Source organism: Prionailurus viverrinus, chromosome B4, assembly GCF_022837055.1.
Source record: "Prionailurus viverrinus isolate Anna chromosome B4, UM_Priviv_1.0, whole genome shotgun sequence".
NCBI lineage: Eukaryota > Metazoa > Chordata > Mammalia > Carnivora > Felidae > Prionailurus > Prionailurus viverrinus.
Genome location: NC_062567.1, coordinates 128,575,632 through 128,644,687, shown reverse-complemented (window position 1 = coordinate 128,644,687; position 69,056 = coordinate 128,575,632). Strand labels below are relative to the sequence as shown.

The window sequence follows — 69,056 nt, the reverse complement described above, 5'->3', positions numbered from 1 at the left end:
TACCCACGCCTAATTCTAAGTGATAAAATGACCATAGAGAAATGCACACTAAGACGATGAACTGTCATTTTTCATTCGTGAGATGGGCGAGAATTAAAAGGTGGCTGCACCATTAGAGACAGTGCAGCACTGTGGTTAATATCCCGCCTGGGCTGGACTCCTGCCCTGAATGGACCAGCTATGGAAACCTGAATCAAATATGTAACTTCTGTGCCTTGTGCCTTTTTCCCGCATTTCCTCCCCTGAAAAAAAAAAAAAAAAAGGAGATGGTTTGGAAAAAAGCAAACTAATCTGTAGAGTCTTTGTGAGAAATAAATTTTGAGAACTTATTTCAATAATTCAAGTTATTCAAGTTCAATAATTCAAGTTGAAGCGCCTGGTACAGGGCATGCATGAGAAGGTCTGCCATGACCGTTAACAGTGAGCTACCGTACTGTGTTGTGTGCAGGTGTAGATGCACCGTGTTCACACTTGGTCAGAGGGAGTGTAAAGTGTAAAGCCGTTTCAGAGGGCTCTGGGCCACGTCAAAACTTCAGAGGTGCCGGGGCACCTGGGCGGCTCAGCTGGTTAAGCATCGGACTTTGGCTCAGGTCATGATCTGACACTTTGTGAGTTCGAGCCCCACGTCGGGCTCTGGGCTGACAGCTCAGAGCCCGGAGCCTGCTTTGGATTCTGGGTCTCCCTCTCTCTCTGCCCCTCCCCCACTTGTGTTCCCTCTCTCTCTCTCTCTCTCTCCCTCTTAAGAATAAATAAACTAAAAATAAATTAAAATGTATTTTAAAATTAAATTTTTTAAATAAATAAAAAAAAAAACTTCAGAAGTACATACGAGACTCTTTTTCACGTGTCCTTTTGAACCCAGCAACCTGAAGCCTTTGGGGCCAGGTGTTTTGTGGATTTCTAGAAGGTCATTTGGTGCCTGTGCCACATTCGGTGTCATTCTCTCACGGGGTCTGGGGGTGCTTCATGCTGAAGGCTCCTTGCGGTCTTCGGCCTCCTCTGATTTCAGAGGAGACAACGGTCCCCTTCCAGTGCGGCCGGGAGGTTCCAGGGAGTGAATGCCCCTCGGGCACCCGCAGCTGATAGGGCCCAGGAGCAGGTAGGTAAGTGCTCAGCTGCCTTCAGTTCTTAGGAGGCCCCAGAGGGGTCGATCTCTCCCCTCATCGCCCCATTGCCTGCTGCAGTCACCCCAACAATGACCCTTAGTTTGGCTTTTCCCCATCCCCCTCACCCTCCCCACTCCCGGCCTCCTGCTTCCTGGCCTCGCCTTCCAAGTAAACCACCTGCGCCCAAGTCCTACCTCTGCTTTTGGGGAAGGCCCAAGACAGCCCCCCAGAAACACAGCATTTCATCAGCGAGCTGCATTCATATTCACAGTAAGATAAACCCAAGACTTGAAATAGTCTCCTATCAATTCGGGTCACGTTTGCAGCCAAACAGGTAAAGAAAAGGGGCTTGGTTTTCTGAGTGTTTGCATTTCATAGCTGCGGGTAAGGGACTAGCCTGTCCTCACCTGGTACACAGAGGTGCGTCCCCTCCTGCTTCAGTCAGGTGAGTGGAGAACTCCCTGTTGCCACGGACTGCCCCCAGAAGGCCCCAAGGACACAACAGTTACCAAGACCTGGAGCCTCCTGCCCTCAAGGAGCTGACATCCAAGCAGAAAGAGACAGTCGATAAACTTAGGTACAGAAGTTATTTGCTTGGCCTCTGGCTACACTGGGGAAGGAGATCCCGGGGGGCGGGGGGGGGGGGAGATGGGGTGTTCAGGGGAGGCCTGTCACCAGGGTGATGTCCGAGCAGAGACCTGACTCGGGAGAGGGAGCCCAGGACACTGATCCAGGGACAGGGAACAGCAGGTGCAAAGGCCCTGAGGCAGAGTACGGGTCTGACTTATGTTGGGGGGCAAGGAAGCCGCAGAGCAGGAGAGCTGGTAGGTATAGGGGAGCAGCCCCGGGTTAAAGCGTCTCTAGTTTCTAAGGGCCGCGGGGTGTGCTGAAGGATTTAGATGGAAGAGCCATCTGCTTGATGCTCGAGGAGCGGATGGGAGCGTGAGCTGCAACAGGGCGAATTCGGAACAAGCCCGGTGGTGTTCGTCGTCCACCCGGTCCTTTTCCAACCGTAGCCACGACTCCTCCACGCCCGCCACCACCATGGGTCTTCCTGATTGGTCTAAGGTCGGGGCGGGGGGGCGCGGGAAACCACAGCCCCTGCCAGTGATAGGTCAGGGGTCGGCACGTGACCAGTCCCCGCCAATGAAACTTCAGGAAAGATCAGCGGGAGGCCTCGGGCACGACTGGCCTAGGGGTGACGCGCGCAGGGAGATAGGGAGGTGGCGGACCGAGAGAAGAGGCTGCTCCTGCACCCGGGAACCCCAGTCGCTCCCTGCTCTTTGCCACGCAGAACTGGGGGTGTGTTGGTGGCCCGCGAGGGACCGAACAGGTTTCAGCAGCAGAAACCCCCAGACGGACAGCAAGCAACGTGTGTCCGTCGGCGGGGAGTGCTGCGCGACACGTGTGTGCGGCGGGATACAGCAGGGCCATGGCAAAGAATGGCCACGAGGTGACCTCGTGTCCTGAGAGACACCCAGCCACGGGAGATGCTGTCGGTTCTCAATGATTCTGCCCCCGAGGTAAGTTGCCAGGTTAAGCAAAGAAAAATGCAGGGCGCCCAGTTAACTTTGAATTTCAGGTAAACAGTGAATCCTTTTTTTTTTTTTTTTTTTTTAAGTAGAAAAGTCTCTTGGGGCGCCTGGGTGGCTCAGTCGATTAAGCTTCTGACTTCGTCTGACTTTGGCTCAGGTCATGGCCTCGCGGTCCGTGGGTTCGAGCCCCGCGCCGACAGCTCGGAGCCCGGAGCCTGCTTCGGATTCCGTGTCTCCCTCTCTCTCTGCCTCTCCCCCCTCGTGCTCTGTCTCTCAAAAATAAATAAACATTGAAACCATTTTTTTTTTAAAGTCTCAGCCGATGCATATTAACCGGATGCCTTGTATTTTATCGGGCAGCTGTCCCCCTCCCCGGGGACTCTTAGCAATGCCTGGAGACACTTGTGGAGGAACGCCACCAGCAGATAGAGGCCAGGGGCACTACCCAACATCCTGCAGTGCAGAAGACAGCCCCACAAGCAAGAATTCTCCTGCCCAAAATGTCAGTGGTGCCAAGGTTGAGAACCTCTGTGTTCTATGAGAAACAACCACCCGACAGGATATGGTAGAATTCCATTTGTGTGTGTGCGTGTGTGCGTGTGTGCGTGTGTGCGTGTGTGTAAATCCAACTAAGCTCTACAATTGCATAGGAAAAGATATGGAAGGTCACATACTATTCCTCCCTCTAAATACTTCTGCAGTGTTTTATCATCTTTTAGGTTAACATTTCTGAAGTTAATATATGTGTATACACACACTTGCAGAAAGTACACAGAACAAAATGTGAGATTTTTCATTCCTTTTTTTTTTTTTTTGAAGTTTATTTTTGACAGAGAGCCCCGAGTGTGAGTGGAGGAGGGGCAGAAAGAGAGGGAGACACAGAATCGGAAGCCGGCTCCAGGCTCCGAGCTGTCAGCGCAGAGCCCGACGCGGGGCTCGAACCCACGCACTGCGAGATCATGACCTGAGCCGATCAAGACGCTCAGCCGACGCCCCATACGCGTCCCCCGACTTTGTATGAAAGTTCTGGTTGTGCCGCCTCCTTGCCGACCCATGATACGGTCCCCGCTATTTCATTTTAGTCCCCGTGGTGGGTGTGTAAATCAGCAACCATTATGATTTTCATTTGCGTTTCCCTGACGGTGAAGTGAAGCACCTGCTCTTATCTGTTGACCCCCGTGGCTCTCCTCTCTCGCGAAATGCTTGTTCAAGCCGCTTGTTCAAGCGGCTTGTCCGGTTTTCTATTAGGTCATCTCCTTTTCTCTCACCGATTTGTAACTGGGTCCCATCTGCAAACATCTCTTCCCATTGTGTGGCTTGCCTTTTTCCTCGCTTCCAGCCTTTTCTGGACCCTGACATCACGTACCAGAGAAGGAACAGCCAGAGGTTAACCTTCCAGCGTGAAAGTTCTGGTTGTCTTGTAGGCGTGCGGCTATTGGACTAGATGCCTGGTTGGGGGGCGAGGGGGGGAAGGCTTGGGGCTCTGCTCCTCCTCCCCCCAGCTCCTGCGTTCCCCCCCCCCCCGCCTCCCCCCCATCCCCCATCAGGGCAGTTGCAGAACTGGGCGAAGCTAAGGCTGAAGGCTGGCCATAAGAGGCAGGCCTTTGGTGGGGGCAGAAGGAGTGGGGGCAGAGGGTCCTGGGAAAGTGCTTGCCGCGCCCTCGTGGATGGGACAAGTTCAGGAGACCAGGTGCCCCGCATACAGTGGGCACTAGATTCTTCCCCGAAGGCTGCTGGAGTCTGGATGGATCCACGGAGGTCCTCTGGGATCCCGTGTAGGCCCTACGGGCCGAAGGCTTGTGCATTCTGGGGAGGATGCTAAGAGGCTACTTGGTTGGGGTTACTTATTACCTGGGTAATTCAACAGTCCTTACGAAAAGTAATATTAATTCCGAAAGAAAACCCCTGAGCTGTGTGAACCATCAATGTCCTGCGCTCTTGCCAAAGTCCGACATGCCTGAGGTCTGAGGAACACACATGGGGCTGGGCCCGTGACACGGGGGTTGGCTTTAGTGGGAGCAGGTGGATGGAAGAAAGTCTCTTTCAGTTCCCGTCAGAGGAACCCTTCTGGGCTGCCTGAGGGGGAGGCTGGGGGTGGGGCTGGGGTCACCTGAGTGCCGCCCCCCCTGCCCTGGGTGACTGCCAGCTCAGGGTCAGGGAACCCAGGGGCCCCAGGAGGGCCAGAAACACTGTCTGCTCAGGGGCCAGGCAGGACCAAAGATGAATGATGGGGTCCCGTGGATGGAGGGGCGGAGGGGAGGTCTGTGAGGAGCCCAAACCCTGTGCCTGGCCCCAAACCATTCATAGTAAAAACAAAAACAAAACAAAATAAAATAAAAATAAAAAAGGAAGGGGGCGCCTGGGTGGCTCAGTCGGTTAAGTGTCCGACTTCGGCTCAGGTCATGATCTCGCGGTCCGCGAGTTCGAGCCCCGTGTCGGGCTCCGTGCCGACAGCACAGAGCCTGGAGCCCGTTTCAGATTCCGTGTCTCCCTCTCTCTCTGCCCCTCCCCCGTTCATGCTCTGTCTCTCTCTGTCTCAAAAATAAATAAACGTTAAAAAAAATTTTTTAAAAATAAAATAAAATAAAAAATAAAAAAGGAGGCCAGCCACCAGGCATGGAGCAAACCGATGGCAGCCTGTGGCTTCGGATGAAAAACTGAAAGCTACCCAGCCGGGCTCCACGGGGGAATCTCGTTTTACAGATGGGGAAACCGAGGCCCAGAGGGGGACAGGCAGGAAGGCCACTCTCTGGACTGCCAGCCCAGTGCTCTTTCCTCCAAGCTCTGAATTCCGCTGATAGCCAGAACTATAGCGGAGGGGGGGACCGGGGGGGGGGGGCGTGTGACCGAGCATGGTGGGAAGTGAGGGGTGGGGTGGGGGTCCCGTGTGGGGAAGTGAAAGGTACCTGCGGGCCTCAGAAGTGGCGGGGATGGGGGGAGCAGCCAGGGAGTGGGATCATCCCCAGCAACCAGACCTGAGAGGTGAGGGAGGAGGAGGAGGAGGAGGAGGAGGAGGAGGAGGAGGAGGGCAGGGCCGGGGGCATTAGGATTCCAGGCAGCTGCCGCCACCCAATTTTCCAGCTGGGTGCCCTAGCCTGTTCTCTGAGCATCCTGCCAGAGCCGGTCTAATTGACAGGGAGACGGGAGGCTGCAGGGGTGGGAAAGGAAAGGGGGTGGGAAGCAGGGTGGGCTAGTAGAGGAGAGAGGGGAGGAGGGGAGGGAGCCGTGGGACAATGGGACCCGTGGGGCCGCGGGTGGACGCAGACCCTGTGGGAAGAGGGTTTGCAGGCCGGTGCAGCTGGAAGGCAGTCAATGCCACCCCCTGGTTTAAGGGGGGAGGAGACACCCAGAGAGAGGAAGCAGCTTACCTGGGGTCACACAGCCAACAGGAGGCAGAGGCAGGTTTCTTCAGGCAGGGGGGTGGCGGGGAGAGTCCTGGGAGGAGAGGGAGGGGCTTTCGGGGCCGTTGGAAGGGGTGAAAGGGAGACTCGGGGGTGGCCCTGGCCTCCGCCCCGGGGTCCCCGGGAAGTGCTTGGGCACCGGCTGCCTGCCTCCCGCCTCCCGCCTCCCACAGGCCTCCTGCCCGGGAGGGATAATTGGATAGATGGCAGGGGTGGGTGCCAGAGCTGGCCCCTCTGGCTCCCCCCACCCCCACCCTGTGCTGACTAGAGTAATTAGTGCTAATGACAGGATTAGGGACTTGGTATCACACACACTCAGCCCCCGGGGCCTGCAATCACAGGAAGGCTGGCAGGTGGATGGAGGGGCCTGAGGTTGGGGGGGGGGAGAGGAAAGCAGGGAGGGGAAGAGAGGCCCAGGGGCCCTGGGTCCGCCTCAGGATTCTCTCCAGCAGCCTGGGGTCAGTGGGCATTCCCTCGGCTGCTGGGCCCCGAGTGTCCACACTCCCCGTACCCCAGCTGAGGTCACCGTGTCCCCTCCCCCCCCCCCCCCCCGCACCGTCTGCTCACTGAGCTGCACACAGTGTGGTGGGGGCAGACTTCTCCAGGGGGCAAGTCCACCGTGGAGTTTGTAGGAACTAAATGTAACGTTTTTGCCTCGCCTCGCCCTTGCTTTTTCTTCGCTTCTGCCGCCTGGCCCTTTCTAGACAAGTGGGGCCCACGCAGGGACTTTCCTGGTGCATCGAGGTCTCCTTTGATCTGCCCTCCTGGCGGTGTGTCTGGGCCCGTGATCTCCCGGAAGGAGAGGGGGACAGTGGCCCCGCGGCAGGGGTGTCGCCAGTGGGCGCTGTGTCCTTCCCAAGGCTGCCCTCCCTGTCCCGTGGCCCAGGTGGTGCCCCACTAAGAGTGCCCTTGGCCGCTGGCCGCTGTCCCCAGGGGCAGAGCTGGGGGCTCTTCCCCTCCCCCTCGGATCCCAGAGCCCCCACTTAACTCTCAGCGGCCCCGTCCTCACCAGCCCCATCTGGTGTCTCAGGACGCGCTGGCCTCCTCTGTGCCCACCGACTGGGCGGGAATCTGCTTCCTCTCCGTGCGGCGCACAGACACAAGCTTCAGACTTTTATTTAGAAACTCAAAAGCTGAGCCTTAACTCCTGTGGGCATAATCACACCCTGAAGGTGGTGAGTCTGGAATGTTCCAGGCTGGAGAGAGCCGGTAGCGTAAGTCGGCGGTGTGGAGAGGGGGATGTAGGCACGGCACCGGTTGACGTGTTTTTCCACGCAGAGCCTCCCATACCTCGGTGCCCCCCACCCCCGCCGCCAATGAGGGAGAGGGGGAGGGGGAGGGGGGGAGGGATCCCAAGTTCCTGGGAGGGAGGAGGGCCCGTAGAGGGGGTCTCCCCTGCCCCGGCTTACCCTGAGCCAAGCTGGGAGCCCGGTGTGTGGGTCCAGGATGGGGTTGAGGCTGGAGGTGGAGGTGGGCAGGGCCCCTGGGGAGCTTCTCTGGAACCTCCAGGCATCCTTGAGCAGAAGTAGGCCGGTCTGTGAAACTGGGGCAGGAGCAGGGAATCTGGGCCGAGGGCCGGGTTTGTCCCCAGGGCTCTGCCTCGTGCGCTGGCACCTTTCTGCTGCCCGCCGCTGCCGGGGCAGCCCAGGGCAGGGCCGTCTGTCCGTTCACTGGTCCGTCCCTGGCCCTCTCAAGTGCGGAGGCTTCTGCTGACCCCGGTTCCATCATAAGTAACCAAGGCCCCAAGAAGCGAAGTAGCCCGTCTCCAACCCCAGGACAGCTACGTGGCAGGGCTGGGGTCTGTACCCCGGCTTCCCGGCTGGTAGGGCTTAGCCTTTTCTAGGCCATCACACTGCTGTGATGTCCACAGGGGAGGGGAGAGAGCAGGTGGGAGTGAGCTCTCTCGTCCGGGAGGTGTGCAAGTATAGGCCCGGTAACCCTAGGCAAGGATGCCATAAAGGAGGTTTGAAAATGCGAGAGCTTGGATTGAGGGATTGTTCTGGCCCCGGACTAAAGGAGTTTAGGGGTTCTCTGCCTTACGGTATCGAACCTGCATCGTCAGAGGGAAATCTTAAAGATGCAAAAGAACAGATTGATAATGGTAGGTCGGAGGCCCAGCGACTAGCCTCGTGTGTGTGTGTGTGTGTGTGTGTGTGTGCTGATGTCTACCAGCTGGGCAACACTGGGTGAGTTCCTCAACCTCTCTGAGCTCAGTGTGCTCACTGATGTCATGGAGGCCACCGCAGGCCCAGGCCCCGTTCCCGGGAACGACCCGCCCAGTCGTCCATCAGGGGCTGCGGGGGCAGATGTGATCTTGAGTACGGACGTGCCTCAGTGGCAGGAAGTAAGGGTTACTATTATGTCTGTGGTTTTGCTTGCGATCTCTGTCCGGCCAGGCCACGGGACGCCCATGAAAGCTAATGAATGAAGCAGAGATGTCTGATTGTGAACATCTGCACCTTTGCGTCAAAGGGATAGACCTTTGGAAAAAGCGTGGGAGTCAACCCCTTCCAGAAATCATGAAGGTGAGCCTGGTCCCAAAGCAGGATGCATGGGGGTTTGGGAGTAGAGACAGAGAGAGCTGGGGGCAAGGCTGTTCGCAGCACCCCCTCCTGCACAGCTGAGGGGGCTGCAGAGAGGTGGCTGAGGACCCCGGAGGGGTGGGTAGGGGCTGTTCTCCAAGTGGGGGCCGGGTGTCTGTATGCAGCGTGCACACACGTATGCGGGTCAAGTGCGTGTGTCTATTGTGTGTGCACACGGGGCGCACACGCGTGTTGGGGACGTGTGCCTCCCCCGCGCACACCCGTTTTCTCCTGGCTCGGGGAGAGCTGCACGCAGACCCCGCGGTCTCTGGCCAAGGGCAGGGGAATTCTTTATTTCCGTGGCCTTCCACGGTGATTAAGTCTCCAAACTTTTCCTTAACCATCATTTCTTCGAAATGAAAAATCAAATTACATCTCCAAGCAGCTTGGAAATCGATTGCTTTCAAAATGAACTTTTGGAGAAGCGATTCCAAAGAGAAATAAGAGGAAGAAGGTGGGAGGGGAGAGGGGCGGGGACACAGCCCCTGCCAGGGCCTCCCAGGACCCGAGGGGGGTGCCCTGGCTGGGCCGGTGGTGGCCCTCTCCCCCCACCCCCCACCCCGCACCCCCGCCCCCACCTGGACAATCTCACCGCCCCTGCCTCCGGCCCCCGCCGGCCCTCAGTCCGCCGGCCCTCAGCTCTGACCCTTCACCGGGGACCTGGTGGCCTGGAAGGGGACACTCCGAGAAGTGCCCACCTCCCGCACAGGCCTGAGCCCTTCCGGGACAGAGACGGGTCTCCACAATAAACCCAGGAAGGCTGGGCTATCGTGTCTGTGCAGGACTCCGGTGAGGGTAGATGTGAAACGCTCAGCAATGCACCTGGGGTCAGTATGGTGTCGATGGGAGGGACACCCACGTGCCACAGAAGAGTCACAGGCAGGTCCAGGATTGAAGAAAGGACCGGGTGGCCCTTCGTGGGGGAAGAAGTCAGTGTGCCTCAGGGTTTGTTGAGTGCCAGGGACTCTGGTATTTATTAATATGTTCTATACATAAGGAACTAAGGCTCAGAGAGGTGGGGCACCTTGCCTGAGGTCACACAGACGGGGAGAGCACCCAGATCATCCTGGGTCTAAAGCCCGTACACCAGCTAGGGTTACCACAAAGAGCCTCTGGGGAGGGCTTCCTGGAGGACGAGGCTAGTGAAGAAGATGGAGTGGGAACAGAGCAGAGAGGGTATTTCTGGCAGAGGAGACCGCACAGAGGCAGGCAAAGAGGGTGCAAAGAGTGGAGATGGCTGGGAAGCGGCTCACTGACTGGTGGGGCAGAGAGGGGGGTGGGGACGGATAACGGGGTCAACTCAACCCCTGTGAGGGGGCAGGGGGAGGGGCTGCCAGTGCTCCACAGGCTGAGAAGGTGAATGGGGAGGGCTGCCTGGCCGAGGGTACAGAGGTGGGGGTGGGGACGGTGATGATGGCTCACACTGAGCGCTTACCAGGCGCTAGGCACTGTTCTAAGGGCCTCATATGAACGGATCCAACAGTCCAGTGAGGCAGGTACCGTGACCATCCCACCTGACAGATGTGACAACTGAGCTTCACAGAGGTTAAGCCGGAGCTTAGAAGCGGTCACGCTGGAGGGCGCCTGGGTGGCTCAGTGGGTTAAGCGTCCAACCTCCGCTCAGGTCCTGATCTCACGGTTCATGAGTTCGAGCCCCGCATCGGGCTCTGTGCTGACGGCTCGGAGCCCTGGAGCCTGCTTTGGATTCTGTGTCTCCCTCTCTCTCTGCTCCTCCCCTGCTTACGCTCGGTCTCAAAAAGAAACAAACACTAAAAAATTTTTTAAAATTAAAAAAGGAGAAGAAGAAGAGAAGTGGTGAAGCTGGGACTCCCAGGCTGACCCTGGTCCCAGAGCAGGTGCCCCTGACCCCTGTTGCTCTGCTGGAGAGAGCAGGGGGAGGAGCAGGGAGGCGGGTGGGCACCGCTGAGCCGCTGGGTGGTGGCCCCAAGGAGAAGGAGGGCAGCGGAGGCCTGCTCTTGAGCAGCCTTGAAGGCCGTGCTAAGGAGCTGGGGCTTCCCCTGAAAGCTGAGGGCCTGTGGAATCTTCCAGGAGCCGGGTAGAGGGCGATGAGGAGAGGGTGATGGGACCTGGTGGCCGAGCTGCCAGGCCACCGCAATGTGGGAGCTCTCAGAGACCCTGGCCCGTCCCCACGTCCCCCTTCCCCACGTTGCTCCGCCCACCCTGTCGCTGACAGGCCTGAGAGGGAGGCCGAGGCTGGAAAGAGCTGGGGGACACTGGGGGTGTCTGGAGGAGGAGGGTTGGGGACAGCTGGAGGGGCCTGGGGTCAGCAGAAGGTGGGGCCTGGAGGTCAGTGGGGGGCAGGGCAACTTGCTCCCCCAAGAGAAGCACCAGCGAGCCCCCCCCCCCCCCCCGTCTCCCGCGCCCCCTCCCTCCCGGGCTGGTGGCCTGGGTTTGGTCACCTTTTTCCAGGCCTGAGTGGCGGGAGCACTGAGGAGCGAGCAAGATGGCATAGCAGCCGCGAGGGAAGCTGGCCAGCGCGGAGGTGGAGGAGGCAGGAAACACAGGCAGCGAGCTGCGGGGGCTGAGAGACAGACAGAAACCTCAGACTGGAGGCAGCCTGGTGGGGGGGGGGAGGGGGGGAGGGGCTCGTCTTCAAGGCAGACCCAAACATGGGCTGGTGTGATGCCCAGTCTCCCTGAGGAAACTGAGGCTCAGCTTGTCATGTATGCCATGGATTACAGAGCCCACGGCTCTTGGGGGGCGGGAGTCGGAGGGGGAGGGGGGAGGGGGGATGTGTGGTCCAGATGTTCGGGGCGCTGGGGCTTCCTCCGCCTGGGGATTTCTGGATGGAGGAGGAGGCTGGCCTGCGGGCAGGAGCGCTTAGATCTAGTCTCCACCTTGTGAGACCTCATTGTGAGGTTCTTGGCCAGTCACTGCCTCACTGGGGGCCTCAGTCTCTGTGTCTGTGAAATGCAGGAGGCCTTGGACCAGATCCTCTGCAGTGTTTCAGCTTTTGAGACTCGAACCCCACGAGACCCACCTTGCTGGCACTGACGGGGAGCCGGTGGGCACAGCTAAGCTCCCGACCCAGGACTGTTCCTTAGCTGCTGGGGACCTTGGGCCACTGTCTCAAGCTCTCTGTGCCTCAGTCTCCCCCTGCTCTGATAGGGTATTGGGGCTCGAAACGGATCTGTCTGCCCGGGGCCTGGCACAGACTAGCTGGAGGGATGCCTCCTGGTCCCCCTCCCCCTCCCCACACCTAGCTCCGGCTCAGCTCGCTCTGGAAGCCTCCGCAGGCTGGCTCTGATGAAAGGTTCATTTTCCTTTCATTGTGCAGGTGACAAATTCTGCCGCCAATAATCACTTGTGAAAAATCAACAGTGAAGCCCAGCGGCTCCCAGGCCCCCCGGAGAAATTTGAGTGGATTTCCGGAGGAGCAGGGTGGAAAAAACCCAGGGGCAGCTGTGGGATCTGGGAGGGGAGAGGGTGCAGAACGGGGAGGGACAGCCACACTCAACAGTGTGTGGCCAGGGCCACACTGACACCGCGAAGGGAGGGGCTGCCCTTCTCATCACATCGGGGAGCCTCTGCCCAGGCAGACCTTCCCTGTCCCCAGCTCCCGGAAGGACACAGGACAGACTTGGGGGACAGCAGAGGAAGATGGGAAGGGAATACAGAGGAAGGTAGAGGGTCCTGCTCTGATAGGGCCTGACAGCCCAGGAGAAGTTGGGCTCATTTGGAGGACACTAGGAGCCATGGAAGGTTTGGGAGCAGGAGAACCCCAGTTGGCACCAGAGGTCCTTCTCTGAGCTGGTGCCACCGTCAGAGAGCATGAAGGCCCCAGAAACAGAACCATCTGGAAACCGTTCAACCATCTCGGAAACACAGCCCAGAGAGGGAAAGTGATTTGTCCGAGGCCACACGGTGGCAGAGCAAGGATCGGAACCCAGGCGCTCAGACTCGGCCCCCAACGCTGACGCCAGGCTGGTGGGCACTGTGGACGTAGCCCCGAGCTGGGCCGGAAGTGTGGGCACTTCCAAAGCTGAGCCCAGGATGGATGGGAAGAGAGGGCAAAGGTCATGGCCACCAGGCACGGTGATGGGGTAGCAGGCTGCAGAGCGGACGGCAGGGCAGTGAGAGGGATCGAGCCTCCTTCGGCTCCGGGGTGGCCCCCTTGAGCGGCAGCCAGAGCTCTCAGTGGCAATCCGGGTCTCCTCGAGCCCTCAGCCCTCGGTCTCGGCCTCTTTGCAGCCCCTTTGACCTACTCAGCCCCTAATTTGCATTTATATCATTGCCACGGCCGCTGGTGAGAACAATGGATCTCTTTCGTCTTGACCCTTCTCTCTCTCTCTCTCTCTCTCTCTCTCTCACCATCCGTCCTGATGTCTCTCAGACTTCAGCTTCAGACAGACGTAGTTTCAGAGGCAGGTATTTCTTGGCTGTTGTGACATTTGTGGAGCCATATCCATTTATCCATTGCCTCCCCTGGGCCTCACTTTTCTCATCTGTACAATGGGCTTAGTATCACGGCGCCAGCTGCTCGAGGTTTAGGCGTCGGCCGAGGCCCCCGAGCCTCCAGCAGGTGCTCCCTCTGCGGTAGCCGCCAGACAGTGATGGGGATTTGTGGTAGAAATCATTGGACTCCAAGCGCCTCACCACCCACTCGCCACCTGACAGCCGCCTTCCGGCTCTCCGTCGTCGCTGTGGGGGAGGCCGGGAAAGCTCCCCACTCCCTGCTTTCTCCCCTGAAGCCTCCCGGGAGGTTAATAGCAGCTTCTCACCGGGATAGTTGGCTTCTTCCCCAGTCTCCTCTGCCTCTTTCTTCTCTATGAGGACATTCTCAGGGTGAGAAGGGAAGGAGGGGAGGCATGTGGCAGTTAAGGGGGCGCCTAGGGATGGGAGGGGGGCCTGGTCCGGGCAGGACCTTGGGGCTGTTGGGGCTCGAAATGGGCCTGGTGATCCACGGAAGAGAAAGAGGTCTGCGGAGCTACAGACGGACGGGAAGACCAGACGACATGCTGCGGGATGGGGGTGGCGGGCAGAACGCCCGGGGTCTCCCTGGCTCATCACTGGAGCCTTGGGTTCCTCCTGCTCCCACACCCTTCCCAGTATGAGCCCCAGCCAGGCCTGTGGGGTAGGGGCTGACCGCTGTGTGTGTGTGTGTGTGTGTGTGCGCTTTAAAAACTGTGGTAACATAACATTTACTATCTTAACCCGTTTTAAGCGAACAATTCTGTGGCACTAAACACATTCACAGTGTTGCACAGCCCTCAGTACGGTCCACCAAAGTCCAGAGGCTTCTCAGCTCCCAGACAGAAACTCTGCCTATTAGACGGGAACTCCCGTCCCCTTCTCCCTCCCTCTGGCCCCTAGGAACTCCTTCTATGCTCCGTCTCTATGAATTTGCCCACTCTGGGCACCTCACAAAAGTGGCATAACATAATACCTGTCCTTTTGGATCTGGCTCATTTCACTTAGCAAAATTGGGTGGCCTCTTTCGACAGATGAGGCAACTGAGGCACAGAGAGACCACGGGGCCTGCCCGAGCTGTGTGCCCCACCCCACATCCTTCCTGTCTTGTCTCTTCTGTTTTCCAGACACCCGTGAGCGTCCCAGTTCACCTGTCACACCTGTAGGCCCCCATTTCAGGGAGGAAGAGAGAGGGAGCTAAGGGCCCCTGGGTTGAAAGAATAGAGGAGCCCCTGTATTCCCCTTCAGGGGAGTCTCCCGGCTCTGCCCGGAAGAGGTCCTGGCAGTTCCAAGGCTTGATGGCGAACATGCCAGAGACTGCTGTGCCCTTGGGGTCCCGGTGGCTCTCTTCTGATGCTGACCTGGTGACCGGACAGATCTTGCAGATTGCCTCTGGCTGTGCTGACATCACCCCTCCCCAGGGCTCTCTGGGTAAGGGAGGGGACAGGCTTGCAGCTAGCAACATGGCCTGAGGGGCCGCCAGAGGCAAAGAGCCTGATCCAGGGCTCTGGCCTCTGGGTGACTCACGCGGCCTAACAGCCTCCATGGCTTCCTCCTAGGCCTTCTAGGCTCAGTGTGTGTGTGTCTGAAGAGGGCCAGAGTAGCTGGGAAGCTCAGAGTTATTGGGGAACACTTTATTATGCTCTCAGTGTGGGTGTATGTGGGGGCGGGGGGCGGGACATAAAGCAAGTCAGGTGTCTGATGAGGGAAAAGAAGCTAGAAAGATTTCCCACATGCCCCACTCACCTTCTTAGTCTAACACGTAAGGCCTTTTGTGATCTGGCCCAGCCCATGTGGCCGTCTGCAAATTCCATAGATTCATTCAGTCATTCAGCGAGTATTGACTGAGGACGGCTAGGCCCCGGGCACACGGCGTCAGATGCCGTGGCCGTGGTCGTGGCCGTGGCTAGGCAGAAGACAAACACACCCTGCTGGCCTCGAGTTCCTGAGCCTGTGGTCCAATAGCGACGCCCAACATTAAGCAAACCATCAGACGAGGTATAAGCACAGACAGCGCCCAGGGCTTTGAGCGGGACCCGGGGCCTTGTGAGCAAGCTGGATTCAGACTGGGAGCTCGAGGAAGGGATGGGCCAGCCAGGCAAAGAGCTTCGGGAGGAGCATCCCGGGCAGAGGGAATGGCCCAGGGGTGCAAAAGAGCTTGGCGAGATTGAGTAACTTCAAGGGAGCACGAGAACAGTGGCCTTGGAGAGTAGAGTGGGGCTAATGGGGCTTGAACCGGGACATCGAGGACTTACCGCAGGGTGACTAGCGAGGGACAACGAGGAGAGGTCCCCTAGGCCAGGGGGACAGAGTGGGGGGTGGTGCTTGCCAGAGTCCAAGGACCGTGGCACCAGGCTGGGAGCTGGAGCCTTGGAGGAGCGGGAGCTGTCGCCTGGCTTCTCCCTCCTGTCGCCCTGCAGGCTCCCAGTAGGGCCTCCCCTCGGCTGACTCGAGCCAAAAGACAGGTGATACGGAAGCTCAGGAAAGGTGGTCGGTGTGGCCTTGAGCCTCAGTTTCTTCATCTGTTAAAGGGACCAATCCCACGGACCTTGCGGGTCTTCGGTAAAGGCTGGAGGTAAAGGCAAGGGGACTGTTTCTCTGCCGGGCTCCAGTGGCCCGAGGACGGCCACGACCCTGCTTGGCCCCGCTGTCTGTCGTTCCTCTGATCCTTCAGGGGTCGCTCTGTCCCGGGGGTCCCGGAGACTCAGAGATGGGTCACGCCGCAGCCTCTGCGCCCTCAGCTCAGGGCTGGGTGGCGGTGGCAGAGAGCAGACTGGTCTCATGGGCACAAGTGAGCACTTGCCCCTTCGGAAAGACCTCCTCGGGGTAGAGGCTGTGCCTTGAAGGCCAGGGAGCATATCTCAAGCAGATGAAGCATAGGGCACATTCCAGGAACCGGGAAGAAGCTTGTTTGTGTGGTCACAGGGACCTTCCAGATAGGACTAGAGATGGTGAAAGGGAGCCCAGTGGGGCCGGGTCTGAAGGGCCTTGAACCCCCAGTGGAGTTGTTTGACTTGCTCCTCGAGGCTGTGGGAGTCACCGACGATGACAGAGAGACACAGAGACACAGAGACAGACAGACTAGGCAGATATGCACCGAGAAAGACCTGTTAAGCTCCAGCCCAGAATCAGGTCCTTTAAGACCTGCATTGGTGGGTGGTGGCCTGGAGGGAGTGAGGCCGGAGACAGGGAGACTAGCGAGGCGGGTCTTTCTAGAGGGTCCCAAGACAGTCCCCTGGGTTCCCAGCCAGCCCCACCCCTTGGACTGGCTTTCTGGGGCTGCCAGGGTGATGCCTCACCCCTGCCCTGGACATCAGATGTCACTGCCTGGATTCTGAAAAGGTCCCCAGTTCCTGGGCCCACCCCACCATGTGCCCTGCATTGGGGCCACGCTGCCACACGGAGACTGGATCACCTGTTGCCTAGATCGGGAAGAGGAGAGCTGGAGGAGGCTGGGGAGGGAAGGGGAGGGGAGGGAGGAGGAGCCTGTGGAGGAGAAGAGGGAGGGCAGCGTGCCTTGCGGTGGGGTCTTCCTGACGCTGAGACAGGCTGTGTGTGCGCACTGGGGACTTCTGTCTTGGAAAGGAGTCCACAGGGAATTCTATCCGTCCAGCTGTGCCTGCTGTTTTTTCCCCCTCCCACCCTTTCTTGACCCATCAAAGGTTAAATAGGGACCCCTCCACCCCCCTCCACCCCCCCCACCCCCTCCCCACCCCCGCACCAGCGTCCAAGCTCCAAGAGAGGGTTAGCCCTGAAGTCAGGCTGGGAATCCCAAGCCAAGGGAAACCCTGTGGGCTGGTGGGAGGCACAGCCACCCCTCTTCCTTCCCCTTGGTGACACTGTAGCCCTGCTCCTTTGTCACACACTCTCACCAGCCTGCCTGGAGATAGGCTAGGGATGGGTGGCAAGGTGCTTCAGCACGGGGAGGGGCTGCAGGGAGAGGAAGAGGAGGAGGAGGGCGACTGAAGAGGCAGGGAGCTCAGAAGAGGCTGGGAGAAGGGGGGGGGGGTGCGGGGAAGGGGACCGAAATTGACAGCCGGCAAGAGACAGCTAGCAAGCCAGGGGTGACAAAACAGGGGCGGTTTACTGAACCTTGCGTGTGGGTCTGACTGCTTCACACACATTATCTCATTTAATCTTCTCAACACCCCCAGGTACTGGTTATTATTTCTAAAGTTTCCTTCTGTAAATGGGTGCGTTTTATTTAATCTATTCATCGGAATTGCTAATGCACTTACATATTTCAATATTTACAAAGACAAGGGTGCAACACCAGGTCTCGGCGTCTCCTGGTCCCTTCCTCCAGGGACCAGGTACCCCTCCCTGGAGATGCGCAGCTTCGCCAGCGACTTCCTTTCTCGGCCAGGGTTATCTGCGCAGAAACATGGAAACACATGCGTAGGAAAACAAATATGTACACAGACGTTCCCGCTCCCCACCTTTTTTTTAACCCATTGAAGGGTGGCATTCCATCCCTAGGCTCTTCTGATTCCCCCCGCCCACTTCAATCTATTTTATGCCGAAGGCCGGTACTGAAGCTGGGCAGGTGGAGGAGGGGGAGGAGGTGTGCTTGAGACGTTGGTCTAGGGTCGCGCAGCAGGAGGTTGAGACAGTCGTCTAGGGTCGCGCAGCAGGGTTGGAGAGGCGGACAGCGACCAGTGGGAGAGGGGAGAGGATCAGTTTGGGGTGAGGGGAGGAGGGGAGGAGCTCTCCAGGAGGGGGCAGCCGGAGGAGGCGCCACGGGAGAAGCGGGGGGGGGGGGGGGACAGCGGAGCGCGGAGGCGCCAGCCGGGGCGGGCGCGGGGGAGAGGGCGGAGGCGCTGGGGCGGGCGAGGCTCCGTCTCCTGCCGCCTCCGCTCGGGCGGGAGCGGGTGGTGGCGGCGGCTGGTGCGGGTGGGGGCGCCGTCCTGGATGTCCTCCTCTGCCCCCTTCCCAATTCCGCGGTCGGGTCCCCGCCCTCTCCGGCGAGAGCAACTTGGTTCTAGTCCCGCCCCGGCCGGCCGCCGTCCGACCTAGGACAAGCCACCTGTGAAGTGTGTGTGTGTGTGTGTGTGCGTGCGTGCAGGGTCGCGCTGAAAGGAAGACGGGAAGGGGACGAGGTTTTCCGCCCTGGGAGGTTCTGGGGCTCTACTCTCCTCGTTGGCACCGTCCCTCCCCTATTTAGTGTCCCCCCCCCCACTCCCCAGACTCGGAGGAGAGGCGGTCCCCGGGCGTAGGGGGCCCTGCAGCCCGCCCCCCTGCCCAGCGTTTCTCCGCCGGACGCAGGGGGTCGGTGCCGGGAGCGCCCAGGCGGGGTCGCCACCGCCGGCAGCCTCCGCGTCGCTGAGCTTTGGGGAAGGCCCCCCGCGGCGCCGGCTGATGAGCGCTGAGCCCCCCCTTCCCCGGCGCGCGCCGCCCCATCGGGTCCCCGGTGCACCGCCCGGTCCTGGAGCGTGGCCTCCGCTGACCCACCATGGGGTTCGAATCCCGCGTCTCTCTGCTTGATCTCGGAGAGCGACCTCCCTGAGCCTCGCTTGGCTCCTCTGGAAGGGCTGGGGGTGCGGTGCGGAGGGAGAGTAAGACCTCAGGGTGTTTGAGAGGGTGGAAAAGAGCCATCCGTGGCGATTGCTTAGTTCAGTGCCTGACTCAGTGAATGCCCGGTAAGCGGTCTGCCAGATTGACGATGGTGATGAGAGTGATTCCAGGGGGCCTGGCTGGAGGATTCTGGAGCCCGAATGGACCTTAGAGAGGCCCCCATGCAAAACCCCAGCCACCTCTACATTCGAGAATAAAGGAGTAACTTTTTTCCTCTCTACAACCGACACTCGGGGAGGGAGTGTGGTTCCCAAGTGGCAATTTGAGGACTCTTGGCCCTCCCCTGCCCTGCGACACTTACTCTCCCCCACAGCGTCCTGCCGCACCCGAGCCCCCCTTCACTCTCTGTCGTGACTCCCTTCTTTGAAATAGCTAAACTGCAAAGGGCTGTTAGATCATCCGGCCTAACCCTCTGGCTCCCTGTGTGTCCCTGAACTAGACACTCACCTTCTCTGGGCCCATATTCACACCTGTCAACTGACGGGTTTAGGCTAGCCTGGCAGTTCCCAAACCCCAGCCACGTGTGAGAGTCATTTACAGAGCTTTAAAAAAAAAAAAAAAAAAAAACAACCGGCTAGACACCTTTGCAGACCTGGTGAGCCAGCTCCTCCGGGATCTGAACTGGGGAATCCGCACCCAGCTGAGTCCTCGTCCCAGACCTGTCCCTGGGAGGCCCAGGCCAAACGGCCTTTTAGCTCTTGACCCCAAACCCCTCTGCAGCCCCCTTTGGGACAGGTAAGGACCCTGAGACCCAGAGAGGGGAGGTCATCTGCCCCTCTCCCTATCTTCTCTCACTGGGCTCCTGCCCAACCTCCACTGATTCTCTTGGGCTGAGACGAAGCCTCAGGGAGCAGACTGACTTGGGAGAGTCCGGGAGGGGGGCGGGGGAGGGTAGCTGCCACCCTGCCTATGGCTGGCCATCTTTGTGCCCTTGTCATCTGATTCTGACCCCAGCGCCAGGGGCCCTGCCTCCCTTTTCTGAGTCCACAGTTGTAAGAATCTCTTGGGTGCTCCCTGAACACCTCGGGTGCCAACAGGCCCCCTCCTGCAGGGGCATCTGGGAAGGACAGAAGAGGAGGTGGGGGGAGGGAGGAGGGGGGAGGGGGGAGGGGGAGCAGCCACGCAGGAAGTAGGCTCATCCGTCTTCCATCTTGAAGAGCCTGTGTTCTGGTCCCTCTTAGGAGGGATGGTTTGGGAGAGGAACTGATTGAAATGTACTTTACGTTTCGGGAAATTAAAGTCCTCAGTTTGAGAGCATGGAGGCAATTAGTGTTTAATCATGGGAGGGGAGAGCGTGGGGAAACGTTCCCAGTGCATGGATGGGTGGGCTGATTATCAGCCTTGCTTCCTCCTGGGGGGGGAGGGGGCTGAGGTTCATCCCTCCCCTTCCCCAGGACAGATTAAAGGTATAATTTGATGAATCAATTTGTTTTCTGGAGGAGGGAAGAGGGAAAAGGGAAGCAGAAATATGATAATAGCTGGAATCAAGTTGTTCTGTGCTACGGAGTCATGGGGGGGGGCGGGGGGGCAAGGAAAAGAGGCAGGTCCAGTAAAGGAGGCTCCAATGTCTTCCTTCAGGTATAGTGGCCTTGCAAGACTCGAAAACCTGAGTTCAAATCCTGGTTCTGGCGTCGATCAGGTGTGTGTGACCTCGAGAAACCTGCTTAGCCTCTCTGTGCCTCTCTGTCCTCGCCTCTAAGAGAGGCACAGCCCAGCAGGGTGGCTGGGCCATTGGTAAATGTGTCTCATGTGGCGTCTGGCATATAGTAGGTGCTCAGTAAAGGTGACAGGAGAGAGAAGACTGGGTCTGGAGTCCGGTCGGCAGGGAGGAGAAGGTAGTGGAGACCGTTGCCCTGCTGAGCTGGGCTTGGGGTGCTGGGCCAGCTGGTTCTCTGCGGAGCATCCTGTGGGTCCCAGCAGACAGGGCGCGGTAATGGAGTGACTGCGTGGCGCCCGGGACCAAGCCTGAGGAGTGAAAATAACCTCTTCCTTCCTTCCAGAAGTCTCCCCATCACCCTGCCAGGTGGGGTGCCCCAGCGCCCTGCCAGCACCCCTGAGGCTTCATGTGGGGGTGGGTGCCTCGTCCGCCAGGTAGGTCAGTCAGTGTTGAGCACTGCGGGGAGCTGGCCCGCGGTGGCACAGGGTGACAGGCTCTGGCTGCAGCTGCACTGGCCAGGAGAGGCTGTGCTGCAGCAGAGAGGGCTCGGGTCTGAACCAGACAGACCTGGGTTCAAATCCTGCCTCTCCTCGCTGTGTCTGGGGACAAGCTGCTGCCTCCTCGAAATCTCACCTGTAAGTTAACATTTTCCTGGGCTGGTTATTAATGATAGGAACATTTGCCTCCTCTCTCCCTCCCTCCCTCCCTCCCTCCCAGCAAGGGTGCCCTAGAGAGGCCTTAGCTCAGCTCGAAGGGACGGTTTGGGGGCACTGAGAGGGGACAACAGGGATGGAGAGAGGGGCCTCTGTCTGTTTACTGGCCAGGCTCTGTGCTAAGGTTTTTATGTCCTTTGACTCTGTCACTCCCCTCCAAGAGAGGGATAATTGTCCCCATTTCCCAAACAGAAACTGAGGCTCAGAGAGGTTCCCTGGCTTGCCCAGGCACACCCGTGAGGAGCCGGTTGTTGAACTTGGGGCTCTCTGACTCAGAGTCTGGGCTCTGTCTGATCTGGCCGGCCCTGCCGGAAGACGGGGACTGGGGCTCGAGGCTGCAGCCGGCGTGGGTGGGGAGGCCCGTAGATCTTGCCTAACGGTTCCAAGTGGGCCCGAAGCTAATGGGCACTGTGAGTGTCGAACGCAGACCTAGTGGGAAAGTGGGTGCTGGGGGGGGGGGGAATGGGGCCAAGAGCTCCGCCCACCCCTTTCCTGCTCCCACTCCTCTAGCCAGGGAGGAAGGGGTGGGGGCTTGGGGAAGGGGGGGGTCTGTGCCCAGCCTCCCTTCTCAGCTTCCCTCAGTTTTCCCTTCTGCCCAGTGGGCTAACGATCCCCACCTCTCAGGTCTGTTCTGAGCACTGAGGGCAGTAACGTACGGGGATGAAACTTGTAAAAATCAGGAGGCCAGCTGGTCGCTCTCCCCAGCCCCAAGAAAACGTTCTTTCCTTGGGACCCCAGAAATCTTGGGCATGCAGGCAGGTGCCCCCAGATTCTGCCAGGTCTCCCGCTTTCCCACCCCCTTCACCGCCACCCCCCCCCCCCCGCCCGGCACCAGTCCTAGGTGAGAGACCCACACAGCCTGGCCTGCATGGGTGGGTGGGTGGGTGGGTGACGCTGGCATTGCCGAGAAGTGCCTGCCTCTGATTGGAGAGCTGGTTTCCATGGCGACCGATTGATTGCCCGAGTTGCGGAGACTCAAGGGGAATGAGCAATGGGCCTTTCTCCCAAGCTGGACAGCTCAGGTTCAGGCTGCGAGGCCCAGGCAGGGGAGACACCTCTGACTCCTCTCAGGGCTTGAGGGGGTCGGCGGGGAACCGGAGGGCACCTCGGCTCAGCCCGGGAGCTATGGTTTGGGATCTCTGTGTCCTGAGCTGCGATGCGATGGGGGAGGGGGCGCGCGGGGGGGGGGCGCGGCTGGCAGTTACGAAGCACCTGCTGTATGAACAGGAAGCTACTGGCCCAACAGAGTGCCAAGCTCATGGGCTTCCCGACTAGCCTGGATGTTTGCGAGGCCCAAGCTCATTGGTGGGGGGGGGGTGCGTGCACCCCAGCACGCACCCTTGGACCACTGGGATGGAACCGGCAGCCTCAAGCCCTGAGGGTGAGGGAGAGAGCGGCCACTGCTGAGGAGGAGGTTGGGGCTGGAGGCCGCTGCAAGAGTCAGTGAATGGATGGGCGATGAGTTGGGACGAAGGACGGTGTTCGGAGCACGGGGGAATAAAGGCGTCCCTGGGGGGGGGGGTGCTGAATAACCTCAGAGGGATGGCAGGGGGCTCTCTGCTTCGTTCGCCCCACCCCTCTCTTCCTCCTTCCCGCTCCCCTCCCTCCTGCCTCCTCTCCAGGTCTGGAGATAGGCTGCTTGAACTCTGAACCCCCTTTGCTGGGGTCTGGGTGAGCCCTTGTTCCTCTGGGGCCGCACTGGTGCCACCTGCCGGAGGAGGGGGCTGGCGCAGGTGGGGTTGCCCCCAGGACTCAGGGGTAGGTGGCTCCTGCCTCTGTGCTCCCTGCTCACGCTTCCCTCTTGTACTGCTTCCTCTCCCCCTCCTCCTCAAGCTGCTTCCTTCTGTTCCCTGGCCCGGGAGGCCCCCTTACTCTGTCACAGTCTTCTCCTGCCCCTTGGGATGATTTTGTCCTGATCCCCGCCACAGTCCTCCCTGCATCCTAAACCCAGCCCTCCGATTCCTGCCCCCCCCAGTGCTGGCCCCCATCCTGCGCTTCTGCCTGCCCCTGCCCCTGTCCAGCCCTGTCCCAGCCTCAGCTTCCCAGATGGGCTTGCTGAGGTACTCGCCTCATTGGCATTCTATCCACAGCAGCATCAGTCGCTGGCTGCAGGCGCTGTCGGGGTGAGGGAGAGAACGAGAAAGAGAGAGGTCGGGGCTGCTGGTTGCGGGGAGGTCTAGGTCCACTCCCTGGGCGTCCTCTCTGGGCGGGGACGTGGGGTGGGGGCTCCAAGCAGGATTGGAAATAGCCGCTCTTTATTGAACACCTACTGTGTGCCAGAAACTTCAGACAACAGCGTCCCTGACTCCCGGCAGCCCTATGTGGCAGGTACTGTTCTCCATTCCATTTCAAGAGGTGACCCGATGGCCCCCGGGGTGGACATTGACAGGATTCACCCTGGACCCAAGTCCTCCCGGTCAGAGCCCCTGCTGTGTGTGGGCTTTGGGGAATGCGAGAGTAGTTGGCCCCCTACTTTAGGCGCCCCTGGATCCCTGAAGCCCCGTGAGATCTCCAAGGATGGTCAGGGCTCCCATAGGCACAAAAGGGGTGAGTGGGGAAGACACATGGCTGGGGCAGGGGAGGCGAGCTGCATGAGCAGATACTTGGGAGAAGATAGGCCTGGGGCATGCGTCTTGGGACAAGGCTGGGCGGTGGATCAGAGCCACCTTATATAGGGCTTGAGGACTTGGAGACCAGGCTGGGGGGGGCTGGCCCTCACAGAGGAGAACTGGAGAGCCACCGGAAGTTGTTGAGCAAGGGACACCTTGCTCAACACCCGTCTGTATCGATTCCTTCCTTCCTCCCTTGGTTCATTTATAAAACATGCACTAAGTGCCTTCTCCGGCCAAGCCTTTGCTGGGACTGGTGAGACAGAAATACCAGTCACACTCTTGGCCCTCAAGGGGCTCACAGGCTCACCAGCAGAATGCATATTCTTGCATTTATCTTCGTGCATATTCATAACGCACTCAAGTCCCACTGGTGCCCCGGATAGCTTTGGTATACTGGGGGCAGTGGACGTGGGAGAGAGATCTGGAAGGGTTTCATGGAGTCAGGGCCTGAACTGAGTCTTGGGTGGGGTGGGTGGGTCCAGTAGAGAATACCAGGCCCATTGGACTGGAGATAAAAAAGAAGATTTCGGGGCCAGAGGCAACAGCATGAGCAGCTCTCTGGAGGCTTGATCTTGGATTCAGGCAGTTGCGAGTGGTTTGGGTGTTTGGTAAGACTGAGGGAGGGTATAGGAGCTCAGCCCCTTGTGTGCTGCACTGGGGAGCACAGCCTGGATGGAGAGGCAGTGAGGGGCTCGGGTGGGGGCACAGCACCCCGTCTGCAGGGTAGGAGCTAAAATGGAGACAGCTCCGGGGGGGGGGGGGAGTGGGGGGGGGGAGAGACCCGGCAGGCGATGATGAAGGTCACAGCAGAGGGAATGGATAAAAGGAAAAGACTGCAAAGTAGCCACCCCTCCATCCATCTAGGAGATGTTTGCTGAGCACCTACTCTGTCCCACGGACTGTGCTGGGCGCTGGAGGAGGAAGCAGCCAGGCTTGGTCACTGACTGGGTAGGCGGCTGGGGGCTCAGCTGGTGAGCAGCGGAGTGAGGACAGTTAGGCGGGGTAGGTGATGGACACTTTGGGCTCAAGGAGCTGATTCCAGGATAGGGGAGACAGCGAGGGGCAGGGAGGGGAGAAAATAAAAGGTATTTCCCATGGGGGAGTAGAAAGGAGCTAACTGCCTGGTGCTTTGCTGGTCTCTTAATTCAGCCCCCATTTAATATTGTTCCCATTTGTCCGGATCAGAAAACTGAGCCCGGGACACTTCACCCCCTTGTCCCATTAGTGTGGTGGTTCAGGGGCTGGTGGGACTTTTTCCGGAAAGTGATAGGTAGGAAATACTTCCGGCTTTGGGGGCCATACCTCTTTGTCAAACAGCCTCCCGTCTGCCACTGTGTGAGAAAGGCAGCCGTACCCAGCACCGAAAATGAATGAGTGTGGCTGTGTGCTAATAAAACCGCATGAGCAGCGGGAATTTGAATTTCCTATCATTTGCTCGTGTCAGGAAACATTCTTCTTTTGATTTCTTTTTTTTTAATGTTCAAAAATGTGAAAACCATGCCGAGTTCCGGGTTATGTTTGTCCCGGTAGAGCTGGGTTTCCAACCCGCCTCCTCCGCGAGCCCATGGACTTCCGGCCAGCTCAGCTCCCAAGTGCGGCGCAAACCCCGTCCTCCCGCCTGCAGTCTCTGTGCAGTTTGTCCCGTGGCCCGGTCATCTGGGATGCTCACGGGGCACCCTGCTCCCAGGAGGCCAGTCTTGGGGAAGAGGCGGGGTGGGTAGGCCATCCTGGACGGGCGGGGCTCCCTGGCCGCCCACTCAGCAGCTGGGAAGACGTGAAACCTCTCCGGGTCTCAGTTTCCCCATCTGTAAAGTGGGGCTTAGCAGAGAACCCACACACTGTCGGGGCCGCTGTGAGGCCACAGTGGGTGCAGGCGTGGAAACGTGCCTCCTCCCTCGGCGGCCTCAGTTTCCCTCCTCCGCTCCTGGTCTCCGAGCCTCGTTTCCACGGATGGCTCCGCGCCTCTCCGGGCCCCCGCCTCCCCGCAGCCCCGCCGCAGTCCCCCCCTCCTTCACGCCGGGTGTCTCCCAGCTGCCGCCAGCGCCGACGGTTTCTTGATAGCTTTTAAAAATGAGGCTCCCTCCGGGGCGGCGGGGGTGGTCGGGAGGGGGGCGCCGCCCGCGGGAGCTTCCCGGGCGGTGGTGGCTCCCGGCCTTTGGGAAGATCGGTGGCTTATTATTATGGAAATCGGGCCCGAGTCGGGGGTGGGGGTGGGGTGGGAGGTAAGCGCCCGCTAGTGGCCGAGTCCTGCGGCCTCGGGCGGGGGGAGGGGGGGATGTCCAGCCCCCTCCGGGCTCCTGCCACAAGCCTACCCTATCCTAGCCCGCAGCTGTTCCCGCAGGGCTGATGGGCTGAGGGGCAGCTGGAGGGTCTGGGCTTTGAGGCGCTGGGACTAGAGGTCCTGGTGCCGGTTATTTTCAGTCCAAAAGGAGGAAAAAGGCTGTGGGGCCTACCCTGGCCATGGGAACAGAATGGGGTATAACCCCAAGTCCCTTTTACCGAGTGTGCACTTTGCACCCAGCACTCTGCCAAGCCCACTGTGGCTGTTGGTCTGTTTCGAAGTTTCCATGGATGTGGGCGTTACCGCTCCCATTTTAGAGATGGGCAAAGCGAGACTCAGAGAGGCAGAGCCTGCAGGGCAGAGAGATCTGAACCCGGGGCTGCTAACAGCTGCGGCCGGTTCTTACACCCCTGGTCTTCCTGTCTCCCGTTGGAGGAGGGGCCACTTGAACTTCCAGGGGCCCCTGGCCAATTCCGAACATCCCATGCCTCTCTGGAGGGGGCCCCTGCAGATGGGGAGACACACAATCTGCCCACGTCTGGGGCACAGCTGAGGGGGAGGGGCCGCCGGTAGTGCTGAGGCCCCCGGGTTCCTGGCTACGCCCATGACCAGAGGGTTTGGGGTGAGCCAGAAGGACTCCCTCCTCCCACTCTGCCAACCTTAGGCGCACAAAATCCTATCCTTCAAAATCCAATTCCTTTATATGTTTCACATGCTGCAGAAGGGAGACAATCTCGGCTTAAAAGTGATGGAGGAAATGAAATTGGGAACGTCAGATGGATGTGGCCACTCTGGAAGCCAGAAAAATGACCCCGGTAGAAAGGCACGCAGCAGCCCTGGAAAAATTGTTGTAGCAAACAAGACCGGCTATGGCGTCTGCTGTCTTTGCTCTATAACGAGCCAGAGAAACCGGCAGGTACGCGGGCAAAGGGCAAGCGCAGACAATTCACACTAGAAAGGGAACACAGATGCTTAACCATCTCGTGGCAAACGAATCCATTCCCACTCAGAGCCGTAAAAGGCGCGAAGACTTGAATACACGCAGTTCCAATCAAATTAACAAATATTTTCAACGTTTATTTATTTTTGGGACAGAGAGAGACAGAGCATGAACGGGGGAGGGGCAGAGAGAGAGGGAGACACAGAATCGGAAACAGGCTCCAGGCTCTGAGCCATCAGCCCAGAGCCCGACGCGGGGCTCGAACTCCCGGACCGCGAGATCGTGACCTGGCTGAAGTCGGACGCTTAACTGACTGCGCCACCCAGGCGCCCCTTAACAAATATTTTAAAACATGAAGTTATTTAATCTACCGCTGAATGAAAAAAACTGTCTCTGACTGAACCTCCCGGGACACGCCTTTCGGAGCTCTGCAGCTGTTGGCGACGCGGATCCCCACAATGGCTCCAACGCACAGATGAGGAAACTGAGGCTACGGGAGGTTAAGGATGTAATTTGCCCGAGGTTCCACTCTGCGGAGTCTGTGAGCAGAATCACCTTTGCAATGTTGCAACGCAGGGGCCGTTGTAACTACGAGCCCAGTGGTTCTGACAGTGTGGTCCCACAGCAGGGGCATCGGTACCGCCTGGGGACTTGTTACAGATGCTGATGGCGGGCCTCACCTCGGACCTCCTGGCTGAATTAAACTCTGGTAGAGGGACCCAGCTCTCTGTGTTTTAACAAGCCCTCTGGGTGCCTCCGATGCTAAGCTTCCAGAATTACAACTCCGGGCTCTGGGCTCCAGACTCCAGGTGAGTGGGCGAAAGTGGGCATTTGCTCACGTTCTGGAAGTTACCCTGGCCCAACCCTTTTGAAGTCCGAACGGACAGCAGGTATTGCGAGCCCGAAAAATGGCCCCGAATAATCGTCTGAAATTTTTATCATGGACAGGTAGAGGCCTTCTTGATCTCAGGTGTTCCCTCCTGATCGTTGCATCGTCCAGTTTTCTATAATGAGCATGTTTTATTATTTTTTTTTCCCCCACAGGGCACATTTCATTCAAAAAATATTTCCTTTGGGTCAAAGCTGGGTCCTCTCTGGGCGCTTATCGATCACACGAAAATCCCTGGGAGGAGGAAGAGAAGGGAATTAAGGTTTCGCTTCGAAGGATCAGAGGGGCTGTAAGGGTCACGGGGTGAATCCTCCCGTGCAGCCTCAAACTTCCTGCTGGTTCCCGGGTCCTCCCGGCCTCAACAGCCCAGTGGAGACGAGGTGAGCGGATGCTACTTTCCGGCCTTGTGACCCTGGGCAAGTCACAACCTCGCTGGGCCTCCCACACCCTCGTCCGTTGCATGGGAATAACCCTGTCTACCTTGCGGGCTACGAGGAGGCGTGCTCATGAATGTCGGTGGCTTCTTCCTCGGTCTTCCTCATCTGGCGCCTCCGTGGCGGGGCACCCCTCGGACGCGTGTCTTAACCTCAGCGAGCCTCCGTGTCCTCGCGAGGAAGGAGAAGGACGGTTTTACAGGCCCAGGCCTCCCCGGATGAGGCTGGAGGTCGCTGTGCGGATGCCAAGAGATGCGGAGCAGGAGGGGGCTTGGGGACTTCGGAGTCCAAGAGCGGACGCAAAGCCCATGCCCCACCCCTGACCGCGAGGCCAGCTCTCCAAAAGTAAACACTGAAGATCAGGACGACAGCGGGTGCGGGGCGTCCTTTGGAGGTTTGGAGACAAGCACGCCTGTTTTCTGACGTCTCTGGGGTCTTCGAGGGGCTGGGGTGGTCAGGAAGGGCTTCCTGGAGGAGGAGGGCTTCAGCTGGTCTTGGAAGGATGGCATGGGCAGCTCCTGGGACCTGTAGGAGTATCCTTGCTCTCGGCCCTGCAAGGAATCCCCCCCGTCAAGAATGGAATAGTGACAGCTGACATCTGCGGAGGGCATATGGTAGACTTGGCTCGCGGTCCTTGTGATCAGCCCACACACTAGCCTGGAGGCAGGACTGGAGGAAACTTACAAAGGGGAAGAGTTCACTGGAACTGGGTTGCGGTAGGGGCCTGGGGCGCCATCCCTTCTGGATAAAACCACTGCTGCCCTTTGCTTCTCTGGGATTTGGCAGCCATAGGTCACATCCCTTCTGGCCCCCAGGGGGCGATCTGGACGTCCCCAGGCGGGCCCTCGTGGATACGACCGGTCTCTTGGGTAAAGCATGTGTCTCGGGGTACCCGGGGCAACCGGTTTGCTCCGGGATCACCTCTAACCCAGCATTCTCGTAGGGTCCCATTTTGGGCGATGCTTTTGTGGCCACTCCGAATCCATATAGGTCTCAACTCAGGTGGCCTTGGTTCCACGCTGGCTCAGGTCCTTCTGGCTGGGCCACGGTGCCCCTGGGAAGTGGGGATCTGTAAAGTGGGGGTGATAGCGCTCACGTTGGACGGTGTGGGGAGGCTGGGAGGCACTGTGTTGGCAGAGGCCCTGATGCTATTTAGTGATTGGCGGCCCTGGCCGTGACCTGCTGATGCCCGGCCTGGTGGGGGTGGGCGGGGCCGGGTGTCTGGGTGGAATCTGGAACCTTGGGGTCTTTGTGGGCTGGGTTTGAGAGTCAGCTAAGAACTCGATGGGGAATATAAAGGGAGACCCTCCTAAATACTGCCCGTGAGGGCAAAGGTGACAGAGGCCTTAGCCCCTGCCTGGCACAGTGGGGACAGGAGAAACCTGTCAAACGCCTCCGCTCTCCCCACCATCCCATACCTGTCCAGCCTCTACCTGTCCCTTTGCCCGTTTCCTCCAGCCCCCTGCTGCCCTGTGCCCCCTGAATCCATCCCCGCAAGCAGCCAGAGGGACTGCCCACAAATAGCCCCCAGCCACGACACTTTCCTGGCTCCAGGGCTCCAGCCCTGCGCCTGCCAGGTGCGGCCCCCCTCTGCGCCCACTGAGCACTTTGCTGCTCCCCAAAGGGGCCATGCTGGAGCTGGGGCTCTATGCATTTCCCTGAGCAGTCCCGCACCTCAGGACTGTCCCCTCCCCACTGCCTGGCAGACGTCCCTCCCTTCCCCTACAGGCCCTTCTCCCCTGCTCCTCCCTGCAGGCCTCTTTCCCACGCCTCTCCTGCAAGCCCCCAACGCTTTGCCGCTGGAGGAGCTCATTTGTGCCTCTTCCCTCTTCCCTGCCTCTGGCCTCAGACTCCGACTCCTCTATGTGTCTCCCTCAGCCCAGCGCTGGCCTGGAACCAGGTACCGGAAGAGCATATTCTCCCCCAAGGAGGCCCTCTGGAATCTGGGTTTTCTCCTGCAGGGAAGTTGGATTTTAGGAAGGGAAGGCTGTGCTCACAGCTGCCTAGAAGAAGCTGAATGGGGTGGGAAAGACACTGCCAGGCAGGGTGGGGGAGGAGGGGGGGAGGCTGTTGCTGGGGATGGGTCCTCTCTGGTGGATGCGGGTCCAGAGAGGGTCGGCCACTTGTCCAAGATCACGCAGAAATTTGGGGCAAGGCCAGGACTTTGGCCTAGATGTGTCTTACTTCTTCAGTCATTCTGGGGAGGTCTGGCAGGGTGGAGGGGGGAGAAGGAGGGGCTCCGGGCTGGTAGCCAGGGTGGGAGGAGGCCTATCTTTGATTCTTTGATGCTCACACTTTGTGGACCCCTGGGGAACGCCTGAGTCATCGCTGAGCCGGCAAACAGATTTAGCTTGTTTCATTGTCCCTAATAAATCAATTTCTCCAGGTCTCTCACACCTACCGCTGGACTCCTGGCTGCCCGCCCCCCATCTCCTGCCTCCTGGCATCGGCGGGCAGGGCCCCAGTGCCAGCTCCGGGCCACCAGGCGAGAAGTGCCCCCACTCCTCAGGCGCAGGGCAGGCCCCCCCCCACCTTGCTTCCCAGAGCTCCCCAGCTCTTTCCTATGCCATCCCAGGGCATCCTGTGCTAAGCCTGCCCTCCCTCGATCTGTGATGGCCTCTGTTCAGCAGCCATGACGCTGGATCCCCAGTCCGAGCTTCATGACAAGGGGCACTGTGGGCTCAGAGACTCGAGGGATTACAGCACTTGTCCCCCCCCAGCTCAGCCCCTGTCGGGGCCCAGCCTCCCTCAACCTCGTATCCACCTTGGCCCGCTGGGGCTTGTGTTTGGCGCCCAAGGGGGTCCCGGAAGTACCAGGCCGGGTCACGCATCCTTGTCCTGGCTCCTCCTGGCTCCATTGGCTGGAAGAGCCAGGCCTCCACTTGGCTTATCTTTCATGGGCACCTCTTCCAAGAAGCCTTCCAGATCTTCAACCCTCTTGCCCTCATGAATCAATCTTTCCTCCTCCAGTGGCCCCAGCCCATTTTGTACCGTGAAAGCACATACACGGTTTGCTTTGCAATAATAATAATAATAATAATAAATAACAATGATAGCACTTAACATAACCGAGTAGGTACCCAACACGGTTCTAAGTGTTTTGCATATATTAAATCATTCCCATTTTATAGATGGGAAAGCTGAGGCTCAGAGAGCTTAGGAAACTCACTTAAGACCCAGGGTAGAATGAAGCCTTGAACCGAGCCCCTCTGGGTAGCTCTCACTATTGCCACCCTGTGACCCTTCCCAGTGAGTGGCTTTTCTGGCACCCTCTCTTCTCCCCCCTCCCCTCCCCAACTGTTTCAACCCATTCTAGGGTGAGGGCCTCTTTTATACCCAATGTCTGGGACCTCCTTACACAGGGAAGGCCTCGTTAAAGGTTTGTGTCTTGGAACGCACTTGGCTCAGCCCGTCGGGGCGGAAGATCACATCTGGAGGGGCTAGGCCACTAGTTCGGGGGTCCCACAGCCAGAGAGTGAGAGAGCCAGGGTATCTGACTCCTGGGCTGAGCAGGGGCCGCTGTGCCCAGCATGCAGAGAGCACAGACCTGAGCTCATCTGTGCTTGTGGGTGTCTCTCGGGCTGCTGGAGCCCGCAGGTCCTAGTTGACCAGCTGCTTCCCCTTCCGGGATGCCCAGGTCAAGGCTCGTCTCCAGGCAGAGTTCCCCTGCCTGCAAGGGACAGCCGTCGGGGGCGCCTCCAGTCTGGCTAGGTCCCGGAAGCTCTCATTCGTGTGTGGTGGGAGCCCCCTGCTGCCCATAGCGAGTAGTAGCAGAACGGTGGGGAGGTGGGCAGAGGCCAACCGGGGAGGAGCCTGGGCCAGCAAGTCACCGAGTCCTTCCCGGATTGTGATGTGGCCCTGCCTGCCCCCACCCAGAGCAGCACCAGCCCTCTCCCAGTCCCCAAGCCCCCACGCGTCTGCGCCCGCTGAGGCTGAGGCCCAGAGGGCCTTTGCAATCGATTTGAGTCCAACCAAGGATTATTGTGCGCTTCCTGTGGGCCAGGCACTGAGCAGTGACCGTCAGGCCTGGGAGGAGTTCACAGCCAGCGTGTGTGTGTGGGAGGCGGGTGGACGAGGGGGCAGCAGGCATGAGGTGACCTCACTGCAATATCAGGTGTGTGTCCTTTTCCCCGACCAGGCTGCCTACAGAGACTCATGCCCAGCTCCTCTGAGAAGCCTCTCTGCCCAGCCCAGCCCTCCACCGGCCCCTATGCCGCGCCCCCCGCCATCTACACAGCCTAGCCTGTGCCTAGGCTGTCGCTGCCCTTTCCCCCACCAGAACCGAGCTCTTTTTGAAGGCCACAGCCTTATCACCATCATCTTTGGATGCCCGGTCCTGAGTGAGGAGCCTGGTACCTGGGAGGGGCGCGGGCTGCAGGAAGGAACGTATGGAGACACTGATCGGTTCCGCACCTTAAGGTTTTCAAGGGGCAACTCAATGGTGGACTTTCAGGCCGGGGGCTGGGTTCGGGTGTCGGGGGGCGCTTCGGGGCCCTACACCTCCAGACGGGGCTGCCCCGCATCCTAGAATTCAGGATCGCCAGATTGTAAGCCCCCCCCGTGGGCTCGTCCCCCCCAAGTGCGGCTACTGAGCAAATATTGTGGGAATAAATGAAGGTTCCCACGTTCAAGCTCAGGAACACCCCAAGTGACTACTGGTTATCAGCCTGTACTTGCCTCCTTCCAGACACAGGCTTGCTATCTACCTCCCGGGGCCGCCACTCATTGGGTCTTCAGACAGCCCTGCCTTTGGGGGAGTTCTTTTGCCCTTTCCTGGCCCTGGCAGTGGCACCTCAGTTCTGCCCCTGTTCTGAGGGACCTGTGTCACAAATCCCGCCTCTGGGGACATCTGTCCAGGGCGGCAGTCCTCGCGCCCTGAGGATGAGGGTCTGAGGTCCTCTGAGGGCCCACTCTTCTCTGTCTGGCCCTCCTGCCTTCGGCCGGGGAAGGGATGAGAGGGAAGGGCCTGGCTGGGGTCAGAGGCGGCAGACGTGACCACCGAGAGGACAGGCCCCACTCACGGAGTGCGTCGTGAGCTTTATTCTGTCTTCTGCGTGATTCCCAGAACAGCCACTCACGCCCGGAAAATCAACGATGAGAGAGGGGGGCTGAGGACCAGAGAGGGAACTAGGGGGCCAGGGTCACACAGCCAGCGAATGCCGGTGGCGGGAGGGGACCTTGGAGCCCAGGACCCCTGGCCCCCCGCATGGGGCGGCCGAGGTGGCATTCAGCTCCCGGCCTGACCCGGGGTCTGCGGAAGTCCTCGAATGTCCTCCAAGATACCCCCCCCCCCCGCCCCCGCAGGGGCCCGATCCACACCCACTTCAGGAGCATGTCGTTAGCAGGCACTTACACACCTCCAGAGACGAGCATCTCACCACTCACAAGGCAGCTCGTCTATCCCGACTCCATGAAAGGTGGGCGCGCGTCAGTGGGGGCGGGGGCAGGAGAGGTTGCCTCCCCTCCCCTGCGGACTCCACCTTGCTCGGGCTCGCCCGCTCAGGCGGGCGGTAGGGCAGAGAGAGTCCCTCTTATCTCCTGCTTTCCTGCCAGGGACCTTCCCTCCGGGGGCTCCCCCGGGGCCCGTGCGAGGGGGTGAGAAGAGCTTCTGAGAAGGAGCCGGTTTGAGGACTCCTCCTCCAGGCAGCCCTCCTGGTCACCACGGTTCACAAAGCTCTCTCTTCTTGGCTTCTTGTGACTGTACCACCGGCCCTACTTGGATACACCCGCCTGGGATGCTCTCTGCCGCTTTCTTGGGGAGTCCCACCTGCCCCGCCTCCAAAACGGACATCCTCGAGATCGGAGCGCATGCGGCTCTCGGCTTCCTGGTAGCCTTCGGTCCGAGCCCCTCCCGCTCAGTCCGCACGCAGGCACAGACGTCTCGGGCCAGAAGCTCCTTAGGCGGATCCAGTACAATCTGGCCCTTCTGCCGAGGAGTCCGTGAGGAGGAAGGTGGGAGCTTGTGCACGGCTCCGGTCGGCCCCCCGGGGCTGTTGTCATTGCTGGGGGGGGGGCGGTCAGCACAGAGACAGAAGGGGGCGACGTGTTTCTATGCTCCTGGCATCTCCTGTCTGTGGATCTGAGCGGTGTGTGTCTCTCCGGCAGGGACGGCCAAGCCACAGCCGGAGACGGGGGAGGGGCTGGCTGAGAAGCCCCTGAGGAGGAAGAGGCGCTGCCATGGCCAAGGGCAGGGGGCACTCAGGAGTCATACCGCTCCTCCTCCTTCGAGGGCCGACGGCATTTCAAGGACAGGAGATGTTTAACAGAAGCGGAAACTGAGGCCCACGGGGAGGACAGGGTGACGGGTGCTGGGGCTGGTTTTTCTCTTTGGCTGCTTTCCTCGTTCCCTGCTGCAGTGACCTGGGGCGGAGGGCGGGGGCCTTTCGTGGCCGGGGCTGGGGTGCCTCAGTGCCACCTCTGAGCCCTCGGACTTTTCCAGCCACCCCCCCGAGCCCGGCCGCCCCCACTCCTGTTCGCCCAAAGTAATGGGGGCCGGGGGGATGTCCGTGGGCCAGGAAAGCGTGTCCTGGGGGGGGAGGTACGTCTCTAGGTACCACAGGTCGTGGGGTCCCCCGGCACCGCCTCCCAGGAAGCTCAGTGCCTGTTGGCAATCTTCTTCTTCCGAGCAGACACCAGGTCGTAGAAGGGGACACGGGTGATGCTGGCTCTGAAACGAGAGCAGGTGACAAGATGTCAGGGCTGGGCCGGCTCCCCCGGGGGCCTCGGCTCCCGGGGCTTGGAACAGGGCTGTGGGTCTCCCAGGGAGGGGACGGCCAGCCGTGCTGCGGGACAGAGGCCAGATGACCCCAACAAGGGCCAAGCTACGGTGGGTCAGCCGTGCTGGCCTGCCCCGGAGTGCCCCCCGGGGGCAGGGCGGGAGAGGGTGAGGCCGAGAGCTGACCAGCCTTGGGAATTCTGCCCCCAAAGGGCTCTGCACCCCTCTTCGGACCTGCTTGCCGGTCTGGCTCTGCCCCTCGCTGGCTGTGTGGCCGAGTGAGCCCCTCCCCCGTCAGGGCCTCAGGTCCTCATCTGTGAAATGGAGCTAAGAGCCGGTCTGGCCTGGCAGCTTCACAGGACCGCTACCAAGGCTTGAGGGGAAAGACCCCGCCAGTGCCTGGGACACAGCCCCTGGCCGAGTGACCACTCCTGTGTCTTCCTCTGGCTAACGCCACCCAGCCTCACCCGTGTCGCCCCATCGGCTGCCGCCCCTCCCCTGCCTGCCTTCCACCTGTCCCTCCACCGCCCACCTCAAAGTCAGCTCCTACACCATGGGTTTTCTTACCTGGCCACCCCCCTACTCTGTTTACCGGTCTGCGGCTTCCCAGCGCCCCCAGGAGAAGCTAGTCGCCAGGGGGACCAAGGCCTTGCTATCCTGTGCGGCCTGGTCACCTCCTGGTGGGTCCCTGCAGGGCCAGGCCCCTGCACTGCCTGGCACCGGCCACCCCGGGACTCCGGGGTGCTTGTCCAGGCGGGCCACACCCTGACTGGCCCCCCCCGGTCCTTGCTGGGACTGGTCCTTCTGCCTGGGAAGGCCTGCCCTCCGTCTCTACCGGCTCTTTCCAGGGCCCCTTTTGGATCCTGATGCTAACGAGAGCGCCGTTCAAGGGCACTTGCCACGTGCCGGGTGCCGGGCCAAGATCTTTTCGTGCAACAACGCACGGGATCCTCCCACCAGCCCGTGAGGTTGGGGCCTCCCTTCCCTGAGTCCCGGGGCCTGGCACTGTGCCCGCGACGGAGGGGGTGTTCACAGAATAGGGGCGGAAGGGATTTGCCAGCCGGAAACGAGAGGGAGATTCTGGATTTAGCCCCTCGTACAGACAAGGCTCGGAGAGGAGCAGGGGCTTCCGGAAGCGACAGGAACGGCGCCCCCCCCCCCCCCCTTACCGTATGGCCTTGATCCATTGGTCGCGCTCCTCGGCGCTGGAGGCGGAGATTCGATAAGAGTCATGCTTGCCCTCCACCACCTTGCCCTCGCCATCGGTCTTGCAGGCCTTGATCTTCTGGCCGCGGCAGCTGGGGTTGTAAAGCTCCAGGCAGAACTGTGGGGAGGTGGCCGGGTGAGGGCCGGGCGGCGGGGGGGCCGGGCAGGGGTGGGAGGAGAGGGCGGTTGGGCTGGGCTTTCCTGGGGGTCCTTCCAGGACTCGGCATGTGGGGTTCGGACCAGCAGCAGGCCGCACCCGCCCCGGGCCCGCCTCCTGTGCCGGGAGGACGGGCAGGAGCGGTTCTTCCTCACATCGAGAACTGACCATGGGCCAGGACTGACCCAATAAACCCACCATTTCCCCGAAAACCCCCAGTTGGCAGCTGGGGAAACTGAGGCTCAGAAAAGGCACAGACTTACTCAAGGTCACCAGCCAGCGTCAGAGGCAGGCTCTGAGAGACGATGAGACCGTGCCCTTTTGGATGTTACGGACCTGCCCCCAGGATCCACAGTCTCAGGAGGGAGACCGAGGCAACCCTGAGCCCCGCAGAGGGCGCCCTGGAGGGACCAGCCCAGCCGCCCTCTCCCTGCACCCCATTTTAGAAATTCCCCCAGCCGCTCAGGTCTCGGGCGCCCCCTCCCCGCCCCCCCCCCCCCCCCGCCACCCCAGGACACCTACTGGCTTCTTGGGATCGTCCACCTCCTGCACTGAGAGGTTCTCAAGGGGGATGATTCCTCGTGGCTCCTTGTCCTGCAAGTTGAACAGGAGGGAAAGGCCACGGGTTCGGCAAATGGAGCCTTGAGCCCCAGGCCAGGGAGTGAACTTGTGGGGCTCCCTAAACCCAAAGAGGCATGCACCCATCTTCCCAGAGTCTGTCCAGTCCGGGAGAGGGAGGGAGTGGCAGGTGGAGGGGGGGGAGGGGGGGGGCTGGGAGTTCGGCAGCCAGACTATAACCTGGGCCCTGCCTTAGACCTTGGCCTGGCCCCTCCTCCCCTTTGCAACTCAGTGCCTGCCCCCTCCCCCCTCCACCCGTGAAACAGGTTCCGGGGGGGGGGGGCTGGATGATCTCAAAGGGGCCCCCAGCTCTGATAGCTGGACTCTGGGAGGGGGTGGGGAGGGGCTGGGGCAGAGGCAGGCTCGGGAGCCCCCTGCTCACAGTGGTGAACTCGAAATAGTAGAGACAGTTGTCCGTCAGGATGAACCAGCGCCGTTTCCATGTCTTCACGCGGCCCCCTGCAAAAGGCCAAGAGCCAGGTCAGACTTCTCCCTGGGCCACAGACACTTCCTTCCCTGGAAGAGCGGGGCCTTGAGTGCATTCCTCTGTTCCCTCCCCTCCAGCCTCCCAGCCCCTCGCCCACCACACTTTCCCCCAGACCCGTCACTTTCTCACCCCCAAACCATAGTGGCTCCAGTCACCCCCCCCCCCCCCCCAGCTTGCCCTGAGCCGCTCGCCCGTGACACGATCCCGGGAACAGTGGCTGGACGTTCCCCGTGCTTTTTGGCCACCCTTCCCCCCCTCAGTTCATCGCTTGGCCTGCTCGCCGCCTGGCACCGTGCTAAGCATTTCATCTTTCATTTGCCAGGCAACGTTCTAGATGTGTTGAGAACATATTTGCTAATCCACCCCTAGAACGACCTATGAGGGGAGGCCCATCATTATCCCCATTTTACAGATGAGGAGACCAAGGCGAAGCTGTCAGCTCAAGGTCCTGCAGCCGAGCTGAGATTCGAACCCGGTGTCCTCGCTCCCGACCCCAAGGGCTTGGCCATTCTGCTGCGCGGTGAACCCGCCCAGTGACTGTGATCCCCATTTCACGGCTGTGGAAGCTGAGGCTGAGGGAACCTGACCGCCGGCACACGCGTGGAGGAGCTGGGATTTGTAACTGAGAGCCTCCTTGGGGCTGAGGACAGCCAGCGGGACGAGAAAGGACCAAGTGGTGCACCCACCCACGGCTCCTCTCTGCAGGCGGAAGGGCCTCCCTGCCCCTAGTCATGTCAAAGGGAAGCTCCCCTGAGCCACATCCTGCCCACTCCCTCCCACATCCTTCAGGGACACCCAACCCTCTGCCCACCCAAAGCTGCCACTTTGTTGGCTGTGTGGCCTCAGACGGGTACCCTCACCTCTCTGGGCTGGGCTTCCTCAGAAGCCCTCCAGGAAGACAGACCTGCCGCTGAAGGGTCTATGGACCTGTCGGCCTCTCATCCCCCCTTCCTGCTGGTCCTTCCCCTCCCCCACTGTCCCCTTCACTCCCAGGACACACGGAGGGAGGGCTGGGGCAGGCAGCCCACCGCCCTGGGGGTCACGGGACCTGGGGTTGCCCGACTCCACCCCCGAGGCCGTATGTCAACGTGCGGGTGTCACGCGTGTGCCCTGGGTGCCCGAGTGCGCGCCTCACCCAGTTTGAGCAGCCAGCCCTCGCGGTCGGGGTTGAAGAAGGTATGAGTGAGGTCATTGCCATCATCCTCGGGGATGGAGAAGGGCTCGCTCTTGATGCTGTCGAAGAGGTTCTGTGTCCGGAGAAGGGAGGGAGAGACCCGGCTGTGAGGTCCATCCTGCTCCAGGGTTTGGGCCCCTGCCTGGCCCGTGTGGCCTCGAGACCCTCCCCGCTTCCCCCAGGCCGCTGGTGCGAACCCCACCCGCACGTCAGGCCTCCCCTCTGTAGGTGGAACAGAGCCGGCGAGGACCGTGTGGCGGCCCCGCCCACGGCCCTTGCCTAAGGCAGGTTGGCAACCCCTTACTGACCAGGTGGCGTGGGTGATGGTCCTCACGCCCCACCCCGACCCCCCCCCCAACCTTTGCTGGAATTCTAGCCAGCAGCATTTCAGTAAGAGCACTGGCTTTGGTGGAAGGCTGTCTGGGTTAAAATCTCAGCTTGGATTGATGGCTGTGTGACCCTGGGCATGTTCCTTAACCTCTCTGAGTTGCCGGGCCTCATCCGCAAAAATGGCGAGAGAGATGCTAACTCCCAGTAAATGGACTGCGCAGGGCTCAGAGCTCCCCCCACCCCCCCCACCCTAAGTCCAGGGGAAGGGGAAGGGGGAGTATAGCCCCTGCCTTCACCCAGCCACCCAGAGCTGCTCTTATGGGTCAGATGAGGGAGTCAGGGACTCCATCCTGAAGGTGGGGGATACAAGGACCCTCAGCTGGGACCTGTACGCCCGCACACATGTTCACCTGTGTGAACACACACATACGCACCCAGATATATACAGATACCCGCTAGGGCACAGCGGCCAGGGTCAGGGCCGTCTTGGGCAACATCCACGAGGGGAGGGGGCTCCCCTTTTGCTTAGTTGCAGTGACAGAGACTTCCAGGTGTACCCTGGGTAGGGGGACACAGAGGAGCCACCGGGGAGTTAGGGATTGACCGCCAATGTCGAGAGGCCTGGCCCAAGGAGAGACTCAAGGCGGGATGCCAAACTCGGCTCTCACGGGCAGAGACCTGTTCTGGGTGGGCGGTGACCACGGGGGTGAGGGTTCTCAGAACACAGATTACAATCATCTCCATGCAGGACCTTCTAGCAGTTAGAGCTGCTGAAATACGGATGGAGCGGCCTTGTGTGGTAATGAGTCCCCCGTCACTGGAGGTATGCAAGCCAGGGCTGCGACCTCGCTGTGGCTGAGCCGTGGAGGCCCACAGTGGGTCGTCCCTGCATGTGCTGAAACCCCTGCCGTGGGCCACTGTGTTCCAGGATCAGCCATCCCATATTCCCAAGTGTTGGGGAAAACATTCTAAACCGTTTCTGCTGATTAAAACCAGACCCAATGCTGGATCTCCATCTCAAAGATGATGAAGTCATTTCCTTCTGTCACATTTCTAGACACTGCCGTCCAGAAGGCTTCCTTGAGCTTTTCAAATGAAACGTTTCCCCAGTCCTCTTGGCTTCCCCCGAAGTTTTAGAATCTAGAATTGTGTCTGCTGGGTTTTAAAGGTCTTTTCTGACCTGACAGCTCAAGGGGCGGGGCGTGGGGCGTTACAACCCCACGGGCAGCAGGTTTTCCTGGGTTTGGGGGAGATGTCTTCTGACTGACTCCAGGGTCCCTGGCTCGGCCTGGCTGTGGCCGGGTGGGTGTGGGAAAGAGCAGGGACCCACTTTCTCTTTTTTGGAGCCCCTCCACCCCTAGCACAGCTGGGAAGCCCTGTTGTCCCTCCTGCCCGGGCTCAGCGGGGCCCCCTGAGAATTCCCAAGGGGTGTTGACTGATTGAACAAAGGCCAGCGGCAGAAAGACCCTGTCAGCAAAGCTGTCAGCACACACAAGCATTTGGGAGGTCCAGGAGGCAGGCAGGGAGGCGGGTGGCCCCCACCCCCGCCCCCCTCCGTGATGCCCACAAGGGGGCCCCTGGAAGCTTCTGTGGGTGGCATATCAGCTTGCACATGCTGCCCCCATAAAGGAAACCGCTCAGCTCGCCCACATTTCCTGTACCTTGTAAACAACCAGCCCTCCCCCTTAAGTAGACACCCCTGCGCCCGAGCTGGTGACCACCGAACCTGGCTGGGTGGACGTGATTAGAAGGACAACGGCCACCTTCCAGTGGTTTTGCTGGTCTTGCGTCCGTCCCTCTCCACCCCTGTTTTCCTCTGGGGACCCACGTGCCCATACACTTTCTGTCCAGGCTGTCGGGAGGGGTTGACGCCCACTGCCCCCACCGCCCCAGGCTCCAGGAGGGAGGAAGCGACTCCCCTCTGGCCAATCAGAACACTTCCTCCTGCTGGCCACAGTGACTGGGTCAGGGAGGACACGTGACCCATGCCAGCCAATAAGACTTCGCTCTGGGACTTTAGTTTTAACTGCTGAGTGAGAATGAGCCCCGCCGAAGCCGCCTGGGCCATCTCTGCTGCAATTTGAAGAGAGCCTTTTTAAGAGGGTAGCTGACGGGGGGGAGAAGGTTGGTGAGAGATGGACAGACCAGTCCTGACCTCACTAAGCACCTGGATCTAGCTGAACCTGAAGCCGACATTTCTGAAGCCAAATCAATCCCGGATCTTTTCTATCACATGAGTTGAGAGATTCCTTTAGCCGGGAAGCAACTGGTCCGTCCCCAAATCCGGCTTTCTGGTCTCTGCAGAAGGAAGGACCCTGGAGCCAGACAGACATGGGTTCAAATCCGGTCTCCTCACAAACTAGGAGACCCTTGGCCAGCTACCTCTCTTGGGTGTCAGATTCCTTTGCTACAAAGTGGGAATGGCACCCACTGCTTAAGGCCGTCAGGAGACCTTACTGAGAACACATAGAGTGGCGAGGATTGGGCCCGGTAGATGGTCACTTCTGATGGAGATGTTTGGACAAGGACCCACGAGGTCCAGGCCTACCCACAGCAGAAGATACCCTGAACTGGGAGACTATTCCCCTGCCTGAGCCTCAGTTTCTCCACCTGTAACACTGGAGAGCTGGAGGCTAGCGAGCACCCCTTCTTGGCCTCTCTCCTTCCCCTCCTCCACCTGAGCTCCCGCTCGGGGCAGCTTTCTCTGGAAGTGAGTGGTTCCCTTCTCGGCATTTCTTGGATGTCTGCCAAGTGCCAGGAGCTTGGAGTGCATTAACTCTGCTTCTCGGGAGAACAACCTGGGTCGGCAGCAGCATCTGCCCACTTTGCAGATGAAGAAACTGAGGCTCACCGGCCAGGTCACACAGCCATAGGGCAGAGCTGGGATTTGATCTCCTATCCCGAGTCCACACCGTGTACCTTTGCTCTGAGTCTCTCGGGCATTGTCCCCCATTCCTATCAGGATGGCCAGGACAAGACGGGCTCAACCCGCCCGTCCCCGGCCTCCCGCGGTGCACCTCTCCAAAGCCTTGTCCGGCTGCGCACCCTCGTGGTCTGTGTGCCCTCGCTTCAGGTCTGTGTTAATTTAATTTCACAGACTGGGTCACTTAAAAGCGTGACGTGACGGTGTCCTCAGCAGGGCCCAAGCTCCAGTACCGTCGTGGGGGATCCTTCCTCAAAGTGGTAAACTTTGAATATCTGAAAGGTGCTTAAAGCTGAGCTCTTGCTTTACATACGGGGAAGAGGAGGCCCAGAGAGAAGGCAAATGCACCCCCCCCCCCAATCCACACAGCACCCTCAACTTCTGCCCTAAAAGCCCCGAACAGCAAGGACCAAGGCCCTCCTGGCTCTCGCCCCGGGAAGCTTCTGGATTAGTCAGCCACTCTAACTACACAGGCACTTTGCTAAATACCTTACATGTCTACACTAATCCTATGAGCTGGTTGCTCAGAGAGGTCAAGCGGCTTCTCAAACGTCACACAACCAGAGAGTGGGGGAGTCAGGACTTGGATGTGGCTGTGACTCTAACACTCTGTTCCCCCCCCCCCCCCAGCCCCCCTCACCTCCACCCCTCCTCTGTGCCTGCCTCTCTTGGCTGCCAAGGAGGATAATAAACCCTTCCCCAACCTCCCAGGCAGAGTGTAAGCTAAATTGGCATAATAGACCCCTAAAGCCCTAAGAGAAGAAAGTTACAAGCTTTATGCAAATGTAGCGCATTGTTATTAACAAAAGGCTTGAGTTGGGGGGGGGGGAATACTTAAGGAGCGAGGTGCTGTGCTGGGCTCACTGGGGGCTCCGCAGTAGCGGGGGGCTGCCTGGGAGATCGGGGAGCGGGTGCCTGCGTGTCATTAACTCATCACCTGCCAGACAAGGCGTGCTCAGCTTCCTGCCGCAATGAGATGAGTTACCGATTTCCAACCGCATTTCACATTCCGGGCATTCTACTAAGTGGTGGGTTTTTTTTTTTTTAAATTATGGTTAATTATTCTTAATAGTGACATAAACCACCATTTAGAGCCTGTGCTGCATACCTGGCATGGGCTATGCCCTTTACGTTTTTATAAATTGCTACTCACAGCAGCTCTGTGACGCAGGCGTCATTATCCCTGTTCTCCTGGTTGAGAGAATGGTGGCTTGGAGAGGGTGAGTCATTCCCCAAGGTCACCGGCAGGCAAACGGGAGATGGGAATCGACTCGAGCTCCAACCAGCTCGCGGAGCCCTCATTCTGTGTCGCGGCTGTCCCTTTCCTCGCGATAAACTTTCTCCTCTGGGGACCGAGGAGGGTGGTGGGCTAAGGGCGTGGCAGTTCTCGAACACGGAGGGGCACCAGGGTCCTTCCAGACCCAGGCTTCCCTCCAGACTTCTGCGGCTGGAGGTCTGCAGGGTGCTGAGCTGGGAGGGTGGGGTTCACACCCTTTCCTCCCCTCCTGCCAGCCTCTCACAGGGAGGTGACTGAGGCTTTATTGAGCTCTGGGGCATCTTGAGTCCTGGAAATGAACTGCCAATTCATTTTTGCTGCACCAGGCTCTGAATCCCACTCCCGTGTTTACAAAACTGTTCCTAGCTCCGTGTTACCCACAGCAAACAGGTTGTCGTGCAAAGCCTTGGATGCTCTGACCCCACCCAGCCACTCTGGACATTTCTGCCTTTCCCAGCTAGGCCGGGCTTGGGTTGTGGCTGCTTCCCCTTTGTGCAATGTCCTTTCTCTGCTCCCCTCCGCGAAAACTCCTATTCAACCGTCAAGGCCCAGTTCAAAAGTCATCTCCCCTGTGAAGTCTTCCAAGATGGCACCCTTCCTTCCCCTGCCCCCAGGAGACTGACAGGAGTGTCCTCTGTGTTTCTGTGGCTATGTTCCCACAGTTAGGACGGCACGAATCACACAGGGCTACAATTCACTTATGTATCGTCTTCCCACCAGACCCTGAACTTGGCCTGGCAGGGCCTGTGGTTGACGCATCCGTGGGTGCCCCATGCCGAGCACAGGGCCCGGTGCCATACGGCAGGAATGGGGGGCTGCTTGATGGAGAGACGGGAGGCCTGGGTTCTGCTTGGCTCTCAAGTTGCCTTGCGGAAGACCTCGGTTTCCTCCTCTCTGAAGGAGGGAAGGGTCTTAGCGGAGTCTGAGGATTTTCAGCTCTGACACGCTGAGAGTCTAAGAATCTGGGATTCCAGGCAATACGCCTGAGTTGCGCGAGGCACCCTTGCTGGAAGGTGCGAATGATGGGTGCCCAGAATCCTCCAAACGATGAAGTCTGGGGGGGATCTCCTGGGTGGTCTCTCTCAGACATCGCCCTTAAGATGGGGATCACTCAGGAATGCCCATCTCACGACAGCCACCAACCTGGGGGGGGGTCCCTCCCAGCAGAGAATCCCCCTGCAGAGGTCTGTCTCAGAGGGCCCCCCCCCCCGGGGCTGTCCACCTAAGGAAGAACCCCTCCCAGATGCCTGGGGACCAGGTGGGTCGGGCCGTGCCCCTCTTACCCGCAGCTGCTCCTCAGGCAGGTCACCGCCGCCATTGATGCCACGGTTCATGGACACAAAGCGCTCGAAGGGTGGCCTGTCCCGGACATTGGGGTTGTGGAGGCTGGTGTTGAGCATGATGATGGAGAAGGACAGGACGTAGCAGGTATCTGCGAGATGGGACAGGGGTCACAGGCCTGGCGCTGGTCACTCTCGCCTCCTCTACCCCGACCCCTTCGAGGGGCCCATCATCACCCGTCTCAGTCCCCGAAGGTCCAGCTGTCCTGGCTTGGCATTCGAGGCCCCGCCCCCTCCCCACTCTTCTGGCCTCCCCGCTCCCTTTAGCTGCCTTCCCACCTCTGCACTTCTGCTCCCGCTGGGCCCCCTGCCTTTCCCCTTCCCTTTGCTGCGTACTTCAATCCTCATCTCTTAGCTCCAGCTCCAGCCTCTCCCGCACCCCTTCCAGCCTCCCGGCCCACTCTGTTCCCTGCCTCCGCGGAACACCTATTGTTGGCCGCACTGTTCAGGGCTTAGTCACGTTCTGCTCGGCGATCTTGTTGGCATTGCGGGGCTCCTGGCGGCCCGAGTTCCTGTTCTGTTATTCAGACTTTCATGGGCTTGGGGGAGAGGCTGGGCTGGGCACTGGGGAGGGAGGTGATGCTCCTCTGGGGCGTTTTTGGGCCCCGGGTTCCAGAGTCAGGGAAGTCCGGCTGTGCGTCCCTGGCTGGTCTGGTGGACCTTGGGAAGGCACCTGACCTCCTGGAGCCTCAGCTCCCCCCGCTGGTGACGTGAGGAGGTCTAACCTGAAGTATCCTCATGTTCTAGAACACCGGCGACTCTACCTCTGAAAACAGCGGCACCTAATAGAACAACCTGTTAGTTGCCGGTGCTTGCCCTGTGCTAAGCTCGACATCCCTATAACAACCCTGCGAGGCGAGTAACCCCATTTTACAGAGCAAGACACTGAGGCCCAAGGGAGTTAAGTTACAGCCCCAAGGTCACAAAATTGCATACTTAGACTGGGACTCCGATCTGGTGCTGTAAAATCCCTTCCTTTCCAGAAATCTTTACTGCGTACCCACAGAGTGCTGCGGACTGGGGAATTTATCGGCGAATACATTCAATACGGTTCCCGCCCTGCGGGATGTTTAGACTAGTGTGTGTGGGGGGGACAGATAAACCAGCAACCCCTCCCCCCCCGTTCTGTATAACTACAAGGTAGGACAAGTGACTGGTAGGACCTGACTATGGTCACACGGCCAAGAAGCGTTGTGTCCGTGGACAAGTCACATCACTTCTCGGAGTCTCTGTTATATGCAGAGAGGGGGGATGTTCCTGGCCTCAGACAGTGGATGCAAGGACCAGATGACTTTGCACGGGTGGTCCTCAACTAACGGAATTGGTCCTTGTTGTTATGGTAAGTTCAGGAACAGAGACGGAAGGCAGAACAAGCTTGCCCTGATGATTTCTTGCCCAGCCCGCGGTGGGGGGGAAGGGTGGCCGTGGGGGTACGGAGTTCTGATCTCCGTGGAGATCTTTCCATACACCTGTGCTCCCTACGTCCCGCACAGGGTGTTTCATGCTTCTGGCCTTTACTCAGATGAAAACTCCTGCCCCAAAAGGTCCTCTCTCCCCTTGACCTTGGGCAGAACTCCTCTTCATCCTTTAAAGCCCTGTTCGGACACCGTGGGAAACCGGAAGGGGTGGGGCGACCCTGGCGCCTCCGGAGGAGGATCTGGGCCTGCAGCTCCGAAGGGGTCCTGGAGCCCCGGGTCCCATCCCACACCGGCACCTGTGGACTGGAAGACGCCTGGGTTGCAGAGGCAGTAGCGGGTGGCAAAAGTCTCCATCATCCGGTCGATCTTCTGGGCCTCGCCGGGCAGCCGGAAGCTCCACAGGAACTGTCTGGGGGAGGAATGGGGCTGTGGGCGATGGAGTGGGCGGGGATCTCGGGGGCAGGTGTCGGGGGTACCCCGGACAAGCTGCTCTGTCTGTCTAAGCCTTAGAGTCTTCATCCTGTCGGTGGGAGCGTCTGTCCCCATCACGTAGGGTCACGGGAAGGTGCCTTTTCTTTCAAAGTATCAGAGCTCGGTGGGCGCTCCCCTCGGCCCGTCTGGGGTCCAGAACCATCTGTGGCCCCTCCGCCTCAGCCCGGGGTGGGGGGGGGGCTCTGTCTGCCCTGGGGTCTGGCTGGGGACCCTTCCGCAAGTGGCTTCCCCTGGCTGGGCTTCCTGCTCTTGGGACTTAGTTCCTCGAGGGGCGCCTGGGTGGCTCAGTGAGTTAAGCATCCGACTTTGGCTCAGGTCATGGTCCACGAGTTGGAGCCCCGAGTGGGGCTCCGTGCTGACAGCTCAGAGCCTGGAGCCTGCTTCCGATTCTGGGTCTCCCTCCCTCTGCTCCCCCCCTGCTTGTACTCTCTCTCTCGCTCTCAAAAATAAATAAACATGAAAAGAAAATTAAAAAAAAAAAAACTGCCTTCCTCCAGGGCGAGGACCGTCTGCGGCTGGTCCCCTCACCTCTCCTGCTGGGCCTCACGCAGGCTCGGGGAACCCCAGGACTGCCCCGTAAGGAGTGAAAGAGTGAATGAATGAACAAATGAATGAATATGGGAGCCTCCCGACCACCGACCCTTCTCCCTTAAAGAACAGGGGAACTGGAGGGAAGGCCACACTGCTTGGAGGGTGCTGGCTGCTTCCTTCTCTGCCTTACATACAAACTCCCGATCATCCTCCAGGGCCCGGATCAAATACCCTCATGGGGAGCCGACTGTTCAGGCAGCGAGACTTACTAAGCCGATTCTAAGTACCTCCTCCTTTACTCGTCACAACCTTATGACGTTGGTACTGTTCTTGTTCCCTTTTACAGATGAAGAAACTGAGGCACGGGGAGTTTTGAGTGTGTGTGTGTGTGTGTGTGTGTGTGAGTAGCAGAGCTGGGCTATGACCTGGGCAGCTTGGCTCCACAGTTCAATATGTCATAACAAAGGGACTGCCCACTACGCTGCACTAATCAAATGAATAAAACCCTGATCTCAAAAGTAGTGGCAATGGCAGGGGTAACAGCGACCATGGGTGCCGTGATTAACTATCGCTCTAATCGTGGAGTGAACACCGGGAGCGCTCGCTGTGATAAGCCAGACGCTTGTCCCCGCTGTCCCCGGAGGGGGGCCGAGCTGATGACCCCACCAGACCTCTGCTCCAGGAGGTGGTAACCATCAGTAATTCATTTCGGCTCCTTAGGTCCTCCCGTCCTCCTCGTCGCTCCCCTTGCTGTGTCTGTGCCGTGAGCTATGTGGCTCCCGGTCCCCGCCCGGGCTCTGCCACCCCCGAGGGCTGTCCCCCCCCACCCTCCTCACCTGAGGGCCTGCACGAGGTTGAGGTTGGCAAACTCATGGCAGTCCACGAAGGCCTGGAGGACCTGCAGGTTGAAGGAATCCCTGCAGGGGACAGGGAGGAGGGCACGCGCGCTTGGGAACTTGCTGGCACCCGCCTCCTGGGGGGGGGGGGGGAGGAGGGGAGCCGCGTGTCCTCCTTCCGGGGGAGCCCGGGAGAAGGGCTGCTGGTCTGGCTGCTGCCTCGTCCCTTACAGCCCGCCTGCCTCTCCCAACAGCCCAGAGGGGTCCTTTCTCACCCCTCCCGTGCCCAGACCCTCCCATGGAGCCCCACCTCATCCCCTGCCACTCCTTCCCTCCCTTGGTCTCTTCTGATCTCACCAGCCTGCCATTCCTTGAGCATGCTTCTGCCCCAGGGCCTTTGCACAGGCTGTTCCCGTTGGCATGCTCTTCCCCCAGATGTCCTCACTGCTCACCCCCTTTACGTGTCAAACATCACTTTCTCGACGAGACCCTTCCTACTCACGGTATTTAAAGTCACGGCCCTTGACCCATGATTCCCAACGCTTCTCATCTCCCTTCCCTGCTTTCTTTGCAGTCCAAAGAACTTAACATTTTCTAATGTGTTTTGCATATTTGGGGATCTGTCTTTCCCACTAGAACGTACCTCTCCGAGGGCAGGGGTTTTGTTTTGTTTATCTTGGTCACTAGTATAAGTCCGGGGATTTGACACTGCTTGGCACACAGTGGAGACTAAAAAATATCTATCTGTTGACCAAATAAGTGAATGAAGGCAGGCAGGAAGGCAGGCATTGGTTCAGAAGGTGGAGGGGAGTGATCAGTTAGCTGTCTCAAGCCCCAAGAGTTAGGACTTCCCTAACATAATTCGCTCACTCACTTACCTGCACACGCACGCACACGCACACACACACACACCTGCGCAACCCTCGTTCCCTATCTCCCTGAGGCCACGCACCGCCTTACCTCTCCCCCAAGTACGTGCCGATGGCCGTCTTGTTGAGGCCCTCGCCCTTGTACAGGAACTGCGCGATGTCCTGGACGTCGGGGGTCAGCAGTTTGTGCTCAATGAGATACTGGACGCCCTGGAGGGGGTACACGGAGCCCATGATCAGCACCCCCCCCAGCAGCTGGCCTCAGTGGAGGAAGGGAGGGGCTCCCCCGTGGCCAGACTGTGGGGCAGGCTGTGGGGGGACCTGGCATTCTGACACTGGCACAGACTTTTCTGGGAAGTTGTGTCCCTCCTTAACAGAAGCTGCCATTGGAAGGTGGTGAGGTCCCCATCAATGGAGGCATGCGAGGAGAGAGAGCATCCTGCAGCGGGCCAGGCTCATGCCAGGGGCTCCCCGGGTCCCCTTCAGGCTCACACTGATTACATGCTTCAGTGAGTCTATGAATTTATAATTTTAAGATTCAACGATTCAGCCCTTTCTTTTGTCCCCTTCATATTCATACATTTAAAAATAGCGTTTCATGTTTTTTTCCTCACAAGCAATCTATGTCCATTGTGTAAAAAATTAGAAAAAAATCCGGCTAAATCAAAAGGAGAGGAGGTGGCCACGTCCCAGCATTCAGAGGGAGAGAGTTTCCATCGGGGCGACTTTCCTTCCGTTTCTACATGAAACCTGCTTCCGATGTGACAATATCACGCACACCTCACGACCCAGGCGCTCAGAATCTGTCCTTCTAACTTTGGGAGTTCGGGGAAGAGGTTGCTGGAAGGTGGTGGGGGAGGGGCGGTTGTGAGGGGCTCTCAGTGACAGGCAGAGGGTCCTGGGGGCCCCTCAGTGGCCCCTCCCAGGTGCTCTGTGTGTATGTGCACCTGTGTGTGAGCACGCGTCTGTATGCCCGAGTGTGTGCGTGTCTGTGTGTGTGTTCTGTGCGGTTGGGGCAGGGGTCCGATTCCCGTGGCAAGGCAAATGGGTGTGTGACAAATGGGTGAGCCTGTGTCACTGTGATGGGGAAGAGGCAACTCTCTCAGCCAGAGCAGTAAATTTCCAGGGACCCTTTGACTGCCCTGACCCTACCCCCGTATGTCAGCTTGTGGCTTCCTCCTGTCTTTGTTCAAGCAGGAAGGGACCCGGCTGCCACCTAGCTAGGTGAGAGGTTGCTCTGAGGCCAGGGGAGGGGAGGGTGGGGTGGAGGTGGGGGGTGGGGAGGTGGTGTGTGTGGGTGGGGGGAGGGACAAGAGTCTTAGCAGCCTGAGCCCCCAGCGCTCCATGCCAGCACCCCCAGACTGGCCCTCCCCCGGCAGAGAGGCTGGGAGAAACTTCTGGAGACTGAGCCCCAGAATCTAAGGGCCCCAGTGTCCAAAGACCTACTAAAAAGGAGGAAGCAGAGACTCGGCCAGCAGACTCCAAGTCTGTGGACTTCATAAAATGTCACCACCTCCTCCCGGCTCCTACCTCAGGCTCTGCTATGGGGTGACAGGGCACTGAAGCCATGGCAGGCTGTGGGCCACCGGACAAGGTCCCGAGCTCCGCTGGGCCTCAGTTTTCTCACCTCCAAGGTGGGCCATCGTCAGTCGAGGGGAATGAGAGGACATCGTGAAGGTGTCCAGCATGTGGAACCCCCGACCCCACGACCACCCGAGCCCCCCACGACTGCCCTACCTTCACGGGGTCCATGTTGAACTTCTTACGCCCAATGCATAGCTCCTTCTCTTTCTGGGCCATCCGGCTGCAGACAAGGAGATGTCAGCCTGGACCGCCCCAGAACCCCAGGACCCTCCCCCCCCCAATCCCCAAGGATGCTTTTTCCACAGCTACAGCCAATATTCTCCAAGGGCCCCCAAGGGCCTCCAAGTGGGGTCCTCACATCCTGCATTGGAATCGCCTCAGAGAGACCCTAGAAATGCAGGTTCTGGGCCCCTCCCAGACTCCCAGATGGGACTGTTCCAGTGGGCCCAGCTCCAGCATTCTAACCGGTTCTGCAGCCGTGGCCCTGGAAGCCCAGAGTCGCTCTAGGGAGAGCATTTAGGGGGGGCCCTGTGCTCGAAGTGGGGGCAGGATGACAGGGAGGCCGGGGGGTGAGGGCACGGCCCCCGGGGCCCGACTCCTGGTGCAAATCCCGCTCTGCTACTTTGCTGGCTGAGCCACACGAGGGGAATCACTTCACCTCTCTGGGACTCAGTTTCCCCAGCATGGTTGAGAGGCTAAAGAGTTTAAAGCAGCTTGGTGGTAGGCGCTCTGTAAACGTTATGCTGGTGTCGGGGCTGGAACAGGACACCTGGAGACACGGGGCAACCACGTGTGGGGGTTTGTGGTGGGGCTAGAAAGGTGATCGGAGATCAAGGGACGGCAGGGGCCGGGTGGCGACTTCCTGAGACGAATGTGTAGCCGTCGGTACCTGGGGCCTCAGGGGATTATGTAGGGACCAACCTTCTTATTCCCCACAAGGGGGGAAACTGAGGCCCAGGGAGGGGCGGGGACAAGCCCCAGGTCACAGAGCTGAGCGCTCTTTTTCCTAGCCCATCCCGTGATGCTCCTGGGCGGCGATTGATCAGGGCCTGGGTCAGTGCGGGTTAGGAGAGACTTTGGGTGGAGGGGGTGGGGATGGAGAGTGTCTCTGAAACGAGGGGGCTGTTGGCAGTAAGGACCAGACCAGACCATGAGATGGGCTCTCAGACCCTCCCTGCTGCCTCTTCTTCCAGGCCGATCCCTGATTTCACCAGGGCCCCAGGCCCAGGCAGGGCCCCTGCTCCCTCCTGCTCATTCCTGGTGTGGGACATCCTGGGAAGCCACCATGGCAGCTTCCCAGGGGCCCCTGGCCTGGCCCCTCCTCACCTCTCCTCCGCGATCTCGAAGCAATCAATCTGGGCAAACACATCTGCGATCTCATCCTTCAGCTTCTGCGGGGCGGTGGGGGGGGGGGGGAGGGGTGCGACAGGGAGGGAGAGTCAGGGACAGACTTCAACAACCACTTCCACCCCTGGGCGTGACCCCAGACCTCCAGTGAGCTGTCACTGCCCGCCTACCTTTAAGAGATCCCTTTCCCGGATGTTTCCCCCTCCCTCTCTCTCTCTCTTTTTTTATTTTAATTTTTTCATGTTATTTAGCGGGCACAAGTCGGGGAGGGGTCAAGAGAAGGAGAGACAGAAGAATCCCGAGCAGGCTCCGCACCATCAGCGCAGACCCCGACACGGGGCTCGAACTCACAAACCGCGAGATCATGACCTGAGCCGAGAGTCAGCCGCTTAACCCGCCTGCCCCCCCTCCCCGGCGCCCCCCTCCCTTTCCCAGATATTTCTTATCCTCAAAATCCCAAGCCAGCCTATTGCCTATTGATATGCAATTCTCCATGGGCTCCTGTCTCGGGGGACGAGGTCCTCAAGTCCCCACCCTTCGCCCCACTCTACTTCTAGCCCTCCCACCTCCCCTCTGCAGCTGTGGAGTCTCCTGCCCTTTAGCCAAGCCTACCCGCCAAGCCCTCCTGCGCCCAGCTGCCAGCTTCCTGAAGCACAGCTTGGTGCCTGCCCTTCCCCAGCTCCTTCCGTGGCTCCCTACTGCCTCCCCAGCCACGAGGAATGAGTTCCCACCCTAGGACCAGGCCCCAACTCCTCTCTGGCTTCCCTCCCCCATCCATTTACTCTGTCGCTCACCCTTCACTCAGGGCCTACTATGTGCCCAGTATTATGGGGACCCCCCCGGTACAAGATCGCGCAGGCTGTCTTTTCAGGGACCTTGCCACCCCAGTGGAATGTACAGAAGAGGTCGCTGAAGTGCAGAGAGGTAAGGGGATGTGTCCGAGGCCCGATTCCAAGTCTGCGCTTTCGCCACTCCCCTCAAGCCTTTTTTATTTTTATTTTTGTCTTGACCCTTGCAGGAGGCGCCCAGGGGCAGAGGACCCCCTAATTATGCCAGCCACGACCGCTGGGCGGACAGGAGAGTGGCAGCTGGTCCAGCAGACCCTTGCAGGGCAGCAGCATGGGGAGCTGGCAAGAGCCCCTAACATGCACCCTAGCGCCTCCTGGCCTTCCCCTGGAATCTGAGGGATGAGAGCGGTCCCAAAGGAACCTGGGTTCCAGGAACCCGGGGGGTCGCAGGGGCCTGGAGACCGTACCTGTACCTGATCTTGGCCAAGTCACTGAGTGGCTTCCCCCCACATAAAATGGGGATCCACTTGCAAATATTAATGGAGCGCCTCCTGTATGCTTTGACTCTGGAGCTGGGGCCATGGTGATGGGCAAGACAGACCCACGCTTTCACGGGGCTCACAGCCCAGTGGGGGTGGGATCACGGTGGTCATGGGCAAATGAAATGATGAGAGTAGCTACCCTGTCGTGGGCGCAGCGTAAGGGATAGCCTTGTCCAGGCACCACGGGGGGGCACCTGAAGCCAATGGAACGTGGGGTGTCACCCGTACTCCAATAAAAAGAGAACGATCTCTCATCATTAATGTCGTGTCATGGTACAGGAAGAGCCTGGCCACCTAGTAGGTCTCAACAAAGCACTTGGTGAGTGAGTGATTTTGTATCTTCAACTTTCTTAGGTACACGTGTGTTGGCGTGGGGTCGGGCCCCAGCAACCACAGCCAGAGCGGTCAGGGCAACATTCGAGCCAAGAACGAAATAGTGAGAAGGAGGTGCCCCGAGGAGAGCTGCGGAGAGTCCCGGGGACCAAGGGAACGGTGAGTGCAAAGGCCCGGGGGCAGGACTGAGCTCCGCACGCTCCAGGAACAGAAACAGGGCCCGCCTTCGGAGGCTGCTGAGAGTCAAATGGGTGAACGTCTGAGAAACTGTGTTGGCAAGGGCCAGGCACACGTTGGTGTTATCTTGACGAAATGGGTGACATTTTTGAGGGGCTGAAACTGGGGCCCGGGGTGGAGATGCGACCGGATCGGGGCCACACAGGCGGGACTAGAACCCGCGATGCCATCCAGTGCAGACAGCACCAGGCAGGGCTTGGCACACAGTAGTGCTTAACCGATCTCCCCCCACCCTCCTAGCTCTCTCTAGCCCCCCCGGAATTCCATTCTCCCCACTCCGGGGGCGGGGGGGGGCGCTGGATGGAGTCTGGCCCTGCCCTCTGACCAGGCCCCCGGGGGGGGGGGGGGCAGGAGTGAGTGCGGGGCTGCGTGAGCGCCTATGGGGGTTTGCTCGTGGGAGGGCGTGTCGGCTCGAACACGCGTGTGGACAGGAGCCTGTGCGTTTGTGAGTGTACACGCACCTGGATGTCTTCCAGAAGCTGCCTCCGGTGCCATTTGATCTGCTGTAGTTCCTCTGTCTCCCCACTACTCAGCTCCGCTGGGTCTGTAGAGAGAAGAACCGGGATGGGGGGGGGGTCCCTGGCTTGCTCCCTTCCTCTCCCCTCCCCTCCCCGCCCAGCTTTGTACCCTCTGGGGACATGCCCCTCCCCCCCACCCCCACCATCTTGTTGATTTGCGCCTTTCCTGCTCTACTCTTTACACTCTCAGCACCGTGACAGCAGAAACTTCAAGAATTTTGCTCACCGCTGCATCCTCCGCCCCCTAGAAAGAGCTGACACGTAGCAGGTACTCAAAATACTTGCGGACGTCATTCATCCTTCCTGGGCGTTTTCATCTGCTCTTTCCCCAGATCGCTTGGTTAGCTCACTTGGCCGCGTATTTATTTGCACAACCAGGGAGTGGGGTATCATTTTGCCTCCCAGGCCATTGGTCAGACAGAGTCACATGACCACACCTAGCTGCAAGGGAGGCCGGGAAGTGAGCCTTTAGCATGGCGGTCCTGATACCATTGCGACCGTATAAGATGGGGAGACTGGCTTTGGGGGTGGGGGGACACTTCGCAGCTCCTGCTCCAGACACTGAGGCTCAGAGAGATGAGGTGGCCCGGCCAGGGCTCCACAGGGACAAGCTACTCAGCCCGGGTGGGGCTTGGATTGGGCTGGCTACGAAGCCTGGGCTCTTTTCTCGCTACCCGGAATGAAAGGAGACGCGTGTGTGCTGGCATTCTGTGCAAGGTGCTGTGACAATTCCCGCACTGGGGTCGGCTGGCTCACCTCTAACCCTTCGCGCTTCCTGTTGCATCCACAACAATCGCTTGGCCAAAATCTCCACGGGCTCCCTGTTGCTTAGAGGGGAAGAGTTCTCCTCCTGGTCCTCCACAGTCCCGGCCTCTCTAGCCAGCCTTGTCTTCCACTATTCTCAGTAAGAGCCTGGCAGTCTAGCCTGCCGGCTCCTCACTCCCCCCACACTGTCTCTGTCTCACTTTCCCACTTTTGCCCATGCTGTTCCTCGACCCTGGGATGCCTTCTCCCGTCTGTCTGTCCATACTCTCCCCAACTCTTTAAGTCCTAGCTTTAGGGAATACCCGGTCACCTTTCTTTAAGGTTTTGCAAGGACAGCCCTTATCTCTCCCAAATGAAAGCAGAGAGAAAATTAAAGGCTCCCTGTCCCTACCTTTCCCTCCCACTGACCGAGCTGCCATCTTGGATTGGAGATGGAAACTGGGTGTTGAGACGGCGAGGCACCAAGCAAGTATTCGACACGTGGGAAGGGTCCAACGCACGTATAATGGATGCTGCGTTGTGCCATCAGCTCTCCCCTTCAGGATCAAGGCACCCATTTCTTTCAGTGGCTGGGGGTAGGGTTGGGGGTAGCCTGCTGATGGCACAGCTGAATTTCCTCCTCCCCAGGAACTTAACTCAGCCAAATGGAACTGCCTCACCCGAGGATATGGCCCTCCCCAAGGACAGCCACTGCATCAAAAGCCAAGACCCTTTGCCCAGTTTCTGGTCCTGAGCAGTCCTCACACCCAGGCTCTACTGACTGAAGGAGAAGCTGGGTGCCCAGAAAGAAGGGTCCTGAAATGCGATGACAACTGTATACGATGATTCCCTTGGTCAAGCAGTCAAGATGGCTCTGGGTGAGCCACCAGGTCATAAAGTCAAGTGAGCAAAACGACAGTCCTTCACAAGTGGCTCCCTGAGGAGGAACAAGTGCGAATAAAACCAGAAGGTTCCAGTAAGCTCCGTGAACACATCACCCAGGCCCCTATGCCATCCACGGCTGTCGCACCCGGTCCCTTGGCTCCCACTATGTCTGCGTGGGTAGGTCCCTTGTGATCTCTCTGGCAAAGGAGCAAAGCGCCCCAACCTGGTGCCAGAATGGGTGGCTTCGTGTTTGGGGACACGTGAACGCTGGGTAGCTGTTGACCCCTGCCCAAAGGTGTCCTGGAGAGACAGGGCTGAGAAAGGCTCCCAGTGAGCAGGACTCTGGGGAGGGTGCCTGGCCACCCATTTCATGTGCAAAGAGCTGCGGCCCCCAGCAAGAACACGCCTGCATTTCCGGTGTGCAAATTGACGAAAGGAAATCTCCTTTAAGCAGGGGGGGCTCTCACACCGGACCACTCCTCAATTGCAGACCCTACAGGAGCAGACACCTTGCAAGTGGCAAAGACTGTAGCTACTAAGTTGCTCTCCCTGCAGCCGGAAGGAAGCTTTCCTCCTCCCTCCGCAACAGCGCAGCCAATGAGAAAGTCACAACTCAGCCCGTGAAAAGCCACTACGCCTGGAGCCCCCAGTTAACTCCGATGGACTTGTTGTTTATGGCGCAGCCTTTCCGACTCCCCTTTCCTAACAGCGACTCCTCTCTCTGTCCTTCGGACTTGCCGAGGGTTTTGCCACAGCTTGCTTGTCCTGGATGGCGGTTCTAATACTCTTCTGGAATAAACCCCTCCTTGGCTGGGAAAACAGCTGGCAGTTTTGTTTTTTTTTTTTTAAGGTTAACAGTGAACAGGAGAGGGTGGCTTGACTTCTGGGAGGCTGGGAAGGAGGAAGATCAGAAGATCGGGAGTAGGGGGGTCTGGGGAGGAGGCAAGTGGGTGGTCCCCTAGGAGTGGACCCGGAGGATGAAGATTTTTGTGACGCTCACCGGTGCCGCGCAGCAACCATCCGGCACAGGAGAGAAACTGCACCGCCAGGCAGACGGAACTAGTCGGCCGGTGACCTCAGCCAGGCTCTGACCGGCAGCCCAGTGCTGGTACAACTGTCCACGAGTGCAGTAGCCACGTGGCCCGGGTGGAGGCTACATGAGAAGCCCCCCACCTGAGCTTCCCGAGCTATCGCCACCTCTGAATCTCTGAGCTGCCGGCAACAGAGACCCACTGTTTCCCCTCGAAGACCCAGCAGCCAACTCGGGAGGCAATGGGATTGCAAAGGATCCCTTCCACTCCTAAAGGCCAGCGATCCATCTTGACCGGAAGCCACACGTGGTCCGGACGTGCGGGGGGGTGGGGGGGCCCTTCCTTCTCACAGAGCCTCGGCCAGCGCCACTGTCCAGGGGTCGTCAGATGTCGAGTACTGCACAACGTCACGTTGGACCAAGGGGCTCTCTTCACAGGAAGGCAGGCGTGGGAGGAGCATCCGGCCAGGGGATCCGCTGGTCCTCTGGGATCACTTCGCCCCCCGGAAGCTGCCAGCCTGGTGGAACAAAGCGTCAGCTTGGAGCTGATGTCCTGCTTGGATGGGGCACCGTCCTCCAGGATGCAGGATGCTACCTAAGCCAGCAGCCATCAGGTGGTGTTCTGGCCCCCGCAGGTCACTGACACGGACCCAGGAGGGACGAGGAGTGGCGCCATGTGCCCTCCTCCTGGTGGCCCTCTTGGGAGTCTTGCTTTCTGTCCCTGCAACACTGGGCTCCGCAGGCCCAGAGAGCCCCGTTTCCAGGGAGGAGGTGGGGGGTGGCGAAGGAAGAGTCTCCCGTTGACCTTCGGCTCAAAAACACCTGCTTTGTGCCAGCGGCTCGGTGTAAATTATGTCATTCGATCTCACAGCTCTTTGAGGCACACTGACATGCACCCCTCTCTCACCCTCGTGTCTCCCCCGCGCCACGCCCCGTCCATCTCCTTTCTGTTTCCACGGCCCCACCCCCACCCCACCCCGACCTCGGCGTGTCCCTGGACCCCGTGTCTCCTGGCCTCCACTCGGCACCTCCCATCCAGTCTCCCGCGGCGTCCCGTTGCCCTGGGGATGACACCCCGAGTCTTCCGGGCCCCCCAGTTGGGCAGGCAGGGCCCCATCTTCCACTGACGTTGCACCACCCCCGCCCCCGGCTTGAGGCCTCCTGGACGTCCTCCACTTGCTCCCACGTGCGCCCTCTCCACAGGCTTCTGCACGCACAGGCTGCTCCCCGTGTCTCGAATGCCTTTCCTTCCGCCCTCTGCCTCATCAGCCCCGCTCAGCGTCTCCCTTCTCAGGTGCCCTCCTGTCCTGTGTCCGAGGTGACACGGCTGGAAGGTGCTGGAGCGGGGGTCACACCCAGGCCCATCCAGGACTCCCGAGGCCACAGCCCTGATGTTGGTCTTCCGACGGCAGATATCTTCGCGCAAATCATCCAAACCCCACCAGGTACTAGTCCCTGGTTGTTCTGACCGGAAGTGCTGACCGTGGCTCCTGTTTGAGAATGAAGGCCAGATGCAGAATGATGCCTTGTTTTTTTGGCGGGAGGTGGGGGGAAGAGAGAAAACAAAGCCAACTCTCCAGAGCTGGGGAAACTGAGGCATAGGCGTGCGTGGCGAGTTTTCTCAGGACAGTGGGAGGGCGTGGGGAGGGGGCTGTCTGCAGTTTTTCTTCACAGAGCTTCTTTTGTGGTTTGGCAGGCATGTTCATGGGCCCCCTGGATCCCCTGTCCCCTTCTGGAGGGATTCTGACCCCCCCCCCCCCAGCAGGTGGCCCCTGTCACGTGAAGCCCAGGGCTTTCCACCCCTTCACCTGTCTGTTTCTTTTTTGTTGTTGTTGTTTTAACGTTTATTTATTTTTGAGACAGAGAGAGACAGAGCATGAACAGGGGAGGGTCAGAGAGAGGGAGACACAGAATCTGAAACAGGCTCCAGGCTCTGAGACATCAGCCCAGAGCCCGACATGGGGCTCGAACTCACGGACTGTGAGATCGTGACCTGAGCTGAAGTCGGACGCTTAACCGACTGAGCCACCCAGGCGCCCCTTCACCTGTCTGTTTCAAAGCGGGGATTTCTCCCCATTTCAGAGCTGAGGACACTGAGGTTCAGGGAGGGCGACAAGGACGCAGGGTCAGAGTGGCCACTTCTGAGTCTGAGCCTGGTGACGCTGGGGTTTCAAGCACCGAAGCAGCTCGTGGGAGTTGGATTTAATTAACAAATTGTTTTTTAAATGTTTGTTTACTTTTGAGAAAGAGAGAGAGAGAGAGAGCAAGTGGGGCAGAGAGAGGGGGACAGAGGACCCGAAGCAGGCTCTGTCCTGATAGCCGCGAGCCCGACATGGGGCCCGAACTCACAAACCGCGAGATCATGACCTGAGCTGGTCAGGGGCTCCACCGACCGAGCCACCCAGGCGCCCGCCCCGTGGAGTCGGGTTTTAGTAACAGTGCTCATGAAACACGCAAAATAACAACACGATAATGGTAACAGCCGCCACCGTGAACTCTGTTGACTCCGCCCTGGGCTCGGTGATTTTCCCGCCTCACGAAGGCTGCTTTTGGACGCCCCCCCCCCCCCCGCCCCCCCGCCACGCTGTAGGCTGCGGCTGCCCCCTGCACGGTGCCCAGGCCAGCTGTCAGTGCCCTGGTGCCCACCCCGGCCATCTACCTCCCCAGCTCCTCCTTACTTCCCCTTTGTCCTTCCTCTTTCCCATCATATTTTTAGAAGTCTTTCTGCTCACAGGCCCGTTTCCAGGACAGCTGGCCCAGCTTCCCCTTTCCAGGGCAGGAGGAGGGCGCTATCCTGGGGGCCCGAGGGCAGAGGCTCCTCAGAGTCTGGTGGGGGGGGGCTGGGGCAGGAGGGGGTGTCTGGCGGAGCTGTTCCTCGCCCCGGCCCCCGAGGCTCTGTGGGCGACGTGTGGCTTCCTCCCCACCCCCAGAGCCAAGCTGCCTCTATTTTTAACTATTCCCCGGCCTCCCTGCACCAGCCCAAAGGTGCTGTCTTTGGTCACACAGAGGTTTTGTTGCCTGGACCGCTCACCTTCCCGGCAGGCCCTGGGGGGAGGAGGCCTGAACACACGGGAGGCAGGCGGGGAGGCCGCCCTGGGGGACCCGACTCCTCCAGGAAGTTTTCCGAGATCTCCCCCTCTCCCACGTGGAAAGAGTCGCTTCCTCGTTTGCTCTGGGTCATCGTCCTGCAGGATCTGAGGGTCTGTCTCCCACTCCCCCATGTCCTGGACCAGCAGCCTCCCCCAGGGCTGGGCCTGCTGTCCCCAGCACTGCCCAGCACAGACAGACCCTGCCCTGCCACTTACTGGCCCCCTGACTTCAAGTAAGTCAGTCCTCTCCCTCAGTTCACCTCCGTGAGCCTCAGTGTCCTCGTGATGGGGACAACCATCCCTCTTCTTAAGGACCCATCACTTCGTATCTGCCGGGTAATCTTAAGCCGGGTGCTGTTCCCCGCTGGGTCCCCGCCTTGTCATCTAGTCCCCACCTAAGACCTATTCCCGGAGCCTGTATGGTCTGGGAGCCACCTGCCGTCCAAAGCCCAAAAGCTGTTGAAAGGGAAGGGTGGTTCTCTAACCATGTTCCCCCCGAGCCCCGTGGGGTCAGGGGAGGCGCGGTGGGCGGGGTCAGACTGCTCGGTGTTAGGTTTCGTTTGAAGAAAGAGTTCTGTTGCCAACGGGCTTGACGTCATCTGAGCTTGGGGAACTGGACAGCTCCTGGAAGCCCTCGTCTTCTGGATTTCCAGGCAATGCTGGGACATTCTTTTTTTTTTTTTTTTTTTTTTAAATGTTTATTTGTTTGTTAGAGAGAGACAGAGTGCGAGTGTAGGAGGGGCAGAGAGGGGGCGGTGGGGGAGACACAGAATCCGAAGCAGGCTCCAGGGCTCCGAGCTGTCCGCACAGAGCCCGATGCGGAGCTCGAACCCACAAACTGTGAGCTCAGGACCTGAGCAGAAGTTGGACGCTTAACCTACTAAGCCACCCAGGCGCCCTGATGCTGGGACATTCCGATTGCAGGGCACAGAGACTTTGTCCCTCTTCTTCCCTCTGCCTTGCAGAAATGCAGTTCTCTTCCCTACCAACCATACACATGTCTCTCCTCTTTCCCCCAGACACGCGGTCCTGCTCACTGGGGAGGGGCTCAGCCATGGTTCTCTGCTGCTCCTCTCTGGCCCCCTCCACTGGCACTCTAGGGGGTGTCCTCAGCCTCCCCAAAGGCCACCCTCATCCCCCCACCCTTAGAGTCCAAACAGGAGCTTCAGGGCCCCTGTGCCACCCAGACGGCCATTATCACCAACATCATCATCTTCAACTCAAGCAACCTTCCTTGCACTGGTCATTCCTTCCCCTGCATCCCCCCGCCCCCGAATATTCCTTCCCCAGAAGCCCACAGGGATCCCTCCCTCCTTCCTTCAGGTCTCTGCCCAAATGGTGTCTCTTTCTGAGGTCTCTTCGACCACCCCCTCCCATGTCCCTTATCCTACTTGACTGTCCTTCGTCCTGCCTGTCACCCCCTGACACATTACATTAATACCTTTATGTCTGTCTCCCCCTGTAGAGCGTGAGCTCAGGAGGGCAGGGACAGGGCCTGCTTTGTTCCCTGTTCTCCCAGCACCTGGGGCACAGCTTGGCACTTAGCCTGAGCTCGTAAACATTTGTTGCATGCTTCTGCATTTCCACCCTGTCTTACATCTATTTACATATGGCTTCCGTCCAGGATCCTGGGAGGTAGGCACTATTGTCCCCATTTTATAGAGGAGGAAACTGAGGCCCAGAGAGGTCGGCCCCGGGTGCTTACCTGGGTGGCACAAGTCCATCCTGAAGCCCCGGGGAAGGGTGGCCTCCGCTCCCGTCGCCTGCTGACCCAGCTGCTGCTCAAGCTGACCAGGCAGAGATGTGTCACCGAGGCTACACCAGGCCCCTTCCGGGTGGCCCCTCCCAGCCCCGCGTGGGGAGGAAGTCCTGTCTGCCGGGACCCGGTGTGCAGGCTCTTGAAGCAGCAACACTTCCTAAAACCAGCAGAGTTTCGTGTGGCAGGGGCTCTTTGCATTTTTGGGTGTGGGCTGGGGAGATTTAGAGGCAAAAGAGACAAACAGAGGGAGGGGTTGGGGGTAAAAAGAGAAAGTGAGAGCGAGAAACATGTACGTGCGCGTGCACACACACACACACCCGCACCCGTGCACACACACAGGATGATGGCTGCTGGAGGGCACAGTCTTCCCTAGGGGATAATGTGGGATGATGGGCCATTTACTTAGCAACCTCCCCAGATAAAACCTTTGGTCAGCGGGGCCCCAAAGAGTCCACCTTACCCACAAGCTATCTTTTCATCTACTTGGGGAAAAGGAAAATGGATTCAGTGCCAGGAAAGGCTTTGCTTCCCCTCCGTGACATGTCTGGCTGTTTCCTATCTAGTGACCACTCGGCCATATGTTTAGTGTCCCTTTTCCCTCAGGCTGCTAGGAAGCTCCTAGTCAAATGTGAAGCTCCTTTGCAGCTGTTCTATTGTCGCATATCGACTTGGGGGCCAGATGCGGCCGTGGGACGCTCAGCTCTGCCACTCGGGACCCGTGAGAGGTTGGAGAAGCCGCTTCTCTGCAAGGAGCCTCAGTGTGCTTACCTATAAAAGGGGGATAATACTACTCACCTCCGGTTATAGAAAAGACGAGGGGGGAGAGTGTCCGTAAGATGCTTGGGACATAGTGGGTACTCAATAAACCCTACCGTCTTTCCCCTTTTGTTTTTAATTTTCTTCCTGGTTAAAATTCCCAATTTCATTGCTTCTGCCTTTTCTGGCCGATCGAGCCAACGTCTTCGTGGGGAAAAAAGTATCGTGTGAAGAAATTTCTAGGGCCGCCCGGGTGGCTCCGTGGGTTAAGCGCCCCATGCTTGATTTAGGCTCAGCTTATGATCTCATGGTTTGTGAGTTTGAGCCCCGCGTCGGGCTCTGTGCTGACAGCGTGAAGCCTGTTCAGAATTCTCTCTCTGCCTCTCTCTCTGCCCCTCCTCCGCTTGTGCTCTCTCTCTCAAAATAAATAAAGAAAGTTAAAAAAAATCTATAAAAATAAATAGAAATGCTTCCTCGGTGAAACTTTGCAGCCCACCTCGATTTATTCATCTGTTTCCCCACTAGTCTGGAGGCTCCATGAGGACAGGGTCACCTCTGTGTTTCTGTGTCTGATAAAAGCAATGAATGAATGAATGAATGAATGAGTGAATGAATGAAAAGAACATGGGGGGGATATCTTGGTTGCTGCCAAAGTTGGCTGCACCTTCCACCCTTCCCCGTGTGCACACCCCTCTGCACGGCTACGCTGCCTCTCTTCCCATCTGGAGGGAGAGTCTGTCACTTCCCCTCGAATCTGGCCACCTGCCATGAGAACCAGCCTGCGGGCTCGCCTGCTGGAGGACGGGAGGCCATGCGGAGAAAGGCCCGGCTGTCCTGACCGCCACCCGGTTGCAGCCTCCTGAGTGAGCCCGGGCGACACCGGAAGAGGGACCCCTAAGCGGAGCCCAACCCACATGGCTGTCCCACGGCACTGTGAGATGTGACAAATGTCTGTGTGTTTCGGTGTGTGTGTGTGTGGGGGGCTTGTTATGCAGTGAAAGCTCACTGATACAGGTGCAATCCAACGCCTTCATTTCATGGAAGCGAACACTTGCATGAGGCTCATCTCTGGGACATGCTTGACGGAGTTGGAACTCGAGTCAGTGGCCAGCTCAGGGCCAGGGGCCAGGCCCACCCCCTGCCAGCCTTGTGCTCTCAGGACTCCTGGAAGTGGCCCCCTTCCCGCCTTTGGCTCTTCGGCGACACAACGTGATTCTCTGGGAAGACTCGTCGAAGTGATCTGCGTAGTAAACTAGCCTTTTTTTTCTCTGCAAATCTGGGTCTGAGGCACAAAACACCATTTCCTGGGTCACCTCAAAACCAGAAATGCGGAGGAAGGCGTCATACCCTGCGTAGAGAAATGAACACGGCAGGTCCGGGACTGCCATCCTTTACAAAGCATGCTTGCAAGTCTGGCTTTGGGCTGGCTTCTGCCAACTTGGGCTTCCGGTGGGTTCCTGCCGTTCCCTGATAAGAGTGGCTCGCCGAGCCTAAACCGTGCAAACAACGTGGGTTATGCTGACCACCTGCTTTCCTTCCGGGGGTCTAGAAGTTTGATGTATGCTGGGCAGGGGCTGCCTACGTGACCAGCCCCCAGTAAAAGCCCTGAGCAGAGTCTTTTCCTGCGCATTCCTGGTTAACAGCACCTCGCGTGATTGATACTCTCTCATTCTCTGAAGATTCAGCTCAAACACCACTTTCTCTGTGAAGCCTTCTCGTGATTACGCCTTCCTTCCCTCCGTCCCGACAGCCCTGGTCACGTCTAATCGCATAGAGGCAGGTGGCCTGGGAGGGAGGGACCCTCTCATTGTGGGCGGCAACGCGTTTGGTACAATCCATAGTAGGTAAACCGTAGAGACCTCGAGTCAGTCCGACTCAACACTTGCCAGCTGTGTCACCTTCTCCTAACCAAGCTTTGCTTTTTGTCGTCTGCAAAATGGGGACAGATAAAATTGGGTCTGTTTATATGAAACAGAAAACCCAAATAACAATGGTTTAAAGAAATTAGAGCCATATTCCTCCCTTATGAGAAAGAAGCCTGAAGGAGGTAATGTAGGACTGTTCTCAGAGAAGCCTGGTAACTTGCTTCTACCCCGAAGGTCTCATGGCCCCAAATGGCTGCCTGATCTCCAGCCATTGTGCCTGAATTTCAGGTAGGGAGAAGAACGCTGATGGGAAGGGCTCCCCTTAGAGGCCTGTTCCTGAGGTTCTGTGTGGCCTGAGGTCAGCGCTTTTTCCCAAAACGGGGTTCTGCTTCCTCCATGTGAACGATGTGGCCATCCATACCTGGTCCCTAGTTGGTGATGGGACACCTCACAGCAGTCTCCAAACACGGAGTTTGGGAAGTCTTCAGATGGCCACCACTACCATTTATGGAGTGCTCACCTCAAGCCAGGAACTGTGCCAAGTGCTTGTATATCCTCCCATTTAAGCTTTTCCACAACCCAACAAAGCGTATTACTATCCCTGTTTTATAGGGGTGAAAACTGAGTTAAGTTACTTGCTCAAGGTCACACAGCCAGGAAGAGGCAAGCTCGGATTCAAGCCCTGTGCTGACCTCATTCCCACTCTGAACTTACCCAAGCATCCCTTCGAACATTTAGAAAGAAGTTTAGTGGTCTGTCCTCCCCTCGGGGGAGAGATAGGAAAGGTCCAGCCCTTGAATCCAATTGTAGCAAAACCATGTAGGTGACGCTTTCTGTGGCCCCAAAGCTCAGAATTCCTCACCTGTTGGGCACAGCTGGTTTGAAGGTGAGAGAGCTGGAAGGAGCCTAGAGATGGTTTAATTCAATGACCTCATTTACATGTGGGGTCACTGAGACCTGGAGGAGGCAGGGCTAATGAGTGAGTAAGGGGCAGAACTTGCCCTTGAGCCCATTTGGGCTGCACAGTTAGAGTAATCCATCCATCCATCCATCCATCCATCCATCCATCCATCTGCCTGTATGTCTGTCCGTCCGTCCATCCATCCATCCACCCATCCATATGTCCATCCATCCATCCATCCATCCATCCATCCACTCATCCATCCACCCATCTATCCATCCATCCATCCATCTGTCTGTATGTCTGTCCCTCCATCCATCCATCCATCCATCCATCCATCCACCCATCTATCCATCCATCCATCTGTCTGTATGTCTGTCCATCCATCCATCCATCCATCCAACCATCCATCCACCTGTACGTCCATCCATCCATCCATCCATCCATATGTCCATCCATCCATCCATCCATCCGTCTGTCTGTCTGTCCATCTGTCTGTCCATTCACCCATCCACCCATCTATCCATCCATCCATCTGTCTGTACGTCTGTCTGTCCATCCATCCATCCATCTATTCATCCATCCACCCATCCATCCATCCATCCGCCTGTCCATCCATCCATCCATCCATCCATCCATCCGCCTGTATGTCTGTCCATCCATCCATCCATCCACCCATCCATATGTCCATCCATCCATCCATCCACCCATCCATATGTCCATCCATCCATCCATCCATCCATCCATCCATCTACTCATCCATCCACCCATCTATCCATCCATCCATCTGTCTGTATGTCTGTCCATCCATCCATCCATCCATCCATCCGCCTGTCCATCTGTCCATTCACCCATCCATCCATCTGTCCATCCATCCATCCATCCATCCGTCTGTCTGTCTGTCTGTCCGTCCATCCATCCATCCATCCACTCATCCATCCATCCATCCATCTATCCATCCATCCATCTGTCTGTATGTCTGTCCATCCATCCATCCATCCATCCATCCATCTATCCACTCATCCATCCACCCATCTATCCATTCATCCATCTGTCTGTACATCTGTCTGTCCATCCATCCATCCATCTATTCATCCATCCACCCATCTATCCATCCATCCATCCATCTGCCTGTACATCCATCCATCCATCCATCCATCCATCCATCCTCCTGTACATCTGTCCGTCCATCCATCCATCCGCCTGTATGTCTGTCTGTCCATCCATCCATCCATCCATCCATCCACCCATCCATATGTCCATCCATCCATCCATCCATCCATCCATCCATCCACATGTCCGTCCATCCATCTGTCCATCTGTCTGTCCATTCACCCACCCATCCATCTGTCCGTCCATCCATCCATCCGTCCATCCACCCACCCATCCATCCATCCATCCATTCGCATCCATTCAGTAGATGTTTACTGAAGGCCTACTATGTGCCACGCACTCTTCTTGGCATTGGCACAAGGCAGACAAAAATCCTGGTCCAGGCAGGGCACGTGGTTGAGTCCACTGGGCCAAGTGGGACATGGCAGGTGGTGGGTAGGGTGTGTGTCTGGGATTAGTCCTCTCTGAGGCCCCTCCCTTTCATAATTTTCTCTGATTTCTCATGGCTTGGAACTGGAGGCAGGCTCTGTCTGGCAGATGGGCCACCCCTGAATCTTGGGACTGCTGAGGCTCTGGCCTGTGAGACCCCTGCTGCAAGTGAGTCTTCCCAATGTGCCCAGTATCCCTCACACCTGTCATTCCTTGTCCAGGTTTGGCCACTTACTGGGAGCCTGTAGCACAGAGGGACAGGAGGAAGCTGGGCCTGGGGGATGGTCCATGACTTAGTAAGCCAAAGGCAGGGATGGGGGTCAAGGGCAGCAGAGCACCCTTTGACGTTAAAGTTCATGTCTAGAAATTGCCCCTAATGAGATAATTGCACACATGTGGAAAAGGATGGGTACACAAAGGATCTTCTCCACGTCGTTGGTGGCGGGGGAATTTGGGAACTTGGTGGCAGTCGAATGCTCATCGGGGACTGAATGGTTAATAAATTATGCTGAGCCCATATGATGGGCCAGTGTGAGTCATTAAAAAGAATAATGAGGGTGTTGAATTCAAGCATCTTTTGGTTTTAAGTAAATATAACTCAGTCTAGCTCAAGCTGGAATTTACTGGCTCAGTTCCTGGAGAGTCAGAGATGTGGTTGGCCTTGGGGACATGGATAGCAGAGGCTCAAAATCTCCCTCCCTCTCTCTCTTTCTCATTTTCTCAGTCTGTCTGAGCTGTTTCTTTCTCTGGCTTAGATGGGTTTCTCCATAGCACAGCCAGCCTGGCCACACAGACAGGGACAGGCTCACATCAGATCACCTTTGACCTTGGAAAGACAGCCTACCAAAAAAAATTCTCAGGGAAAGACTCTGATTGGCCAGGCCTGGGTCATGTGCCCACCTCTGGACCAATCCCCTGCAACATCGCGGGAGGAATGCCATGATTGGTCAGGACCGGGTCACATGTCCAGCCTCCTGGTCAAGGAGGAGGTGGGGAGAGGGGCTGGGGGACAGCCACACCAGAACGGCCAGGAGAAGGGCTGTTCCTTAAAGGAAGGAACACTGGGTGGATAAAAGCAACAAATGTCTACTCTTTGTGTTTTGTTTTGTTTTGTTTTGTTTTAGTTTCTCTTGTTTTTATTTTTATTATTTAGATGATCCTAGACTATATTGATTGGTACGGAACATTACCCTCAATCCGGAGCTGAGTGTGGGGTGCATCTTTGCATACAGGAAGGAGACAGACTCTGGAGCCAGACTGCCCGGGGTTCCAAGGCCAACTCTGTTGCTTTCTGACTGTGGTCTTGGGCAGTTGATATAGCCTCCGTGAGCCCCAGTTTCCCCATCTGTAAAATGGGCCTAACAATAGTGCTTATTCCACATCACTACTTTGAGAATGAAAGAAGTTAACCCACGTCCAGCACGTTTGAGTGGTGGTTGTGTGCTGTAGCTTTTCGACAGATGTTGGCTCTCGTAGATGCCTAGAGCAGAGGTTGTCAGCCTGACGGGGGTCAGGGAGGTACGTGAGTGAGGCCAGTGGACCTGCTTGGGGGCACGATAGGGAAAGGTGGGGACGGTGGCAAAATAGAGGGGTCTGTCCCATGCGAGGCGGTCCTCAGCTCCAGCCGACGATTGCCTCGAAATGACAAGAGCCCAGGAAGGCCAGATCTCTGTTTTTCAAGGATTGCTGGATTTATAAATTTGTGTGTGATATTAACGAGCAATTCGCTTTTTCAAAACCTGCAAAATGGTGGGCTGGAGAACAACATGAAAGCCAACAGAAACGGGTGGATCCGGCTCACGGCTCATCCATTTGAAGCCTCGGAGGGAAACACACGTTGGAAGGATGTTCGGCAAAATGTTAACAGATATTGTCTCTGGCTTGTGGGATTTAAGGTCATTTGAACGTTCTTTGTATTTTTGTTAAAAAAAATTTTTTTTAATGTTTGTTTATCTTTGAGAGAGAGGGAGAGACAGAGCGGGAGTAGGGGAGGGGCGGAGAGAGAGGGAGACACAGAATCTGAAGCAGGTTCCGGGCTCTGAGCTGTCTGCACAGAGCCCGACGCGGGACTCGAACCCACAAACCTGAGCCAAAAGTTGGACACTTAACCGACTGAGCCACCCAGGTGCCCCAAATTTATTTTTATTTTTATTTTTTAAAATATTTATTTATTTATTTATTTATTTGAAGCAGGGAGAGGCACAAGTGAGTGAGGGGCAGAGAGAGAGGGAGAGGGAGAGAGAGAGAGAGAGAAACGGGGCTCACCCAGAGCTTGTGTTTTACTCGAAGCAGGGCTCATGCTCACCCGATGTGGGACTCGAACTCACGAACTGTGAGATCGTGACCTGAGCCAAAGTCAGAGGCTTAATGACAGAGCCACCCAGGTGCCCCTCTCTGCGTTTTTTAAAATGTTTATTTTGAGAGAGAGAGAGAGAGAGAGAGAAAGAGAGAGAGACAACAAGCGAGCACGAGCAGGGGAGGGGCAGAGAGAGAGAGGGAGAGAGAGAATCCCAAGCAGGCTCCACGCCGTCAGCACGGAGCCCGATGTGGGACTCAGTCTCACAAGATCATGACCTGAGCCGAAACCGAGAGTTGGATGCTTACCCGAC

General features: G+C 58.5%; 1 protein-coding gene across 4 annotated transcripts; it reads right to left on the bottom strand.

The window, feature by feature from the left end:
• Positions 1-33,177: 33,177 nt before the first annotated feature.
• On the bottom strand, positions 33,178-61,539 carry CYTH4 (cytohesin 4). 4 transcript variants are annotated; one of them, XM_047867055.1, is made up of 13 exons: positions 61,330-61,533; positions 53,820-53,902; positions 51,438-51,502; positions 50,265-50,331; positions 48,619-48,737; positions 47,659-47,739; positions 46,096-46,208; positions 44,325-44,473; positions 38,474-38,585; positions 37,234-37,310; positions 36,756-36,827; positions 36,040-36,194; positions 33,178-34,822 (listed from the first exon to the last, which is right to left on the bottom strand). In XM_047867055.1, exons 1-13 carry the CDS (start codon positions 61,346-61,348, stop codon positions 34,750-34,752), a joined length of 1,185 nt encoding a protein of 394 aa, XP_047723011.1. In that variant the 5' UTR covers positions 61,349-61,533; the 3' UTR covers positions 33,178-34,749. The 4 variants fall into 4 exon arrangements, with proteins under 4 accessions (XP_047723011.1, XP_047723014.1, XP_047723013.1 ...); XM_047867058.1 differs by lacking the exon at positions 61,330-61,533 and adding an exon at positions 55,033-55,396; XM_047867056.1 differs by lacking the exon at positions 33,178-34,822 and adding an exon at positions 36,497-36,569 and having other exon boundaries at positions 36,055-36,194; positions 61,330-61,539.
• Between the last annotated feature and the right edge of the window lie 7,517 nt (positions 61,540-69,056).

Coding starts and splice junctions, on each gene's coding strand:
- CYTH4 (XM_047867058.1), bottom strand. CDS start 55,198: ATGGGTGCCTTGATCCTGAAGGGGAGAGCTGATGGCACAACGCAGCAT. Junction 51,503..53,819: donor AGCTTCTGGAAGACATCCAG/GTGCGTGTACAC, acceptor ACCGCCCCGCAG/AAGCTGAAGGATGAGATCGC. Junction 50,332..51,437: donor TTCGAGATCGCGGAGGAGAG/GTGAGGAGGGGC, acceptor CCTTGTCTGCAG/CCGGATGGCCCAGAAAGAGA.